The sequence below is a fragment of the Lissotriton vulgaris genome, chromosome 7 (assembly GCF_964263255.1).
Source record: "Lissotriton vulgaris chromosome 7, aLisVul1.2, whole genome shotgun sequence".
Taxonomy (NCBI): domain Eukaryota; kingdom Metazoa; phylum Chordata; class Amphibia; order Caudata; family Salamandridae; genus Lissotriton; species Lissotriton vulgaris.
Window position 1 is genome coordinate 1722166650 of NC_141695.1, and position 72089 is coordinate 1722238738.

General features: G+C 48.7%; 1 protein-coding gene across 1 annotated transcript; it reads right to left on the reverse strand.

The window, feature by feature from the left end:
• Window positions 1-6447: 6447 nt before the first annotated feature.
• Window positions 6448-58558, reverse strand: GPR162 (G protein-coupled receptor 162). Its single transcript, XM_086932931.1, has 4 exons — window positions 56486-58558; window positions 46592-46781; window positions 15996-16171; window positions 6448-7955 (listed from the first exon to the last, which is right to left on the reverse strand). The coding sequence occupies exons 1-4, from the start codon at window positions 57284-57286 to the stop codon at window positions 7320-7322; spliced, it is 1803 nt and encodes a 600-aa protein (XP_086789057.1). The 5' UTR covers window positions 57287-58558; the 3' UTR covers window positions 6448-7319.
• Window positions 58559-72089: the final 13531 nt, after the last annotated feature.

A 72089-nucleotide genomic window follows, 5' to 3' on the forward strand; every position in this document is an offset into this window, starting at 1 on the left:
AGAATTTTAGTTCCATATCCTCACCCTACATCTCGCTCTTCCACTCTCTCTACTCTCTAGTATAACTCTAAATGGAACGCCTTTCCCCAGAATTAATCATTTTATGGTAACTTTATGTACATTTGTTCTATATTTATAAACTTGAACAATACAGTTATCTCTCTTCCACAGCCTCATGGCGTAGAATTATTAATGTTATATGTCATATTTTTGGGCATTCATTGAACTGACTAAATAGGTCTATTAGTGTTGAATTAGTATAGTGACACATGAAAGAAATGTTAAGGGGTGGATAGGTTAGTCAGTTATTTGGATTCAGAAGGATAGTAGAAGGATAGAAGAGAAAAAAAGGTTTGTTTTTATATAGCGCTTGTTACCCCTGATGGGGTTTTGAAGCGCTTTTTGTTTTTTTTGTTTTTGGTGAGTAGCACGCTACTCCGGAACCCATAAAGGATTATTGTTGAATTAGTGTTGAATTAGAATAGTGAAATATGAAAGTAATTTGAGTGGTGGATAGGTTAGTCAGTTGTTTGGCTGCAGAAGGATAGAAGAGGGAAAAAAAGTTTGTATTTATATAGCGCTTCTTACCCCTAATGGGGTGTTGAAATGCTTTTTTAGTGAGTAGCACGCTACCCCGGAACTCATAAAGGATTAGAAGTGAATTAGTATAGTGAAATATGAAAGTAATTTGAGTGGTGGATAGGTAAGTCAGTTTTTTGGATTGAGAAGGATAGCGGAGGGAAATGTTGACACAATAACTTACGTGGACTGTTTTTAATATATTAATGGTGAATAACAACACTCGCTCCACCAGTGCTAACACGAAATATCCTATTATCCCTATCAGCCACATGTATATGTTTCTGTACATAGCACGTATGCAGTTTTTCCACCAATAGTCACTTACACTGCGCCAACACTCTCTAGGAGCACCTTACAATTGTTTTAAATCTAATGAATTGCATTGAAAACCTCTAAGAATAAATTGAATAAAATGAATGTATAACTTTGAGCTAATTATGTTAGAGGTGTCTGTACCTTGATCCCAACACTCTGCCGTGGAAGTCAGGGGCTACACTTTCCCCAGGTGGGCCATTTTGTTTTGTGAAATGCAATTTCCAATTAGCTGAAAATGGAAGGAAACCTTGGAAAGAAAATAATTAAAATGGAAAAGGTAGTCTTTAATTTTACACTCTTTCAAAATATTGGTACTGGAAGAATTATTGTACTTTAAAAAAGCAAGGAAGTTATAAGAAACTGAGAATGTTTGGTTTTGCAGAAGGCCTTGAATATCGAGGTACTGCTTGCTTTCTACAAGTGAGTTTAAATACAAAGAAAGTGTATTTGGATATTTGAATTAAGCCTTAATAACCCAATGATTGATCAATCTGGTGGAGGTCAAATTGAAAGTTAACTTTCTTTAAAAACATTTCAAGTCTTTTGATGAGCATTAAATATATGTGCTTGCCTGACATCTGGCAATTGTTCTACAGAGAGAAGCAAATCAGTGAATTTCCAGGTGTCATAGCATTGAGGCAATTTGTGTACCTGATGTAAGGAACATAGTAAAAGAGTGCCACACAAGGGTGTTTCTTTAAATTTAAGAATGAAATCAGTGGTTTTTATTTTCTAGTTCTTTAAATTTGGCATCACTAATATTCTGTAAAGGGTTACATTGCTGGCTTGAGTAAAAACAAGACTATAAAAATAAATTTGAGATGATAATAAGAAATGGAGTCATGGCCAACGGCTTGCTTTGCTGCCCAGCACCAGTTTCTCTTTTCCGGACTCGGTTGAACCCGCCAACATTTGTGTGTGGGTTGTCTGCCGTGTTCCACTCGCATCAGAAGCTCCGGTTAAGATGGAGAAGTTGTCCTTTATAATCCTCTACGGAAAGACCCAGGGGCCGATTCACAGAACTAACTTAAGACAAAATCCTAAACTTACTACATTTGGTATTCACAGAAGTTAGGATTTTGTCTTAAGACAGACTTAAGACAAACTTAAGACAAAATCCTAACTTAAGTCTGTCTTAAGTCTGTCTTAAGACAAACTTAAGACAAAATCCTAACTTCTGTGAATACAAAAAGTAGTAAGTTTAGGATTTTGTCTTAAGTTAGTTCTGTGAATCGGGCCCCTGTTCATTGTCACTAAGATGATAATAAAACCCACCATCGTCCCACAAATCTGAACATCACATGTTCAGCTGCAATTGCTTAATCCATATTACCTCATGGAGAGCGGGAAGGTTAATCACAATAAAGAATGTAGGGAGAAACAGAAAAGCATCCCAAGGGATACTAAATGGACTGCCATAGTACTGGGGCAAATCTTTCCATGCTTCCTTAATTCTTTTAATTAAAAACAATTGGAAATGTTTTCATCAAATTTCTGGCTTGAGAAGGTGTGCTATGCCCTTCAATTCCTGTGTAATTCTGCATAGCGAACTCCAAGGCCCCATCACCTATGGAAACTTCCGGCACTGTGTGTGTGGCAAACACAGTGTTGTTAAGAAGCGGGTAGGTGGATCCAACTTCGAAAAGACGCGTGGTGCCCCTTGAACTGTGGAAGTCAGAGACGATATCCAGCTGAGGAGATGGACCAAAGGATAATTACAACTTTCCATAGATCCAAATTGCACTTTGCTTGTGGGAAATTTGTTTTGAATCATTTAATGTCCTTTTGGTCTGACAAGTGGCATGTCCTAGATTACCAGAAGATTGAGTGCTGCTCTGTGCAATGGCAGCATGCATAAGATGGAACAACTTAAACCAATCTAGAAACGCATTAAAACCCTAACTCTTGGATTATAGGGATCACAATCCCTGACACCTGTCATTGGAATCAACATTAACAGTCTGATCAATGCAGTCAGCAGAAACCCTGCAAACACCCGCTAACACATGCTGGACGAAGAAAGCTACAGTTGTTTTATTTTATGCTTTGTGTCCTTCACAGCCCTGAAGAGTCACAATTGTACCACGTTGTGACAAAACACGTGTCGGCTGTTTTTTCTTTCTGTATTGATCTGAATTGATATAAAAATCCCCATTAAGATACTCCCGATGTCGACCTTCATAATTTCTGCAAGAAAAGTTCTTTAATTTTGGTTTTTACACTAAAACCTTCACCCTTATACGTGTGCACAGGACTTGGTTCTACAGCTGTACACTATACAGCACTAGGTCTACAAAGACCCTAAGCAGACAGACACAGCAGACAAGGGTTCAGTGGAGGCTGAAATGACACCCACCACAATACACCCCTTACAGACACCCCTGAAAACATCTCATCCTGATCCAGTCTTGGATCTTAGTTCACATGACTGCAAATGTAGGGTAAACCCAGCGTCATTGGGAGATATGTGGTATATAAAACTGATTAACATACCAATATAACATGTCTTCCTTTATGGATAGTCTGTGTTCAAATTATGTTCTTTCTTGTTAAACTCTTTGGATCAAAGCAAAGGTATTTGTGCAAAGTAAGTGCCCTGAAATTATGCATTGCATAGGTTAAGCTCCCCATGAATACTAGGACTGATGCTTAATTTAAGAAACACTGTTCACTTCACTTTGATGCCAAAGTGAATCTGAATATTTTTTACTAGTAGGCTGCAGCAGGTGTCAATCTGTGCATTGGGATAAAGGTCCAAAAAGAGTCATTTTATGTGCCATGTAATGCAACAAGTACATTTGCTGTGCTGAGTTGGGTAAGGGGGAAAGAGTGGTGAGAGACACAACTATTAAGATTGCCCCGCTGCTGCTGTTACCCTTCCGCTGGTGCTCCAACTAGGCTGCCTTGCGTGACACAGCCTCGAACCATGGTAGAGAGGTAAGTGTGTGTTCTCTTTCGTAAGATGTGTACTGAAACCATGACCTTCAACAAAGTCTTATGCCTAGACAAACTCAGATGAATCCCACATATATGTGTGTGCTGAAATGCGTTAGCTTTTGATGGGCAATCAAGGAAGGCTATTTCAGTATATCAAGCGTTTCTTCAAAACCGCTGGGTGTTTGTGCTAATCCGCCCCAGTAATGCCCACATGACAGAAGGTGAGGCAAAGCAGCTAGATAGATGCCCCTTTCTGACACAAAAACCTTTTGTGCTGGATAATAAGAGCCATGCGCCATTTTGCGTTGCCTTGGGTCATGGCAAAGCCTTAGTAAATGTGGCCCAAATCTCAGTGCACAAATGTGCCTGTGTGTACTTTAAAACAGGCCCTTATCTGGATGCAAATAATGTGAATGCTAAGACCAAGAGAAGGGATTGAGAGAGAAAATAAAGAAAGGAATCTGAAGAAAAAAGTCTACACTTCTGGAATAGGACTAACCATAGCTGTCTTCTAAGGGATCATTAAAGTGTAACAGAATCCAGAGGCACCTCCAAAGGAATGAGGCCTTCTTCATGACAGAGGGTCTGTCCTGTCCTGGTGGGCACCAACACCAGTGGAGCACTCTCCCACTGAAAGGACCTTTCTCTGCATCAGAGAGTTGATGCTCTCCTGTGAGTACCAAAGCTCAAGGGGCACCTGGTATTGGGAGACACATTCTCTATGGCAGAACATCTGCTAACACCTATGAGAAGCAGAATGCAAGGGTACACCAAGGACTAGCAGAATGTAAGGACACAACTTAGCAGTGGGGCAGTCTCTGCAGCAAACAGGCTTCCAAGACCCACGTGGCACCTTGTATTCCAAATCCTTTCACTCTGGCAGAGGATCTGTTCTCTCTTTGATGTCGTCAATGGGCACCTCAGAGGATCTGTTCTCTCCTCAGGGTAACCTATGGGTGCCACTGAGGATCTGTTATCTCTTTGGGGTAACCCTTGGGTTCCTATGAGGATGTGTTCTCTCCTCAGGGTAACCTCAGGGTCCCTCAGAGAATCTGTTCTCTCCTCTGGGTAACCCCTGGGTTCCTCAGAGGATCTGTTCTCTCCTCAGGGTAACCCATGGACTACTCAGAGGATCTGTTATTTTTTGCGGTGAAACATGGGCTCTTCAGAGGATCTGTTCTCTTTTTGAGGTCACTCATGGGCTACTCAGAGGATCTGTTCGTTCCTTGGGGTAACACATTGGCTCCTCAGAGGATCTGTCCTCTCCTTGGGAAACCCATGCGTTTCTCAGAGGATCTATTCTCTCCTTGGATAACCCGTGGGCACCTCAGAGGATCCGTTCTCTTTTTGGGGAAACCCATGGGCTCCTTAGAGAATCTGGTGTTCTTGGGGTAACCCATGGCCACCTCAGAGGATGATTGTTTCTCTCCTCTGGGTAACCTATGGACTCCTCTCAGGATCTGTTCTTTCTTGGGGTGAAACATGGGCACTTCTGAGGATCTGTTCAATTCATGAGGCAACCCATGGGATGTTTGGAGGATATGTTCTCTTCTTGGGTAACCCATTGGCACCTCAGAGGATATGCTCTCTCCTTGGGGTAATCCAAAAGCACCTCAGAGGATCTGTTTTCTCCTTGGGGTAACCCAAAATTTCTTAGAGAATCTTTTTTCTTCCTGGGGTAACCCATGAGAACTTCAAAGGATTTATTTCCTCTATGGGTTCCTCAGAGTATCTACTCTCTCCTTGGAGTAACCCATGGGCTCCTTAGAGGATCTTACTTTCTTGGGGTAACCCATGGCCACCTCTGAGTAAACTTTGGACTCCTCTGAGGATCTGTTCTTCCTTGGGGTGAAACATGGCCACTTCAGAGGATCTGTTCTCTTCTTGATGCAACCCATGGGCTGTTCAGAGGATCTGTGATCTCCTTGGGGTAAGCCATAGGCACCTCAGAGGATCTGTGATCTCCTTGGGGTAAGCCATAGGCACCTCAGAGGATTGGAACTATTCTTGGGTAACCCATGGGCACCTCAGAGGATCTGTTCTCTCCTCGGGGTAACCCACGGGTCCCTCAGAGTATCTGTTCTCTCCTTGAAGTAACCCATGGGCACCTCAGAAGATCTGTTCTTTCTAGGGATAACCAGTGGGCACCTCTGGGGATCTATTCTCTTCTTGGGGTAACCAATGGACACTTCAGAAGATCTGTTCTCTCCTTGGGGTAACCAATGGGTCTCTCCTATTCCAAAGGTCCTTTCACTCTGGCAGAGGATCGGCGTGCTCCAAGAGTCGGCAGAATCAATGGGACACCTCCTTCATGACAGATGGTCTGTACACTCCAAGGGGCAACACAACCCTCTCTCTGTGTTAGTAAGTCTGTGTCTCTCTCAGGCATAGTCCACTGGCCTAGTGCTAATAGATGGAGTGTTCACTGATCTTCGATGAGTATGATGATACAACTCTCGTAGGTGGGGAAGCCTTCAGAGAAGTAGATGGGTGCCTGATTTACAGGCTTACCCTAATTACAGAGGAACTCAATTGCAGGCATTAAGTACAGAATGATGTACCCGCGTTGAACACTGTAAGGATGTATCATTCACGAAAGAGGTCTGAGGCATGGATCATTGAGGACATTTATCAACTAAAATTGTACCTGAAGAGGGTACATGGTCCTGCATAATACAAAACTAACAATTGGTCTTCTTCTGAAACAATCAGGGGATTTTTTCACTTAGGAAACTTTATGTAAAGTTTACAAAGGCTGTGCAACTAGGTAGCTCTTAAAGTGGGGAGTGCACCATCCATCTATCAGATTGGGAGAAACCATTGACGTGGGTGTGTTTTTGTTGCAAATAATCAGATTATTTTCAAGTTTTGCTTCAGATAGTTGTTGAAGACTGTCTTTGCTTGCGTACACTTTCAAAGTAAACCTTACAGAAAAGTCATAGTTGTAAGTTTCACACACTGCTACTTAGCCGTAGATCGTGTGTGCTGAGCTACGAAATGAAACTTAAGGTGAATAGTCATGTCTTGCGCAGACGATCATAGAAAAAAATACACGTTTCCATCTTAAAAAGGCGGCAAAAACTCATGACCCTGAAGCGTCCAATCCAATTCATATTTTAATTCCATTTCCGGTCACTCTCCAGTGCTCCCTCAACACTACCTTTATTCATCACGGCATTTGGGAACCTATGTGTGAAGAGGTCAATCAGAGGTAAAGCACAAAGTGGGTCCCCCCATACAGTCAATACTCCCATTTTTACTTCCACTATGTGACTCCCCACCAGGTTTGCCTGAGAACTGTCACCCGTAATGTCCCACAGTGACCTGCAGTTGCTGATATGTTAGTTTGGTGTCGCGCGGGTGTCCTGTTCCGCCATTGAGGCATCTTTGGCACCGCCGTCTGGCACTCCCCATTGGGCTGCACCTCCAGAATTTCTAATCATCTGGTAATAGAAAGGCCCTCAGATCCCCTCCTCTCTGTAAAGTTATAAGTTCAGTTCTTGAAAGTTTTTCAGAGAGGGGGATTGGATCTCAGTGGGCCGGCAAGTCCTCTTAAAGGAGAGATCTCGTGGATCCGCCCTGCTCCGGTATGGTGGCCCTCTGGATGGAAGGCGGTCTGATCTGGACCGGTCAGGCGAGCGCCCTGGGTCCCTGTAGATATGGGGCTTCCTGGAATTGTATGGCTGAAGGCCTAAACCAGGATCCGTGAGTGAACAGCGGCGGGTCCGTGAGGCATCTGGCTCAGGTGTGCTGAGAGACATGCGGCGGTCACGACGAGGGCTGGCTGCCTGGGGACGAGCTCTGTACGGGCTTCCGGAAGGTGAGGCCATTGGTGTCTCATCAATAAAGGTGGTTATTTCTTCTCGGCAGAAGAAGGCATCGTCTGCACCATTGCCATCACGCATGCCCGCTTCCAAGAACTGACGCAGGGTAGAGAGTCCATCGTCAGATTTCTGCCGCCTTCGGTGGTACTCGAGAAGGTCAGGTGGCTGGTGGATAGGCCCACGGCGTGGGCTCCCGCCCCGGATATCATCAGATGACGACCATTTCTGGATGAAAGGAGTAGTGCGTTGCGAGAACATGTCACTCTCGTCATGGGACATGCGGCGGGAAAGCGGCACCTGTGGAGAGAAAGAAAAGAAAGACTTAAAGTTATTCTTTTCCCTTCTCTATTCTTATTTTATTATTTTGCTCCAAATATTTTATTGAGATCAAAAGACTTGAAGCTATGAAATAAAATGTGTTTGACGACTTTAAAGAATGGTAATTCGAAGGCACCGTGCTCTGTACACCTTGTCATGACTTTCTGTTCCGATTTATTGCTCCCTACTCTTACATTTCTCCTGTCTGTCAGCACAACTTCTGTATACTGGTCTGTTTTTCGATTTTCCTCATAAACAGAGCCCCTCTGATCACCCTGTCTTAATTTCCACGCCCCTCAATCCAACTATTGTTAGCTTGAAAATATGCATTGAATATGAATAGGGGTCCCGGTTTCATGGTATTTTTTTTTTACATTTCCATCTGTATTAATCCATATTTATTTTTTGCTAATTTTATCTGTATTTATCCATATTTATTTTGGGTTTTGTGAAAAAATTATGCTGAAATTAGTGTATTTCCACATTTATTTAACCGATAAATATGCACTCATGCTTGAATGTCTGCCAGATTTCAGTGCTGTGATCACCCGCAGAAGTTAACTCAGTGCCCCTATATGAAAATATGCAAATTTCAGTATCAACCTTGTGTATATTTATCTACTGCTGTTAAAGCCTCTTTTTTAAATCCCTCTCTTTTTTAGCCCCTTCCACGCGGGGCTAATTGGGGGAGGGGGCGTGCCACAGTGCTCGTGACGAGCTGAGCTCGTCATGACTCCGCCCACTCCTGTAGAACGCCGCACAGGAGGGGAATTAGCCCTGCGTGGGCGTTCCGCTGCAGTTATGACGAGCTCAGCTCGTCATGAGCTCAGCTCCACTGTGCCTCATGACGACCTGAGCTCGTCATAAGCATTGAAGAGTTTAACGCCCTTACCTATCAATCCACACAGCTATTGGCTTGGCAGTCATGGTTGACAGTATTTAGAATTACTCAAAAAGTAACCAATTTCTGTTTTTATCCACATTTAAAAATAAATACAGATATGAAAATAAATGTTTTCTGTCTGTATGTATCTGTAAAAATCAGTAAAAACGGAAAACAGGGAGCATTAATTAAGAGTCCCTGAGTATTAGGCAGCAGCTTTCCAGGCAGCCTGCAACTGCCTTTAATCACCACGAGATGGCAGAACAAGCTTACAAAATGCATTCATCAGACGTGTGCTTTCTAGTTGGGGCCACTGGTAGCTCAGTAAACATTGGGCCTGGTAGAGAACTGGGTGATAGAAAATCATCTGATTTGTGAAGGGAAATGCATAGTTCAGAGGAGAGTCCATTGGCGTAATTTCCACCGCCAGAGGGATAGCCTAGCGGATGAAATTCTCTCGGAAGATTTTCGTCTAAATCTACCACTTCCTTCGTAGGCCTGAGAACACATTAGCATATTTGGTGACATCACAGGAAGTGAAGTCACATAGACTTTGACATCGATGGTATAAAGAGAAATATTCATGGAAATTAAAAAAATACTGTTGTTTGAAGACGGAGTCTGTCACTGAATATTACTGCTTCCTGTGACCCGCTGCAAGTTCCCATGGATACAATACTATTTGCTTTTAAATCCCCAACGGTGCTCACTCTGGCTGGAGACGCTTGTTAAATATATATCTTCCTGGTCAGCAGCTACAGCAAACTATGAGGCATATTATCAAGGAGTTGCGATAATTATCGCAAATCGCGCTTAGCGCGATTTACTTTATCGCTGGATTACATTGCCGAATTAGCGATGTATTATCAACGTTTTGCTAACAGGCGATGTAATTCCAGCGATAGACGCCGATTATCAGGAATAGCGAGTGAAATCCAGTGATGATTTCACAGCGTTAAGTAGAAGCTTTCTAATAGGGGAGTGTGGACCTAACATGGCAATCCACCTCCCATTATCACTTTGCCCAAGTCAAATTAAAAGCAGGCGTTACATTCCTGCAATAACCGCGGTTAGCGCAGTTATTTTTATCGCTTCGCGGGTCTGCTGCATGGCTTGTAAATATCACAAAGCCGTGTTAGATAGAATTCCCATGTTGTTGTGCTCAGGAACGCCTACTTTGCAAGTCATTAGCGATATTGATCGCTGACATGTAAAGTCGCAAGGAAACATGCGCTAACGCTTTTTAGCGTGTCCTGGTAAATAAGGTGATTAAAAAATCGCCGCTTTTTCAGCGCTATGTGCCGAAAAAGCAGCGATGTTTCCCTTGATAATATGCCTCTTTGTCTGTGTCTCTGTCACTCTCAGGTGTATTCTGGGTCTCACACAGTTGTATGATGTTTCAAAGCACATGGAGACGCAATACAGGAATCCGAACAGGGATGGCGTCTGTGATAAATGGAAGTCTTGTTCAACATAAACTAAGCAGCGCCAGATATCAGAACATGACATAACGTGAAAAGAAGGAGGACAGATAAGACTAAATGCTGCGTGGGGCTGTCTGCTTCTTGTAATGAGGAAGTATTGAATGTGATATACTGGTGTTAATTATGTCAGCCTACTGAAATGGATATAGACAGCATATACTGGGGATTATAAGTATTGTTGCCGCTGAAGCGATTTGTTTAACTTGCAAAACCAATAAAAACATTTATAAAAAAAAAAGAAATTGTTCCTGCCTGAATATGCAACAGTGATATGCCGGGTTGCAACCCGATGATTGTGGAGCACATTGGCTCATTTGTTCCTTCTGTGGATAAAATCAATAAAAGAAATTTAAACAAAAAAAAACAAAAAAACCTTCCTGAAAAAAGTGGTTCTTTGACAGAAATTGCATGAAAAAAGTTACTTGGGGGCCTTGCACCGCATACACCAGGTACTGGACGCACCGCAAAATGTGTGTCTCAAAAGCAATTCCATGTGAATATCGGTTCCTGGAAGGCGTTTGACTTCTTATATTACAAACAGGCACTCTCCACTGCACATGCTGCGCGGCCCGCGCTGCAAAAGTGCAACTGCCGTACTGCGTTCACTGGGTTCTCACGACCCACCATTGCATGCACTAAGTCCTAGATGCTTTTCGCTGAGCACAATGCACAGTAGAAACCCCCCATGGCTATCCTACATACACTGGGCCTACAGGCTCCATAGTGACAGTGCAAACTGGATTTTGAAGTATGTTTTGTAGTACTACAATAGTACTACAAACGTGCTACAAAAAGCCACTCACAAACCTACATGCAGAGTTTCTGCCTTTCCTATTTCTTTTTCTGTGCAGAGCTCTTCGTCTCGACTTCAGGGTCTCCACGCACAGAGGTGTACGTTTTAGTAGTAAATGTGGAGGAACAGAGGGGGTGGCTGGAAAATGGGGATTATATGCGACTAAACGGAAGGATTATAGGGAGGGACGTCACCCATCCACAAAAGAGTAAGTAATTACTATTTACAAACTGCAGTTCTAAAGTTACCCAAAACAGTAGTAAATTACCCCATCTCTGAGATAAAATAAGGCCAGCACCACACATGGCCAACCACTGCTTTTGCAACACCCTCCCATAGAAAATAATAGAGTTAGGGACTTGAAATGAAACCCCATGGGAAATAATGTTACATTAAATTAAATAATTCAAAATATAAAAAATATGAATGTATTTAATTTAAGGTTAACAAATATAAAAATAGTACATATTAATTATAACATATTTTAATATCCTATTTTGAGTTTAGAAATTCATGTAATAATTATTTTTATCAAAATATAATAAAGTTACTTTTAATTAATTCTATACCTCACTTTTTAATAAATATACTCACACTAATATTACTACTTATTGTTTTCAGTTTTAACTTATAATCATAAATGTTTCTCCACGCCCTTTTGCAGGGGGTGGAGGAGTGTAAGAGTACACTTTTGAGTAACTTTACACTCCGATTATGTAAATAAGCAAAAGTTGTACAGTTACTAAAAAGTACAAGAGTGAATTACACATGCACATTACTCGCAAGTGTAATTTACTTTTGTGGATAGCCCCACGCATACCCAGGGTCCTCCATTACCTAGACTGTGTTGTTGACTTCCCCTAAATACAGATACACCAAGCATCATGCACAGGTTGCAGGAATGCATCTGCATCCTCTGTTGCATAACACAGGGTCCTGTGCATTCATCTTCAATAATACTGGGTGATGGAAATGTCTAAGTGCATGCACTGTATCCTTCAGGGTCCTCAGTGACAGCCCGGGGCCCCGATTGCCTACACTATGTTCTGGATTCCCTGCCCAAAACAGCGCAAGCCCACCTAACAGCATAAACACAAAATTTGGCCTCAGAGGCACCGACTTCCTCAAATTGTTCACAATCGTATATTGTTATATTATATAACAAATTACAAAATCCAGCAATTTCCTCCTTTTGCATATCTGTCTTAGTAACCCTTGCGCTGCGTCCTTGTAATCTGCTACTGAGTAACCTTGGCACTGGAAACAACCTTTACAATGCAACCATTACATCGCACGGCACTTACAACGCAGTCATTACATCCAGTGGCGGCTGGTGACATTTGAAAGTGGTGAGGCGTAAATAATGAACTGTGGTGAGCGAGTTCAGCAAGCGAGGCCGAACCACCTATGGGGGGGGGGGGGGGGTTTGGCGGGTTCGGGGGGTTCTCCCATGAGAACATTTTGAAAAAAGAGTGGGCAAATGGTGCATTCTGAAGCACATTTGAGAAAGAGGTTGCTTGGCGAATACATCTCTGGGAGTAACCAGACAAGTCTCTTTGCACTTGCACAGATACATCTCTCTCCCTGCATTCACATAGGCACAGTCACCCTGCAATCATAGACCCATTACTCGCCCTTCCCTGACACATCACTAAGCCAGCATTCACCCATCCACATCACTCACTCTGGACTCACACAGGTACACTGCTCAACCTGCACTCACACAGACATCACTCACCCTGGACTCACGCAGGCACACTGCTCACCATGCACTCACACAGACATCACTCACCCTGGACTCACACAGGCACACTGCTCAGCCTGCACTCACACAGACATCACTCACCCCGGACTCACACAGGCACACTGCTCAGCCTCTTGCAATACTCGGGGTCGTGCCGTGGGGGTCATGGCAACATTGTATATTTTATTAAAAGGGATACGGCTATTTTTTTTACCAGTAGGTTACCAACAAAACGACGTTATTATGGGCAATCTCCGGAGAGGGGCCAAAAAATGAATGGGCATATCATCTAAACTGACGTGTCTGAGCTGTTTTGAGGCACAATAGTACTCAGTGTGACAAACTGACACTTTCAGAATCTTCATTCAAAGTACCCTTTGTCTGCCTCATCTCACCTGCCACGAATCCAGATTCTAAACTTTTTAAGTAATTCTGTGCTGCGTTCCGGGCTTTGTTACAGCGCCTTGGGCACCCGCGGGGCACTGGGCTGTGACTCACCTCAGCATGAACTGCTGCAGGCTCGAGTGTGCGCATTCAATTTATATCTGACGCACATGCGCTGAATCCTATGCGTCGTGACACAGAGCACCCTTCACAGCTAATGGAAAGTCAAAATTGCACGTAACCCACATGGAGGAGGAGCGGAAGTTAGTAACATGATCTATGCAAACTTTACACGAGCCTATGTAGCCCGGGCAGGTAGAAAGACATCAAAACAATAGCAGCTAACTGTAACATTAAGTTGAAAACGAAATCATACAAACACGCATCTAGCCATACCTGAATAGAGCCCTAGGAGAGACAGTACTCAAGCAGATCCTTAGCAAGACTCATGGTACTCGGGCAATAGAAGATAGAAGTCACTAGCCAGGGTCGGCCTGTGCAGACTATGCCACATAAAAAAGGAAACCTTGGAGCATCTATTTTTGTTGTTGTAGATTTATGTAGCGCAAACTCGACGGGAAGGTATTGGAGCGCTTTACATGAGAACTAGGTACGTTAAACAAGGACACAATCATTTCTTAGTAGGCACGGAGAGATTCAATGATTTGCCCAGAATCACAGGAAACTGAGCCGACGCCGAGGGTCGAACCCGGTTCCCCAGCTCCAAAGTCGGCAGTTCTGGGCGTAAGGCCACAACCTCCCCCCAATAATGCATCCGCCCGGTTCTTTCAAATGCGCAGCGCACTTTAATACATTTCTATCTAGTGGGATGCGCACATGCTCTGAAGCAAAAGACCTACACTTCTCCGCGGAAACCCTGCTGACCCGTAGTCGGGGAAGCAGGGACTAACATGTGGGCTGTTTTGGCTGGCACTTCACCCAGACACCCCCTTTCAGATCCTGAAGTTCCGTTTCATGTGATATCCTATTGGGTTCTGGGATCTGTAGTCACTCACGGGATGCCGCATTAAATCAACTGGGCTGACACAGAAAATGCCAGGACACATTATGTTGCACGTGTAAGTGAACACGGTACACTTTCCTCAAAAGTCACCATCCCTTCTGTGCCAGGCCCCAATTGTGGCACAGCGGGTAAAGGGTGGTCTTTGAATAAGGGGGGGGGGGGGATCAGGTGGTGGTCTGGCTGCTGCCCTCAGAAGGCAAATACTCGTCCAGCAGATGGTGCACCGCTTTAACTGGGTGCCCTCCACCCTCCCCCCTCCCCTACCCCTCAGGTATCGCCCAGTGGATTAGCGAAGCCCAGAGACTCGCTACCAATCCACAGTTTCCCGTCTGCTTGGGTGAGCAAACAAAAAGGGTCATGTCGCGCAGGGCTGGGGTTAACAAATAAAACATTTCAATTTTTAAAACTTACCAGGTCCGCGCCTTCTATGCTCCGGGGTCCAGGTCTCATGATTGCTGTTGGCGCCTAGCCGCCTACAGGAACTTCCGCCGACCGCCGATCCCTCACAGCCAATCCTGGCGCCTATAGGGCACAGCTACTATCTGCCCACCCAGCCCATTAGAAAACGGAGGCTTGAGCCTTTGCCCCAGCCACAGCAGGCACTATTGCGCATGCGTGGGCACGGAGATTCGCCCTCCGTCCCCACTCATGCGTACTTGTGCCCCACTTGTGTCCCATGTCTGACGACAATGTGAATGCCTTCAAACCCTGAAGGGGTTGGGCGGCCCGACGTCATGCTAACTGACAGGCATTGTCAGTTCAGTTCTTCTACGTAGGCAGGGCATCTCCGACCGAACTTAAGTAAACTGACAGAGTTCAGTTTACTTAAGTTCACAAAAACCGAGGGAGGGAGCTGCGGGCACGGTCGGACGGCTGACGGCTGGTGGGGCAACGCCCCAGCGCCCTTAATGGACGCACCGCCACTGATTACATCGCAACATCCTTTACAATGCATACCATTACAATGCATGACACTACATCGCATGTCACTACAACGCAGGCATTACAACGCATACCATTACAACGCATACCATTGCAACGCATAGTACCCCCACACTATCACTATCCAACACTTACCCTACTTTTGCACCCCCTGGAGTTAGAATAGTAATTGTTAACCCCTACACTATCCAACACTTACCCTACTGTGGCACCCCCTGGAGTTAGAATAGTAATTGTTACCCCTATACTATCCAACAATGACCCTCCTGTTGCACCCCCTGGAGTTAGAATAGTAATTTTTACCCCTATACTATCCAATACTTACCTGAAATGCAATGTAATGGTATGCGTTGTAATGGTATGCGTTGTAAAGGTACAATGCGATGTAATGGAATGCATTGTAAAGGTAGTTTCTGAAAATGCGATGTAGTGTCATGCGATGTAATGGAATGCGTTGTAAGTAATGTTGCGATGTAAAAACTGCGTTTTAAAGGCATGCGTTGTAAATATATGCGTTGTAGCGTCATACATTCCCTTGGCACAGAGTCCCTCCACTGCATGTTCTAGTTTGGTGACTTCCTATGCTTCATCCAGTGGTCCAGTGCTGCATGTATAGCAAATACATACCTACTTTGTCCGAAGGCCATCCTTTACAAACACTGTGTCACTTCATACAGTGGGCCAGGGTATGCCTCTGCTGCACCCACTGTATATTAAGTACACATTACATTAGTCTCTTAAAGTTGTCAGAGTTCTCTGGCTCACCTGATGCCGGTTCACCTGCAGGTAGTGCACCCTGTCGCTGGGCCTCAGGGGCAGGAACTTGCCCTCCTTTGTCTCAGCCCCAATGAACTGAGGAACTCGCTTCATGGAGGCCGTGCCATTGGCATCAAAGCGCACCTCACATAAGCGCCCATCCAGGTAGCCGTCCCGTTCGTTGTCTAGAGAAGAGAAAAAGACACCTGATGAATGTTTAATTCCTCTATCTTTGAAGATAGTTCTTGCAAACCACCTCAGGGGTGTAGGGTACACACCTCACCACAAAGGGTGACTATGCTATTTCAGGCACATACAGTGTTTATAATCCAAGTCAGCCATATGCCTTTCCCCACTTCAGATCACATTGCTTGCAATCATCTCTACTTCCCTCCAAGACTACATCCTAAAGGCTTTTCTTGCACTCCGTGAACCATGTTTAGTTTTTCTACTGAAGGCAGGTGCAGATGTGCCTGATGACTCATCTTCCCTAAGAAGGCACATGCATTGTTTGTCTTGTCTTTTGGTGACAAGTAGCTTGCCATGTTCTAAGATGGTTCAGCCTTTCCCATCATCCATTAGCAAAGGAAGTAAAAGCACTGAATTTCCCATCATCCATCTGCACCAGAAGTGACATCATGGCATTTCGACATAATTCATGTGTGCAGCAAATGACATCACCTCCTGCCTTCTACCTACTTCAATCAATCCTTCAGGGCATCCCACCACTTGAGTGTCCGCAGCGAAGGGCAGACACAGAAAAGGGTGTTGCTTGTTTCGGCCTGTGGGGTCAGGGACGGCACTGGACAAGAATGCCTATTTTACTGAAACTCACCTTGTGCTGTCAGTCCTAACAATCACACCCAGATCTGGATGATCTCAGCACCCACATAGCATTCACACAACACATACACCCAACTTCGTACAAATCCCACTGACTACCACACACTCTCAAACTACAGAAATCACATTGGAGCTAATGCTCATTAACCTTTGCTCTATAGTACTACATTAACCAGTCATCGCAGACCTCAACACCTATCACAAGCTTGACTGATGCCCTCACCCCACATCCTCGTACATCCTAGATATCCTTCTTCCCACAGAGCCCAGCATCATCCTGTGGACCGAGCATGTATGATGGGAGGAGGCCTCGCTGTAGTCCATAAGTTCTCATGGTTCTGCATCCAAGGCATTTAACCCCTCCCATGCTCTCGTCGGCCGTTGGCTGACGGGAGCACTCCCTCCCCAGTGCTGCCGTCAGCCAACTGCCGATGAAGCCCCGCCCACCTTTTAGAACGCCCGCACTGGGCGGAAAAACCGCCGCGGTTAAGGCAATAAGTAACACACAACTCCATGGAGCTGCTGACATGCCATTACCTACTCTATTCAAACAAAAGCACTGCCTTCCATCTCATCTATAGGGTCCAGTGCACAACTAGGACTTCATTGATGAATTTCTAGATTTCCTCGCCACCATGACCATCCAACATTCCCACATCACACTTTATCCTCCCAAACGCACAAGCTCAAAAAAGCACAAGAGACAGCATCAACAAGCTCATCGTGGTACGGCATGTCATGCATCCAACAAACTCCAAAGACCACAATCTCCTCCTTGTCTCCCCAACATCACCAACAACCCAATGCAAACCAACCATGCCTATGTACTGGAATCGCCACTTTGCCACACCTCTCTCCCTGCTTAGTGTCCTACCAACAAATCAAGGTCAACCAAAAAAGAGAAGACTAAACCTTCAGATCATTCAAAGACTTCTCCGTAGAAAACCTAATGCTTCAATTCATCTCTTACCCTGTCAACTCCACAGCCAATGCCAACAATCTTCTAAACAACTTCAACACTTTTTGGGAAAACTATGTGAACATCCACACCCCAATTAAAACAGGCAACTGCAAGACAAAACTTTCAGCATCCTGGTTCTCTAAAGACCTTGCTTACAATAACAATCTTTCCACAGACAGGAAAGAAAATGGAAGAGAAATAGAACTGCTGATGACCTCGACATACTGAAGTGCCTCGGGACACCAGGCAGATATTTCATCTCATCAGTCAAAGCAAAGTGCTGTACCAACAACACCACTGAGGCCACCAATGGAGGCCAAATGCTTTTCAAGACAATGAAGCAATAAATCAACCCTCTGCCAGACTCCCCGATTCCTCATTCCACAGAAAAGTGCAATGCCATCAACCTCTTCTTCAGTGAAAAATACATAAGAAATGAAAACCCATCAACAACACCCCATGAGCTTCCTCTCTTATGCCCACCCCGTCCCGTGGAGTTTCTCAATTATCAGCCTTCGGAGCCCTGTCGCTCCCAGATCTCGCTTTCATACTCCACTCCCTCAAAGGCACTTCTTATGAAGATGATGTCTTAGACTTGTCCTTCATCACTGATCTCTTTGGGGACGTTCTCTCACCCCTATTCATGACTGCCCAAGCCTCACTTACTCACAGCATCTTCCCAATAGCTCTCAAGACAGGACAGAACACCCCACTCTTTAAAAAACCTGAACTATTTGTTCGATTGTTGGGCTTCATTTACGACATTCTTGAAACATGCTCTTGTTTATATGGCTATAAAAAAGGGAAAATCAGACCTTCACTATCCTCCTCTAAACCGTGAGACAGCTGCACTTTATCACGCCGCCGTGCCCCCGGGATGACCGCAATGGGCTGTGTAATATCTGAAGCAATGCATGTGTAACGTAATGCGCAGCCAGCCCGGTGGGTTGTAGGCTGAAAGCTGTGTATCATGGAAGATCAGAATAAAGGTCTTTAAAAAAAAAAGAAACCTGAACTAGATCCTTAACCCTTATCAAATCATGATCCATCGCTGGTCTACCCTTCATGGGCAAGATCATTGAAAAAAACAAGTCACGTCAATTCCAAGATCATATCAATACTAAACATCTCCTGCACGACTACCACTCTGGCATCAGATCACATGGAGACAGCTGCCTTACTTATTGTAGACAATGCTCTCTTGACCCCAGGAGAAGATGATCCCCTGCCTTCCCGTATTGCTGGACTTCTCAGCTGCCTTCGATATAGTCAACCATCCGTCCCTCACATGCACATGCACCCTGGATCCTCGAATGGGATTCACTGGGAATGTCCTTCACTGGTTCTCCTCCTGTCTTTCCAACTGAATCGAGTTTGTTGATAAGGGCACTGCCAGGCCCCAAAAAGTCCCTGTCAGGTACGTAGTCCACCGGGGTTACCTTCTGTCTCCTGCCATCTTCAACCTCAACGAGGAGTCGCGTGGTGCTCAACTCACAGATAACAGCATCAAGATTGACCAATGTGGCGATGATACACAACTCCCCTTGGATGTCTCCTCTGCTTCAAACATCCAACCCCTCAAACTGCCTGCACATCATCCGTGATATGACAGGTAACATCATACTGGGGATGCCAACCCCTCCTGTCCCCCATCGGCTCTCAAATAGTTAATTAATTAACCCTTTCAACAAATGTCCGACCCGGCCGTACCACACTTTTCAACCATTCAATACTATTTGAAATATTCAAGAGTGATTTAAGGCTGTGCTTCTCCAGTTCCTTTTAAAGAAGTTGACTTGTGATCAGTGGTGGCTAGCATGTCCCAAGGGTGGTGGTGGTGGGGGGGCACATAATAAAAAAAGGCACTGACCTTTTCTACGAGCGCAACGTTTTCCTCGATCCTTCTCTCATCGAGGCAGGTACACTCCCTACTCCCGGGCCAATTATGACGCTGCTCTCATGCAGCATGAGAGCAGCACTAGGATTGGTGGGACCTGCTCCTATCAGCGCTCACAAGAGCACTGGAGGCCTGCGCTTTCTCAAACACAGACTACAGAAGTTTAAAATGCACATGTCTGGCTGGCCGTCGCAAGACGGCCGGCCAAAGAGGCATGCGCATTTTAAACTCAAGAACACAAAGCTTCCTGCTGGCACTCAGCAGCCATGGCCCGCCCTGTCCTGAAGCTCAGTTCAAGATGGGTCAGTTGCTGAAAAATAAAATAGTAATAAATACACGTTATTACCATTTTCTTTTTCAGCTCTGGCCTGGGGCTTTTGCTTGTGGTGCGAAGCTCCTCTGCTCAAACGGAGGAGCTGACCCTGCTCGTTATCCCGCCTCCCCCTCAAAACTTCGCCCAGCTTCCAGCTTCCTGTCTTCTCTATGACCCTTTAACGGCTTCTCAATTGATTAGCTCCATACCGTCCCTCCTCCAACTCACCAAATTCATTACAATCTATTTGGCTTTTGCAAATGACAGTCCCCTGAACCAACCCTCAGCCACATCTCAAACACTCTCACTCTACTCCCCACAACCATCCGCCTCTTTTCTCATGGCTGTAACAGCATTTGACACAGTCAACCACGCTGCTATACTAATGACTCTTCCCTCTCTGGGAGTCACATAAAATGCTCCGAACAGGTTTTCCTACCCATACCAGTATTCCATCGCAAATTTCTACTCTCCGTGGGTATTTTATTGGCAATGAAATTCCCTACTTTTGAGCGATTACGAGTCTGGCGGTCTACGGCACGCCAGACTTGTGAAGGTGATTGTCAAAAGGCACCTGGGAGACCCGGCTGCCTTTTGACAATCAGCGTGGTTGGACCGCCAATGCCCGCCGCAGCTGCCAGGAAACCACTGTTCCCTGGCAAAGTCGCGGCGGTCCAGAAGCAGTAATATGCTGGGTGGGACCACCGATGTCCCGCCAAGCATATTACAAGTTTCCTCTCTGCCATGGTTTTCATGGTAGTTCCATTGCCATGAAAACAGTGACGGAGAGAGAACAAAGGGACCATACAGGGCCCCCTGGTGCCTCACGTCATGTAGATGCACACAGAGGATCACAACATGTGCTCCCCTGTGTGCATGCACACCAGTTCCTGCACAGCATGTAATGCCGCGCAGGAACTGTTTTTGGCATTTGCATTCATGTGCGCATTTTCTGAGGCACCGCCGTGGGTACGCCATAAACCATCCAGCCAGACAGGAGGAAACCCCTAATCTGGCAGGCGGCCTGACCAGGGGTTTGGCAGTTCGGCAGCGAGCGGACCCGGCTCCGCACTGCCAACCTCGTAATCAGCCTCTTAAATTTCTTGTGTCATCTGTATACAGACTACATCCGAATCTTTCTCTCATTGTCTTCCCTTACATCACATCTCAAAACCAAATTTTTGGACTAACTAGCCGTATGAAACGGGATGTCTCTAGGCTCAATCGTGCTAAATTTCTTCAAGACGGAAATCTTTTTCCCAAAGTTCTACATCTTAGATTTATCTCAGCTGCCCAATCTTATTTCCACCCAGTAGCTTGGCGCCATCTCCTTGAGCCAGGAGCTGAGGCGTCTCATTGACGTCAACGATACGACTCCAACTATTGGTCCCATGCACTATGACCGATGCCAGGCTCCAGCTGCTAAACATTAGAAGACCCAGCAGCCTCTCCCCTCCCAGATGGCGAAACCCCTATTAAATACACTGGTCATGAGCACGTTAGATTACTGCAGCGGCTTACGGGTGAGCCTGTCCGTCTAAGCTTTGTCCGCGTGCAAGATCATTAATGTTGCAATCGGATACCATTTATCCTACCCACAATCTCATCTCACTCACTTCACTAGCTGCAGGCTGGCTGGCTGGCAGCCAAAATTAGGACAAATGACTCCTGTTGGTCTTCAAAGCTTTCCATGGCACCCGCCCGCCATCCATCTCCCAATAGGTCTTATGTCACACCCCATGTCGGTACCGACAGTCGGCCAACTTTCAGCTATTTGCTGTACTCAGACCCGACTTGCACCTCATGCAGGTCCTGTTTGTTTGACCTTCTCTAACACCCTCTCATACCAACTCAAAGCCCCTGCCTCTATTTCTGAGTTCAAACTCCATCTTTTTAGCTGCTCCGGTGATGTCATTACATTTGCACCGCTCCGCCTAGGCCCGCAGCAGGTACCAGCTGCCTCTGTGCCCTGTTTACCATGGTAAACAGAGATCAGGTGCAGCTGTGATATTTCCAGGCGCTGAATTTACATTTAGAAGCAGGGTGCAATGTTACCCGCAACATTTTGCCATCCGACGTGGATTGAGGCTGCTGGCACCTGCCCAGGTGTTTTGTTCACAAATGGAAAGTCAGCATGAGTCAGATTCTAGCTGAACCTCAAATCCAACCCCTATAATTCCTGGGCACCAGCTAGTGCGATAGTCTTTTTTCCATTACTGCACTTCCAGTCAGCCATTTTACATGAGGACTTTCAGGCAGCCATTTTACGTGAGGACTTCCAGGCAGTCATTTTACGTGAGGACTTTCAGGCAGCCATTTTACGTGAGGCATGGTTGTGTCAAAAGTTGACTTGCTTACAACCCACACACTATTGGATTACGCCGCAGCAGCTCTCCTACTGTGCTGGTCGACATTTTTTTCTAACTCCTGATAACCACAAATATGAAGAAGGCTTCTAAAAAACGAAGCCTGTTCTTCAAATCGGAAAATGCTATCTCAATTGCTATATACAATGTTGAAAGATGTAGTGTGTTTGCTTGAGCCTAAGACAATTTTGCCTTTCCCTCCTTTGATTGTGAACATCTTCAGAGCTGTGATATGTGGGTAACAAGATGACATTTTTCAACTAAGAACCTATAATTTTTAGGTAAACGTTTTTGTTTCCACAAACGAAATAAGGTAAACTCAGCCAATTGTTTGCTTTGTTTCCCTTTGTTTCATTTTCTTGCTCGTCACAAGCAGGGCAACAAATATATGCATAATTCGCACAATCACAATGCAATTATTTTTTAATAATTTTCCAAAAAAGTGACTGGGCCAAAATTCACCAAACTTCGAAAAAAATGTAAATGAGACCAAGCCACACAAACCTGGAAAATATTCATCCAACTATTTTAAAACTGAGAAGAATAAAGAGACTGTGCTTGAACACAGATTAGGTAAGGAGAGAACACCTCTTGGAAAAAATTATGACAATATGGCGGCCATTAGCGTAGGAAGGGGCAAGGGCAAGCATATGATGGGTGAAGTGTGGTGGGTGGGAAATGAGTAAAGTAGCAGGGGATAGGGACGCAGAAAACAACCACGGGCACGTCAATAGGTCTCCATTTAATTAAAATGAGAGGGGCAAGCTGTTAACTTTGCCAATGTGTGTGTGTATTGTTTAACAGAGTAAAGGAAAAAAAAGAAAATAATGGAGAAAAAGCCAACACATATCTCAAGGTGTCGCAAAACTGCTTATTGAATTTAATTTTTTCAATCTTTGTACAAGGCATTTATTTTTCAAATATTTTTCACTCCAGAAACTCTGAACAAAATTTGCAGAATCTGCACACAAGTTCCTGGAACAGTGGATCCGTACTCAACGGTGACCACAGGGACTATCAGACTTCTATGTTGTGGAAAGGGCTCACAGGGTGCTGGTGCCACGGCCATCTCCTGGAGCTCAGCCGTGGGCTATCATAGCCAAGATACTTAACTAACACGACAGGGACTGAGTATCACATGCAGCACGGGAGCTCCAAAACCTCAACAATTGTAATAGTAAAATCACCATATACCTGGACTACACCAAGCAGGTATAGGAACTACGCAATCATTTCTTGGAGTCAAACAGAAGCCGTGGACCTTACAACTTCAATATATACTTTTGTAAACTGCCATATTGAAGATCCTGGTACAAGTCAGAGCACATTTCTCTGAGACACCGGAAGAAGTGTGGGAAGGCTTGAGGTTAGGGAGGATGCCTTGAGGCGCAGTGGCGACGATGGGGCTCTCGTGCTGGAAGGGGGGGCAGGACGGAACACACAAGCTGTGGAAGACTTCAATGATACTCTGCTGGGGGAACAGAGGGTCACAGTAGCTGAGGATAGCACCATGCACCCTGGGACTGTAGAAACGCAGGCAACGGACTCACATGCTGCTTCATTGGTGTGGGAGCTAGGTGATGTGACCATTGGCAGACGTTGTCCCAGATACCCTGCTGGTTCCTGCCCCAGAAATGGAAGACAAGTGGGAGCAGCGACTACAAGAACTCCTGACTATTTCATCTTTATTATAGTAGTATGACCATTGTGTGTGACTGGGACTTAGATCCTGGCAGCGAGTGTGGTGAAACAGCAGGACTGTGTGATGGACGCACGGGGGAGTTGTTACGCTGAAGCCCGGGTGGCTGCTGTCTGCATAGTGTATATAGTGGAAATTGATGCATACTGCCCCATGGCGGGCTTCGGCTGGTTACACTATTGGATCAGTCCCAGTCGAGATGCTAGTTTTCCCTTGCGGAGTTAATCGGTCCCTGTTTGACTGATGGGGAGGCATTGCATGTCCTGGCACGAGCATGGGGAGGGCACCTCCAAATGCACAGTTGCACGTTATGTGTTTGTGGGTAGGGGAGGGAGGATATTGTTACAGTATTGTTTGTTTATTGGTTGTAGTACTTTGCAGCAGATTGAGGTTGGAAGTCAGTGGTATGGGCAACTATTGAAGTACACAGCATATTGGGTTAGCAACCAAAATCAAGCTCCTACCCTGGAATGTCCGGGGCTTTGGCCCTTGTACTAAGCGAGATAGAGTACTCCCTTTCCTGAAAAGGCATCACATATCCATAGCAAGCTTACAGGAGACACATCTTGACGAGGTGGGCGCCACTAGATTAGCTGAGAAATGGTGGGCCAGTTGTTCCACTCCTCCTACTCGACCTACGCTAGGAGAGTATTGATATGGGTGGCTCCGAGGACACACTTTACCTTGACATACCAGAAGGTGGATGTAAGCGGTCGCAATATACTGCTCAGGGGGACACTAGACAGACGTGAAATTTCCATATTGAATTCTTATGCCGTAAACGTTGATGATCCAGCGTTTTATCAGACCATGCAGGATTTGATAACACAAGAACTTGACATGCCAATCCTGTAGATGGGGAGCTTTAACTGAATTCTGGACCCTAACTCGGAAAGACCCTCTCCCAGGCAGAGAACTAAACCCCTGATGACTAAAAAGCTCTGTGAGGTGATGCATGAAGTGGGCATACCCAATGCATGGGGAGTGGGTCGTTCGACACACACACATTCGACTGCTGCCAACTGAGAACAACAGTCTGTGCATTGATGTATCAGTGACATATGGGATAGGCTAGATAAATAGACACTCCGTCAATACCAACAATGCCTACACAGGGAGGGGGACAAGGCTGGCTGCCTCCTGGCCTGGATCTTGCAGAGGGTACAAACCTCACCCCTGACTACCAGCCTGCTCACACCGGTGGTAAAATAGTGCATACTAGAGCCGCCATACTAGAGGTGTTTCAGCGACACCTACAGCGAGTGTACACAGCGGGCTGCTACACACTGTTTTTGGAAGGGTTGTCCATGACGTGACTTCCCCCACTGCGTGTGAAGACACTGGATGCCAAGTTGTCACTGGAAGAAATACTTGCAGCGCTATAGGTACTTCCTAGGACAAAGGCCCGAGAGGGTGTAACAGCTTTGTGCCCGAGTACTATCAAGCGTTCTCGACTATGATGGGACAATCCCTACTACAGGTGTTCTGGGAGGCACTTGACCAGAGCGCATACTCTCCTCTATGAGAGAGGGGGAGATATGCATGTTCTGGAAACCGGGGGCAAAGAACTGGATCCGGCGGCTTATTGCCCGCTCACCCTGATAAACGTAGGTGTAAAAATACTATGTAAACTGCTGGCCACTTGTCTAGCCCCACTTGGTCAACAAGGGCCAGTGTGGGTTTATTGCCAGCCATAACACCAGCATTAATTTGTGGCCCTCCGAGGCACGAAGAGGATGGGACGGGGCCACTCCCCCTGACATCATCACACTGCTAAGGTACCAACTTTCTGATCTTCCTGACATTTTGGCAAGGGATTACAAACTGGACCTTAGCTGAAAATTCTTTAATACCCTTTGAATTTCTTGAGGTTTTGTTATAGCCTAACATTTGCACACCCCATGATGACTCATAAGGGGGCGACCAATAAATCAATCAGCCAGAGAGGCCTGTACTCAGGGCCACAAACTCTAGGAAGGCCATCTCCGCCCTCCGCCATCATAAATGAATCTGCCAATTCTAGCATATCCATTAATGAACCGCCCGACCCTACGAATGGTATGGCGCAACATCTCTCGCTGCTGGACGAGCTAAATTCCCTCTGTAAAACAAGCTATGCCACTGTGGAAGCCAGAAACGAAATCAATAGCTCTTCCCCTTGCCTCGCTAAACGACCCAGTATGTTAACCCCAATCGCCAGTCCCCTGGTACAACTTCCCCAATCCAAAAATGCCATTACACCAAACACAGTTTTTCCTCAATCCTCATCTAGTAAAAGGAAGTGGGATGGGGCTAAGCCCATAGGGAACAAATCAAAACAACAAAAACTGTGTTTTAGCTCTCCACTGACTGCAACTAACCCCCTTCTAAAATTGGATGAAAAAATAGACCAATGGATTACCTCCTTCAATGCGAACTTTCTGGCCCAGATTGAAAAAATGGTTGGCTCACTCATTTAGCTATTAATTGTTAAAATTGCCACCCTAGAGGATAGGTTGTTGGGAATAGAGAAATGCATTAAGGCCAACCTAACTCATACTGAAAATCATGTATCATCAATCTGTCCCAACCCACCTGGTACTAACAGCAACAACCAATTTCAACCTTTAGTCCCCATCCTTCCACCCCTCAATGTACCTAAAGTTAACCACAAACCGGGTCCTTTAGAACATACTGCTACAAGAGTAGAACCTAATAATAACACAACTCACATTCAGCTACCCCCGGAGGCTGCACCCTTTGTGTGTGTTCTTGCAGGAGTTCCAGTAATCAAACATGGAAAAACTCAGCGGGAAAAAGACTTACTCAACAAAGTCATATACTGGTTAACTAAAAACAGGCCCCTGCCCATGGGTTTTGATGGGACCATCATATCTGTTAGAAGAGTGGGCTGGCTAGGCCCCTTACAAAAAGATATTGACGGTGACCTTGTTCTTATAAAATTTAGAAGCAGTTCAGTCGTTCCCTACCTGTGATCTTTGTACCCCCGTGAAGGTGTTGGTCCTATATCCATCTGGGACTTACGCGACTTTTACCCAAGCAGGGTACTTATCCCTCGACTAAAACCAAGGGCAGAGCCAGCTCACACGAAGCGCAGTAACATCCGTGCACTGTGTGGCCATGGCTTTTTCGCCTTCAACCACCCTGTAACAATGTACATTGGCCATGGGTATGGATAATCACGAATGCTACTATGACACAAGTAATTTATTCACATAACATGGACAAATGTTTTATCTTTATGTCATTTTGTGCTTTTGTATGTAACTCTTGTCATGAGTGTTTTTTAAATGTATGCTTTTATGATTTTAAACAAAATCGAATAAAGCAAAAGAACTGACTGAAGTATCAATTTACATTTACACATACAGTATCCCGTAATGCACGCTTTAAGTTGCTGCATTACAACTATTTGCATTGTACATACACAACACCAGTGAAACTTCATCATATCACCCATTCCCGATCGCATATTTGCCCATGATGTGGTGAGGGAAGAGTAGATTTTTTACACTTAACCTGGAGGTGCCCTAGGGTGTACTCATTTTGGGCTCTGGTGAGGGACGATGTATAGAGGGATACAGGCTTCCCAATCGAAAGTTCACTGCTACACTGCTTACTGTGCCGCATTGGAAAACCTAAGGGGCGTAAGATGGCTTACAACCGATTACAGCTGCTTTTAGTGTTCGCAAAACGTAGACTTGCTATAACATGGATGGGTCACCATGCCCCCACAGTTGATACATGGCACTGGGATGTGAGAGAGTGGTCACAGCTGAAGAACCCAACGAGACGAGGTACGAGTGGAGCAGGGAGGCCGCAAAATCGCTGTCAGACCGGATAATTTATAAAATCCCCGTACCAAAGACGAATTGAAGGAGAACGGGATAATACACAAAGGCGCCCATTATACAGCGCAATCTTCAAAAGCATCCAGTCATAAGCTGTCTCACCATCCTTCCCAGACACGTGGCACCAGCTCTGCATCATTACAATATGGTGGCTCCCTTGACCTCGTAAAAGAAAATAGCCATTGCATATTTAAAGGTCTGTGCACTATGTAGAAGCACTCCAACATCCAATCAATCGCACCTATCCCTAAGAAGGTGATACAAATAGACATAAGAAGATAACCTCAATTTGATTGACGAGGCGGATATTAATTCCATTTCTTCATAAGAACTTTGTCCTGATGAAGGTGCTATAGCAAAACCGAAACGCTGCGTCGACAACTTTGTATTTTTAACTGTTCTTCATGTGAATTGACACAATTTTAACTGTATCTTATGGCACTGTAACTGTGTACGAAAGTACTGTTTTATATTGAATAAATTGTACATCTTTTCTAATATCATTTTAAATTGTTTTTGATTATATTTTGTCTATTGTTGTGGTTTATTAGAAATGTGGTTATGGCATTAATGGGTCGGGGAGTCTTGAAGGGTCGCACTTTATATGCCTTTCCAGTTTTGGGATAATAGGGACTTTTTTCTTAGTACTGGTTATTGCTCCTTGTCCTGAATTGGATTTGTAAGGAGACCTCCCTGATCTTTCTATTATTTCTATTACCATAGCTGAAGAAACCCATATAAAATTGAACAGAAGGGGCGAGAAATTGGTAGATGACCTTAGGTAATGGAGGGAGTTGTGTGCGGTATTCTTGAACCCCAATTTGGTGATTGTGACCCGCGTGAATCCGAAACTAGCGCGAATGCGTCTCCTGGAGAGAATAAACAATAATAGCTGCAGAGAAAAAAACTCAGTATACTACTGCGAACAGTAAAGCTTACTGGCTTACCAGTGTATGCTCTGCTGATTGCTAGCAATTTTGCCAACTGTATCTGTATAACTGCTGCAAATTTGTTGAAAATGAAAATAAAGGTATTCAAAAAAAGAAATTTAAAAAGCAATATTCCTTACCTTAAAAAAAATGTTGTCAGCAATATTTCTGCACACAATATTTCTGTATCCAGATATAAAAACTTGATGGTTGTGTAAATCAATATTTAAAATTCAATATTTTGTCAAATACTGATATAACAATAATGGGTGCACCCCTACTCTAAAAATCGTGGGAAGGGTATGCCCAAACGTGGGTCCTCTGCTCACTGTGCCACTGGATTCAAGCTAGCCTGGCTGATGAAGGGTAATATCCAGAAACCGGTCCCAGGATGCTTGTTTCTGGCCCAGGGAGCACCTGGCTTGGCAGTTCGGTCTGGACTGTTCCCATGAGGCCCAGTGACAAGGCTGATTTGCATATGGCTGTGTCTAAACTGGGGTGGTATGGTGAGCAAAAGAGCGATGGATTTAACCCAGATCACTTGACTGGGGTTGATTGTATGATTTATTCAGCATTCTGTCCATCATTTGTTTGCGCAGCACTAAAAATGTTTCCAGCATTACTGGGAGGGGAGCAACTGAGTGCAGTGGGGTATTTGGAGGAAAGGGGAGGAAGTAGCACATGCGAGAGAGAGGCGGGAAACACATGCACTCTCTTGGAGTCCTGAATAAAAAATAAAAAGTAGTTCTCTAAACGCGACCAGTGGACAGACACAAGTCAGATAATCAAATGGATGTTTAGGAGGCTATGGCCTACCGGAGTGACAAACACAAGAGAAGGAAGGCACACCATCGAATAAGAAACAAGCAAATAAGAGTGACAATACAGATAACCAATGGTGAGCAATGGGAGGGCTGAGAGCCCACTCTAAGTTCACAACAGGTGTTTTAACAACCAGGCAGCTTGCACTGTCTGGAAGACTATACCCCAAAACAACAACCCATGGTACCCGACATTACATGGGGTCTGTAGTGTGCATTAAAAAACAGGGTATGGACAGTGCAGAGTATGTGGGGTGGTGGACTTACAAGGAGCGTGGGGTAAAAAATAAAAAACACCATCCACCAACCCAGAATGGCATCTGACGAAACAACAAAAACACCATAGGGACCTGACAGAAAAGTAAAAAGACTATGGCAGGGGAAAGGGGCAGTTCACAAGGTGCACCTGGAGCACAAATCAGGAGTGGGAGCTGAAGCACTTTCAGCACTTCAAGCATGCCTGTTTTCAGACTGCTGCGGGGGACAGGCAGGGGGGTCACAGGGAAGCATTCCAGACGTAAGGTATATAAATGCAACGGCTATGCAATACAGAACAATAAGTGGGTGTTCACTAGACCTTGAAACAAGTTGTGCAATGCAGTCGAAGCTGCTCTTGGCTTCTACTATTTATGTATACATGTACGACACAGTAGCTGTAACCACTGCTTTATGGGTAAGTCGCACTTTCCATTGAAAAGATGTGTTTTAATTACCTGTGACTTTTGACCTCTGTGGTGGGGGAGCAATCCATTAGTCTAGGAAGCGTAGGTGTGGCACGCCATGTTTTGTGAAGATGGGTACAGGGGAAAATAGCTAAGTGCAGTTATAAAAAAAAGAAGTCATTTCCCATTTTAGCTCCCAAAGGAAATTTTGCTCAGGTCCAGCCCGAACCACTGAAGGGATTTACACCAAACTTGACATGAAATTAAAACGTGAGCCAGAGATTGTTTTTTTGTTGGTTTGGTGTGAATCCAATCGGTCGTTTTGGAGTTATACGTATTTTAAAACATTTTCAAAGGGGGTATAAACGTTTGTATATTTCTACTGTTTGGGATTTGCAAATTATCCGTTATCGTCCCTTTCAGACCCACAGTTCCGAAGTGGGACCCCTGATATGGAGAACAGTTTGTGTGGAAAATTAATACGGTTTGGTAAACATTATCTGCGCCATCTTGCCTTCTCTCCCGATGCCACACTCTTTGTCGTGCACACCCGCCATTTTAGGTACCTTGGTCAGAAACACCCTCTGCACGCCACTGACCCCCACCACGGCTCTTCGCCCTCACAAGCACCCCCCACGCACTGGTCACCCCCGCTCTCTCATGCATGGGCCATAAACCCTCCCCATCTGCGCGGCTCTGCCTCGGAATCCTATCCTGTTCCCAGCGCGACACCTCCCTTCATCCCTTTCATGGTCCCAGGTCCTTTGATACATACCCCTTTTCCTGTGTGCCCGTTTGTCTTCCTCGTTCCCAGACCACCACCTGGCCCTGCGGATACTGTTTATTGCCCCCCCGTACCGTAGGAAGCTTCCCCCACTAAAGGACCCTCAAATTGATCAAAGCCCCCACCCTATGAGATCCGATCAACCCCACACATTCCGTGAATCGGCGGAATGTCCAGCTGCGCGATAATCATCACCTGTTGTGACCGGGGTGGGACTTCAACTGTAAATGTGTGTGGGAACGGGCCTGAAGGGGAGATTCCGAGGATGTCCTCTCATACTTCAAAGCATTGCAAGAATGTGTTACATGCAATAAAGATCATAAACTTGTGTATAAGAGGCCAGGCCTCAGAGATGCGGTTAGAGCACCTCGTGACGATACTTGCTGTCCGAACGGATGTGTTTCTCCTCCGGAGAGAATAAAACTTCTGTTTCCTGCCTTCCAGTCTCCAGCGCCTGCCTCTGTGTTTGGTAAACTTGAGTGGGTATAGAGGCGGCTAACGCCGGGCAACTTCGGAAAAGGTCTTCTGCCTGTACCTTTTTCAACAATTGGCGTCCCAAACGTGGGGCCCATCAGCGACACATGGATCCAGTGGGAGAGGTCCTGACGACAGAGTGAACGACTGCAACGATCGGGAGAGCTCCTGCCCAATAGACCCTCGTCTGGCAGCCGATCATCCGAACTTCACTGGTTCCGAACAGACCTCTCTCGAGTGATCTACGGTCCTGACTGGGAACCAACAGGAGTGCCGCGAGGAATACGGAGAAAAGAGGACGATCGGGCGCTGGATTTGGAAGACAAGAAACTGACCATGCGGTCCGGGTAAGGTCGTGTAAACACGACAAATTGCGAAATGATTGTTTGATTGTTTGGAAAATACTAGTATTACTCTTTGTTGATTTGTTTGGAGATTCGCTGTCTGCAAACGGAGAAACAACCGGCTCTCTCTTTGCAAGCAGTGAAGGATAGGTAACGCAGCCGTCGTGCCTATCTTCCTCCCCCACTGATTGATTGTTTGAACCCGAACTACGGTTCGTGGATTGTTTTCGGGAGATTTCCCTCTCCCACACTGATTAATTGATTGAACCCGAACTACTGTTCGCGGATTGTTTTCTGGAGATTCTCTGTCTGCAAATAGGAAAGAACAGATTCCCTCTTTGCAGATAGTGAAAGGGTAGGTGACGCAGACCTTTGCGGGCCTACTTATTCTCCCCACTGATTGTTTGATTGACCGAACATTGACTGTTTGATATTGGTTCATGAGGTATTCACTGCCTGCAAACAACGTAGAATAGAAATATTCTGTCTAGTCTTTGCACGCAGTGATAAGATAGGTAGTGCTGACTTTTTGTCCCCATTGTGATCCGTCATGTCTATCTTCTCCTCACTGATTGGTAGCTGGTTCAACCCGGACCGTTTATTAGAGGTGGACCATCTAGCTCCGCTGGAAGGCACCCCTAATAAAGACATGTTCACAAAGTATGGATTAGTTACTATAGCTTATAGTAAGCTATGGCACAAGTATACCAAAGAAAATCAAGAGAAACAGTGGCCACTGATAGGATCCTTCGACCTTGATAAAATAGAAACGTTAGAAATAGCCCTTTGTAGTAGTAAGACAACGCCTATTATGCTCGACAGTCTCGGTATGTGGCGAAAAGAAGCAATGCAACGAAAAGAAAGAGACGAAGTCAGAGTAGGTAAAGAAACGCGACAGACAGCTTTCCAAGCACCCGATAGGCCAAAGGAAGGGATAGCGGCGACACGGTTCCAAGGAGTAAACACAGGAAGGGAACGGTGTAAAGGGATGTACCGACAGGACAACCCCAAGACACGACGACCCGAACGTAATCCCCCGACATTACGCGCAGGACGAACAGACTTAGGACAAAATCAATGTGCTTTTTGTAAATATTCCGGGCACTGGAAAGCCCAATGCCCGACTCTACTGAACACGGGTAAGAGCAGAGGGCCGACAGAAATAACAGACCGGCAGAAAGGGAAAAGGCGGGAGACAAAGATGAATCAGACTGACACGGACAGGCCAGATAGAACCACCACGTTTGATTACGCCCGATGGCACAGATTTCGCCAGACAGATTTCAGCGACATGATTGACTTCTCATAGGTCGAACAACGCTAAGACAGGAAACCCAGGCAAGCTCTAGGTTACCAGGTGACGAACCCCGTACTACCGCTACTGTTCCCGAACACAAAAACCACCCATTCGGATAACATACAGGAACAACACACAGAGTAGTTTCGGACAGATCAGTATACATTCCATTAACGAACTCAAAACTTCGAGTGCAATGGGACTGATTACTCTCTGTTGCCCCCCCACTCTGTGAACAAAAGCAATTACAGGCCTGCATAGACAACCCCCCGTTCAGGAAGACTGTTCTTGTGGACACCCCACCCCCCCATTACCCAGGCATAAATACCTACCCCCACTGTAGCGAGGTTCTCGTAGTAAAAGGATTCAAGGAAACCAAGTCTCTGTTATATAATTTAAGATTTAATTCCAGTAAAGTAACACCGTATTAATAGGAGCAATACAATACATATTACACCCACTCCGGAAATTCCCGAAATGCAGCAGGTCACCGGTCACGCCCATCCGGAAGGTGACACACGTAGCACGTGTGGGGCGGGGTCCTGCTGACAGCCGTCGATCGAAGAGGTCGCCGGTGGGATGTCCAGGAGGCACCACGGGCCCGGCATGAAATGGCCTTCCCCATCCTCTTCTTCCTGGGGCGGCGTCCCCGGGCCACGAGTGGGGAGGGGGCGAATGCAGATGACCCCCTCCCTCGTATCTCCTGGTCCGGCCATTACAAATACCTCCGCTGAAAATTGGTGCAGGGTGGGCTGGGAGAGGGAGGTGGCGCGAACGAGCCTCCCTCGCCTCCCCAGGTGGAGGTTTCCCAGCCCCGGCCCGGCGCCGACATCCTCCAGCCGGGCGACGGACATACTTGCACAGCACAGGACATACAATGGCCAGCAGCCCTACTTGCGCAGCACGAGACATATGATGGCCATCATGTAGACCCGCGCAAAGGGACGGCGTGGGGTGCACTGGGAGAGGGAGGCGGCGCGAACGAGCCTCCCTCGCCTCCCCAGGTGGAGGCGCCACAGCTACACCCTAGCGCCCCAAGCCGAATGTCCTGCTCCTACGGCACGGTGTCCCATTTTTCGCCCCAAGAAGTCTCATCCACTCTTGCAGACACGACGAAGGGCGACTGCTGCGGAGTCTCAAAATGGCGTCTGGGCCCCCTGGAAGCCGAGTCTGGGCCGCTAGAATAACTTTGACCAGCAACGTAACTTGGACGCTTGCCCACCTGGGCACGAGCCCCTGCCTCCGACAACATCTCCACAGCTTTGAAGATTCTACAAGAGTCCCAGGAGCCCTCGACCCCTACAGGCTTCCGGTGGGGAACAACTGCCTTGATCACTCGAACAAGTTCTGGCCGAACCTCAACTTGACCCGGTAGGGGAGATTTTACCTCCCTCCCCCCTTTTTTGATTGACGGTCCACATTGCCTGCCCCTTCTGTTAGCACAAGTTTTGAACTGCCGAAAAGGACTCTGGTCCAACCGCCGGTTGTTGGAAACATTTTGCCCCTGATGCTACTTCCGGACTAACCCGGCCTCGCCCAAAAATGGCGCCGGTGGCAATAGGAACTAACGAACACCTCGTGGTGTTTCTTTTGCTAATAAGACTTGATGTTCTGAGATATGTATATGATCCTTTGTACACTTGACGAAATAGGGGGAGGGTTCACTTGGCGAACATGTAAAAGGATCCCGTTAAAATGTTGGTTTCAATGTACGATTTATTATGATATTATTGTAACTGATCCATAACGTCGCTTATGACACACGCCCACGGTATGCATCTAGGAAATTTGATTGCAACTAGTCTAACTATGCTTCCAATTATGAAACGAATGCCCCCTGATCCTTCAACTATTGATAAGACGTTTTTAGCTTCCTGCAAATAACAAAACAAACCCTTTTTAAATGTTTTTTAATGCTGCAAAATAGCCCCCCTACTGTACGTGCTTCAACCAACGCCGCGTCCGGCCAAATACGATTGCACTCTCATATTTACATGCTGATCAAATCGTGTAAATAAAGGTTTTTCAAACTATGAACAGGTATCGCATACTTTTGTAAATGTGGGATCAGCGGGAAGGTTTTTTCTGTACGACCTGTTTTGTTCTCTTTTTAAGGTTATTAGAAGATGGTTGCTCAGCCCCGGATTAATGATCAAATCTAAGGCACGATACGTTGCCCCCAAATGTGCGACCGACCCAGGAACAAACGCATGAAGAAGGACCTCGACTTCTGAGAACGGGTAAAGTGAAGCGGTGTAAATGATAAAATGTTATAAAGGTATGATACTCAAAGGTACTGGGGAACAGGGTTGGCCGAAGAGCCGATAGGCCTTAGGACATCACAGCATTGGGAATGATTTAAGGATCCCGATAGCTAGATACATCTACCAACCAGATACCTTGCACTAAGCGCCTCTGATTTTTTAACGTTTCCCTACACACGACCTATAATGCCACACTCGGACCGTCTCCCTCATGGACAACCTATCGCTTGCCATCCTTACCACACTGCCCGCCCCCTGGCTTCGGAAACCAAGACCTCAGGGATTATATCCCGAGGGGATAAGACGAGTAGGTGGTAAGTAAAGGACTTTCGTGCCCGTACATGTGATATGCTTGAATGTTGTCCCCCTCCCTTCCCCTCTTTTCCTCCCTCTACAGGTTACATTGGAAACCCGACTGAGGTATAGTGAAGATCTGAAGCCACGCCATGTCTGATGTATGAAGTGGACTCACGCTGCAAGGTGGCACCTAAAGACACCCACAAACTACTCTTGTAACGAAAGAGCCAATAGTTGTATGATATGATGAGACGCGATCACCCCTAACCCGTGTTGCGTGAATGAGCACATGTCATGTATGTCTGAAACTATGAGAAAATGTTTTCTGTGTGACTGAAGCATTGACTTAACTAGGCAAAGGACCGAGAGTGCGAGAAGTGCGACACAATGGTGCTTTTTACTCAATGCATGTCCCTCTGTACCCGGCCTAATGCTCGTCCGTCCAAAACTGCATGCTTTCTAAATACTAACACAGACCTGTAATGTCTCATGTTGTGTAATGCGCTGAATAGCCTATCTTGGTACACGGCCACTCCCCATGTTGCACGTGTGCTGTTTAGCCTATTGTTGCACATCTCTCTCTCTCTCTCTCTCTCTCTCTCTCTCTCTCTCTCTCTCTCTCTCTCTCTCTCTCTCTCTCTTCTACACTCCCACTCTTCCTAACGACCGGCACCTAATTGGCGAACCCCCATCCCTGGTGCACCACCCAATTGGCTCCAAATACCGCAAGTATTTGAACAAATTTGTCCAAAATAAAATCACATTGATACCATGATACTACCTCTCCTTTCTGCTAAAAATTGATGAAACCTAAATTGGCCAAAAGGGAAAGGACAGGTAAGACGACTGAGGTTCCCTAATCTGACCCGTAATCAGGGAACTACATGTCAGTGGCTTCTATGGTAAAATGCCTCAGGTACACGACCTTCCCCGTCCCGAATTGTCTCAATACCCAAACAGTAAAAGTGATCGAAGCATCCCCGTCTTCCCAGAACGCCCCCAGTTTTGTATCAGCCGCCCCGAACGAGAGTTTGAAAAATGTGGCTCACCCCTGGTTGTAAGAGATGGGTCGACTTACGGCTGACCCAGGCCAGCCGTTGTTCCTAGAAATGATTCGTTGATGAACAAGCTACAAAGTTTAGAATTTGAGAAATGTCCCTGAACGCTTACCAACTGAACTGTAGCCTCCTGCTAGATAACGCCCTTGCGACTCGAAGCAAGACGATAGCCCCTCACCCCAGTTTGCTATGTTCCTAGTTGTTTTCCATAAGACCCTGGTCACCCCAAGGATGAGTCGAATAGTTATCGCAAGCCCCCCGTTTTTTTTGAAGTAGCCAGGTTGTAAGAAACTATGTAGAAATTAGAATGATGTTTGCGAAGTTAAGATTAGATCGAAATGAAGAAATTGTTGCAGTAAGCCCTGTTGAAAGTAAAATGTTTAGCTGAAAGATAAGATGCATTGTTAAAATGGAAAATTGTTTAGCCTATGTTCATTCCTCAGAAAGACACCCATCTGACTATGGTGATAGCACGTTGCACTTTTTCGTAAAATACAAAGCCCTGAAGAGCGTTGTAGCTTTGTAAGACTCGTACTAGAAAAATGGGTCTCTGCCAGAAGAACTAATGTGACTGTAATGAACAAATGCAGTGAGTAGGTATCAGACCTCGTACCACGACAATGAATGTAATACCAACAAACGCCAAAGAAATAAGATACGAAGGAAAGTTGTAGGGAATCCAGCAAACCTATCAACAATTATTTATACGTTGGTCGTAAACCCCCGTGTAACGGATGTTTCCCCAGTTGCTTGGAGTTGGGAGAGAAATAGACTTATGTGATTACCTTCTACTGCCAATTCTCTAAAGACTGTCTTTTCAAACTCATTTAAGGGTACCACCGTCGGAGGAGAGAGAGACCGGATGTGGGAGCACGCGGCCTGACTGCTGATCGTGGAACATCTGCGACTTTGACCAAGGCGGGACCGCAACAGTAAGGAGTCGCAGGACGAGGCATTGTTTCCGACCAAACGAAAGGAAAGGGCTGACCTGATGCCCCTGTTCGATGATCAACAAAATGCCGAAAGTCCCCGCCCTCTGAGCCCGATCATGGGCCCACCTACCTGAAATTTTTCGTCCCCCTGGTCTGTCCCCGATCTGGCCCTGCTCCATCCCCTCTTCCTCCGACCTACCCTAAGGACCGCTCACACACCCTCTTCTTCCACCTGAACTCTTTGACAATCGACTCGAGAAAGAAAAACTGCAATCAGATAGAATAGGGTTTTTGTTGCGAACTAAAATGAAACTTGGGTGCCCTGTCTAAGGTACCCGTGAAAGAATAGTTAGGACACAGGGCGAAAAAAAGGACCTTTGTGACCGGAAACACGAAGAAAAGGTCATGCCCTGCAACGCAGGACCTGGAATAGAGCTGGACGCATAGCTCCACCGCCGGTGCTCAACAGTACCAACAGAAAACGACAAAGAATGCTGAGAACTCACTAATAATGGTCCACGACAATAAGACACTGGAAAAAGCAACACCCCTCCTCTTCGAACAATGACACCCCTGGTTATCGTTTTTACTACGTCTCATTTCTCTCCCAGCTACCATTGTATTGATTATGCTCCAACCAAGTACAAAATGAACTTACATATGTAATAACCCATCAGTTCATATTCCGAATGACTATAAGCGTCTAATGAAATGTACCCAACGCTCTCACTGCAGAATCCTTTCTGTCCGATATTGCATTACTATGACTTTCCTGCAACGAGCTTAACGGTGGGCCCGCCTCCTAAGATGAAAGATTTTAAATGTAATGTTTATGCACAGCTCCTGCACCTGGGTCCCTACTTCTTTACTTATGACTGCCACAGTAGACATGGATAGGAAATAGGCCAGCAAGATGTCTTAGGAATGTTAAAGGGAGGACTGTGGAAAATTAATACGGTTTGGTAAACATTATCTGCGCCATCTTGCCTTCTCTCCCGATGCCACACTCTTTGTCGTGCACACCCGCCATTTTAGGTACCTTGGTCAGAACCACCCTCTGCACGCCACTGACCCCCACCACGGCTCTTCGCCCTCACAAGCACCCCCCACGCACTGGTCACCCCCGCTCTCTCATGCATGGGCCATAAACCCTCCCCATCTGTGCGGCTCTGCCTCGGAATCCTATCCTGTTCCCAGCGCGACACCTCCCTTCATCCCTTTCATGGTCCCAGGTCCTTTGATACAAACCCCTTTTCCTGTGTGCCCATTTGTCTTCCTCGTTCCCAGACCACCACCTGGCCCTGCGGATACTGTTTATTGCCCCCCCGTACCGTAGGAAGCTTCCCCCACTAAAGGACCCTCAAATTGATCAAAGCCCCCACCCTATGAGATCCGATCAACCCCACACATTCCGTGAATCGGCGGAATGTCCAGCTGCGCGATAATCATCACCTGTTGTGACCGGGGTGGGACTTCAACTGTAAATGTGTGTGGGAACGGGCCTGAAGGGGAGATTCCGAGGATGTCCTCTCATACTTCAAAGCATTGCAAGAATGTGTTACATGCAATAAAGATCATAAACTTGTGTATAAGAGGCCAGGCCTCAGAGATGCGGTTAGAGCACCTCGTGACGATACTTGCTGTCCGAACTGATGTGTTTCTCCTCCGGAGAGAATAAAACTTCTGTTTCCTGCCTTCCAGTCTCCAGCGCCTGCCTCTGTGTTTGGTAAACTTGAGTGGGTATAGAGGCGGCTAACGCCGGGCAACTTCGGAAAAGGTCTTCTGCCTGTACCTTTTTCAACATTTGGGATCCTGCGGACAGACATTTCCTCCCCATCAGCCATTTCAGAATGTGAGGCACAGTCCCCGTGTTGTGATCATTATCAAACAAGGGCCCACAAAGCGGTAGGGAGGGACACCTGGAACACACCTGGCTGCAGTGAGGGACACTCAAAGGCCCTTTCCTTTGCTCAAAAAGGCAAAGAAGTTGTGGGATTTGCAAGTCTGATTCACCAACCCCCCAAAAAGGGAACCCTTATAATTTGTTGGGGTTTCACACCCAATCCATCCTGAGCGTGGCTTTGGGGTGTGTGCAGTGGTGGTGGTTGTCTGCCAATGGCAGGTTGGGTGTAGGACCTGGACGCAGGTCAGGCCTTGCAGCCAAGCTCTGCATTGCTTGGCCAAAGGTCATGCGCAGTGCGGCTTGCCTCCCCTCTGTGGATTGGGTGCAGGGCCTGGCCATTCTCCTGCCTTCCCCTGCGAATGGCTGAAGGCCCTGCATAGCGTGGGTTGGCTGCCCACAGCGGGTGGGCGTGGGACCTAGCAACAGTCTGGTCTTGTGTTCAAGTCCTGCAGCGCACGGCCAAAGGCCTTGTGCCATGGGCTTCCCCTCTCATGAATGGATTGGAAGGACTGGCTGGCCACAGGCCGCATCGTCTACCCAACTCCCCTTCACTGGCATAACGAAAATTGAGGGGGCCTTCATGCACGGTACTTAGAGGGACCCCCTTCGGGCTCTACAAGGAGCTCTCGGGCCAGAGTGCAGTGCCGAGGGGGCCCCCTGGAGCTTGGGGCCCCCCCGCACCACGGCTGCGGGGGCCCGAGTTACGCCCCTGCTCCCCTTGTGCACGGTCAAATACAGGGAAGAGCGAGCATTGGTATCGGCAGCCTGTAGGGCATAGAGCCTTGCCACAGGCCAGGCCCTGCGACCCGCTCCCAATGCACATGTCCAAAGGCTGTGCACAGCATGAGTTACCTGCCAACCGTGCAATAGGCGAAGGGCGTGGGGCAGCCAATCCTATGGCGCCCTGCCAAAGACCATCTGCAGTAGTGATTGGAAAATAGGTGCAGCTTAAAAAAGCTAATGAAGTTCACTGATGAAAACAGTTAAAAATAATGGGTCTCATTTTGATGTTGGGTGGGCTGCCACCAACGGTCCACCGGCGGTGGTCCACCCGACATCCAGGTCATCTGTCCGACTGCCGGTCGGACCGGAGAGGTCGGGGGGAAAGACTGTCACCTCTGACAGGTTCCAAGATCCCGTTGGGCGGAGGTCGGTATTCTACCCCTACAATGGAGGCGGTGTCTGAGCAGGCACCGACGTAGGGATTAGGATGTCCCTTTCCGACAGCCTTTTCACGTGGCGCGGCCGGTTCAAGTAAAAGCGATGGGGCGGGGGGTAACAGACAATGGAATATGTAAAATGAAATAAAAAGATTAATAAAACCACTTAAATTGAGTTCACCGTATTGCCGAGTTTATTAATTTTTTTATTATATTTTACCTATTCTGTCACCAGTTGACTTCCCCCTGCCCCCTTCCACCACTCTTTTCTGAACCGGCCGCGCCTGCTTTTCATGGCAGTCAGACTGCCATGAAAAGGCAGACTGTGGGGGGTCCCATACAGGGATCACTGTTATGTTATGTTATGTTATATTAATTTATTATGCGCACAGATACTCCAGCCAAGGAGCGTCCCGGCGCAGAGACAAGGTAGAACATAACACAACAGGAAAAATGGAAAAACATAAAAGCAGCTAAAACAGGAATGTTTTTATAGCCCTCCGGAAAGTCAAGAGGTCCTCCAGCAGGCGAATTTCAACAGGAAGGGAGTTCCATGCTGACGCAGCTTTTACACTAAACGAGCGGCCTCCCATGCGACTGAGCCTGAATCTGGGGACTACAGCAAGGGCCAAGCCCTGGGAACGGAGGGTACGGGTGGGAACGTAAAAGGAGAGACAGCTAGATAAGATTTCCGGGCCTATACCTCTCAGAATCTTAAAGGCAAGGCACAGAACCTTAAAGAGGATGCGCTTCCTTACAGGGAGCCAGTGTAGGGAACGAAGGACATTTGCCACCGAGCTGAATCTGGGCAAGCCAACAATCGCCCTAGCCGCAGCATTCTGAACCCGCTGCAAACGGGTTAACTCGGCCTGGTTGGCCCCAGCCAGAAGAGAGCTAGCATAATCCAGGCGAGAGATGATAGTTGCCTGGATCACTAGCTGCCTGGTCGGGGCGTCAAAGAACTTGAGAACAGGTCTCAAGCCCCTTAGCAGTCCAAACAACAGGCCGCAGTTTTTTTAGTGTGCCCTACAAAGGAAAGGCCCGCATCCAGCCAGACCCCCAGGTTTTTCACCTCCGGTACCGGGGTCGGAGTGGGTCCCAGCTCTGAAGGCCACCATTGGTCACCCCACATCTCCACTCCCTTACCGACAACCATCACCTCCGTTTTTGTGGCATTTAGCTGGAGACAGTTGCCTGTCAACCAGCTGGCCACCGCCTTCAGTCCAGACTGAAACCTAGGGGCCTCAATCTCCGCGTCCCCGCTGAGAGTAACCGCCAGCTGTGTGTCGTCGGCATATGAGACCAAAGTTAGGCCCCACTGCCTAGCGACATCAGCCAGCGGTCTCACGTAAAGATTGAACAACGTGGGACTCAGCGAGGACCCTTGCGGAACCCCCATGGCCAGCGGTTGGAAATTGGACTTGAAGGGAGGGATGGCAACACAGAAGGAGCGGTCATCTAGAAAGGAGCGGAACCATTGCAACGCCTGACCGCCAATGCCAGTCTCCTCAAGCCGATGCAGGAGGATGCTGTGGTCTACCGTGTCAAAGGCGGCGCTAAGGTCTAACAATATAAGCGCCGCCGTTTGACCAGCATCCAACCTTGCACTGAGATGTTCCACCATCACAAGTAACGCGGTCTCCGTGCTGTGACCAGCACGGAAGCCGTTTTGTGTGGGGTCGAGGGCATTCGTCCGTACAAGATGTTCAGACAGGGACAGATTGACATGGGCCTCTGTGATCTTAGCTGGCCAGGGTAGCAACGAAATGGGGCGATAACTTTCAGGCTCGGACGGGTCCAGGGAGGGCTTTTTGATAATTGGGGACACCACAGCTTGCTTCCACTTAGCTGGAACTACTCCCGTTTCCAAGGAAAGGTTAACAAGGGAACATACAACTGAACGTCCCATAAAAGCCTGATCTCGAAAGAGAGCAGGCCTTACTGGATCAGATGGGGATCCAGATTTGACTTGCAACGCAAGTTTATCAAACCCGTCCAAGGTAAGGGGGGGGAAGACAAGCAGAGTAGTCTGATGGGGAGTCCCACTGGTGCTTTCCCGACCGGACCCTATGCTAGGGAATGTCCGATAAATAGCTTGGACTTTCCCCAGGAAATAAGAAGCAAGGGATTCACAGTGGGAAAGGGAACTTACGGTCGTAGAGGTAGTCCGCTTTGCCATGAGATCTTTTACGGCCTTAAAAATGGCTTTTGACGGATTAGTACTGTTCCGGAATTCTGCGGCATAAAAAGCCGCTCGAGCTCGACAGATAGCCCGATGGTAGAGCTTAACGGACCTGGCATATTCAGCTTTTAAATCAGCCCCATAGGTCTTCCTCCAGGCCCTCTCAGCCCGTCTACAGGCACCCTTCAGGGCACGAAGGGCGCCATCGTACCAGGGACTCGACTCTCTAGAGTTGATTTTAGTCGATACAATGGGTATCAGAGAGTCCAAGGCCCTAGTGATCCAGGAACAAAAGAGGTCATACCCCTTTTCTACATCCGTCAAAGGACCCAGCGGCTCCTCTAGTAGAAGAAGATGAAAATCTTCTAACCTAAGTTTCTTCCAGGCCCTCTTCTGTACCCGCCTAGCCGAGGAGATGGAGGGGGTGGCTGAGACAGGGCAAAGAATGGACACCAAGAAGTGGTCTGTCCATTCCACCGGTAAGATAGAGGTGATTTTAGTCCCCGACAGATTGGTAAACAAGGGATCTAAAATATGCCCCCCCGAATGGGTAGGCTGGGAGACCATCTGGGGAAGTTGAAAGGCCTCTAGGTCAGAGGAGATGGAGCGCACTGTCAGGCCTGAGAGGGTGTCGAAATGCAGATTTAAATCACCCATGATGGAGAAGTTGGCACAGTCTGCGACCAAAGGGCCAACAATGTCGGGGAAAGCATTTCTAAACACCACATCGCTGCCGGGCGGACGATAAACGACCATCCCGGAAAGCGTAAACTCAGGGCTGACAGAGACCTTGAACAAGGCACTTTCACACCCAGGGATATTTAGGGCACTCCAGACACAGGAATAAGTGGACCTTACTACTAAAGCTATACCCCCACCTCTGGACAATCTATTCAAGGTGTACATAGAATAGCCGGGTGGGCAGGCTAGATTTGAAATAGCAGTATCCGCATCCTGAAGCCAGGTTTCAGTCATGGCAAATATGTCCGGAGCTTCCTCCTCAATAAGGTCAAAGATGTTCTGATAATGTTTCAGCGCTGACCTGACATTCAGGTTCAGGATCCGCAAGGAGGAAGGGAAATCTGTAATGCGGCGGGTCGCCGGGGAGTTAATTCTAGGGAGAGGACTCGGAGAGTCAAGAGCCCACCCATTACAAGGGCAATGGTACGGGCCTCGCAATGGATGTACCGGTGGAAGGGTACAACTACGGCTTACCTGACCGATAGCAAACAGGCACTCCCGCGAATATGTCAGCATGGCGGCACTAAGATGGAATACTAGTCGTTAACCAGAATCCCGCGACGTCCAGCGCGTCCTTAGCGCGGACGGGCGCAGACGGGCAGGACTCTGGCACGACTCCGGCCACGCGAGGACACGCCCGCTGCGCGATCCCGCTGCGCTAGGGGAGGAGCTTTAAATAGGTGTTCCCAGGCGGCTCATGCGCACTAAAGCGCTGGTAGGTAGAGACGCCTCAATCCACTCACCCCACTCCAAGATGGCGGCCAAAATCGAACAGGGCACCCACCCCAGAACCAGACCCGCCCAAACGGCGGTGCGGGGGCCGATTATGGTGCAAGTAAGGGGCGATTAAAACCAGGGTCAAATAACCAAGTAAAACGGAAATAAAAGTTTAAAATAGCAAATTTCAATAATGCGCGCGAAGCGCTCACACAGCTTACAGCTACCTTGTCAGGGGGCAGTATCAGGAGGGAGTCGCCTTAAATAGGTGTTCCCAGGCGGCTCATGCGCACTAAAGCGCTGGTAGGTAGAGACGCCTCAATCCACTCACCCCACTCCAAGATGGCGGCCAAAATCGAACAGGGCACCCACCCCAGAACCAGACCCGCCCAAACGGCGGTGCGGGGGCCGATTATGGTGCAAGTAAGGGGCGATTAAAACCAGGGTCAAATAACCAAGTAAAACGGAAATAAAAGTTTAAAATAGCAAACTGCAATCTGCTAATTCCCCACCCCGCACATCCATATGCCGTATGCCAGGCACCACATGGTGCCTGGCATACGGTGCATAGATGTGTACAAAGTGATTTTTTCTACTGCTGCCCTTTTCCTGGGCAGCAGCACGAGCCGCAGTAGAAAAAGCATTTTCCGACCACCTTACTGTCAGTCTCCTCGTAATAGGGCGGGTGGGACCGACGACTCAGTGTCGGACGGTCTCCAGCCCCATGCGATGGCGGTCGGCACGCCAACCAACGGCCATCATAATGAGGGCCTTAGTTATGGGTCTGGGTCAAATATGTAAAACCACTGAAGTTTGCTAGTTATGGTTTCCTACGGACGCCATGACTTGTGCAACCTGTCATGGTCAAAACACAAATTTGCCAACAGCATGAAAACAAACATATAGACATCAAGAAAGCAACATGGTAGGCACCACAAGTTACGAGATGTGTTGTGCACATTGGAAACCGTAACTGGAGAGCTTCAGTAATTTTTTAATTTGTGTCAGAATCATAAAGTTTAACTGTGTTTTTTTCAGTGAATATATTTTAATATCAGAACTGTCTGTGGTACTAGGCTTAGGTGAAATTGAACTTACACTGATGTAATGCAAATCATTTTTGGAATTTCGAGTTACGAATCTTATGTGACAATCACAAAATTATGCCGTTACGCCACTTCACGTAATTATGCACCATTCACTGTTAGAAAAATGTGTGTGAATGTAACCATCGAAGGTAAAAATGTACTGGAATGCTAGGGAACAAGAGAACCTGAGCAGATATTGTTCACAGTACTTTGGTTAAATGCGCCTTGCAACAAAGTTTGACATGAGGATGCATTTTGCACTAAAATATAGCACAAAATTAAGGATTTACAATTCGCGTAATTTTTCTGCGTTCTCACATAATTATGCGATAGCAAATTATGCAAAATTTACACACCACTCGTCGATACTCAATCGCTCCCTCGCCATAAGTCCATAAGAATGGTTCCTGAAATGGAACAGCATACAGCTTGACGTGTACAGGTGATTGACTCTGGAGGTAGTATTCTAAACATCTGTGGAACCAATCGAGTATCAACTCTGTACATGAGTGGTGAGAGAGAGGCGGGATTCAGGCCAGAAGAAATCTGCTATGGTTCAGGGGCGGTCTTAGGCATGTGCAAGCTGTGCACCTGCACAGGGCCGCCAAACCCCAGGGGCCGCCACGCCAATATATATCCTTAATATAATAATCCTCTGAGGATGGATACATATTTGCGTGGCAGCCCCTGGCAGGGATTTGGCGGCGTTCCTCCTGGTTACTGATTGGCTTCTTTTTTTCCCTACCCACTCCCTCACGTCGTGTGTCACAATACCCTCCTCCTCCTAACTTTTATCGTTCTGAGAAGAATTCGGGAGGGTAGGAGCAGCCGCAGGTACTGGTCATCTAACGCCTTTTCTGGATGTTTTATTAAAACACCTTCCTGAGCTTTGGGGGCTCCGCCACGCCCGGACCCCTCTTCCGGGGCCCCCTACCTACGCTTCCTGCACAGGGCAGCCATGAGCCTAGAGCCGCCCCTGTATCGTGCCTCCTTGGACTGGTCTTGGATCAGGATGCGCTTACCTTCGTCGCCATCCTCCTCGGACATGATGGCCACGCACTGCTCCCACACCGTCTTCACATCCGCCCGGTACCGCTCGCAGGACCAGATGAACGAGGGAAGCAGCAGCGTCTGCACCATGGAGCACCAGAGAACACACAGCACCATCCAGATGGGGGCACTGTTGTACTTCAGGCTCACAAAGCTGACCACCTGCAGGGAGGAAGAAAGACCAGAGGGGTCACTGCAGGAGCAGAGACAGGAATCTACCAGCCACCATTACACCAAGTCTCCATCGCCTGGGCACACCCAAAGCTAGCGGTGATAGACTTTGTATCCCTGGCCCCATCTCCTGTACCATCAGTTCTGAGAGGTAACAGAGTACACCTCCCTGCTTCAGTCTGAAAAGTTCACCCAGCCATAGAGGTCACCCGTGGTGGCTTATCATAATGGAGGTGTGCAGGAATCACCACTGGAAGGGCCTCGTGTAAGTCAGTGAGTTTTGAACTAGGAACTCCTACTTTATGCACACTGCAGGAGAGCACACTGCACACACCCAGTCCCTGTGAGTGGCAGTAGGCAGCCAAAGGAACCCATGAATTTGTGGTGAATCTACCTAGAAAATCTGATTTACAGCTTTGGTGCAAAAGCTGAGAAGTTGGTAGCACAGGAACAAGAGGTGGGACAGGGCAGATATGTTTCTTTGTGACAGATGTGTGAGAAGTGAGTGAATGTGGGCACCAGTCTGAGAGTGTGTGTGTGTGTGTGTGTGTGTGTGAGAGAGAGAGAGGGAGAGAGAGAGAGAGAGTGAGTGAGTGGGCGCATGTGTGTATGACAATGTGTGTGTGAGACAGTACGCGTGTGTGTGTGTGTGTGTGTGCGTGTGACATTATATGGTTGTGTGTGTGAGAGTGAGTGTATGTGTGTGTTTGTTGAGGTGTGTGAGAGAGACTACATGCAACTGTGTGTGGGAGAGTGAGCGCATGCGTGTATGATAATATGTGTGTGTGTGTCTGAGAGAGAGGGTACATGTGTCTGTATCCATATGTGTGGGCTTATGACAGTATGTGGCTGCGTGTAAGACTGAGCGTATGTATGCATGACAATATTTGTGAGTGTGTTTGTGTGTGAGTGTGTGTGCTAGAGAGAGCAGAGCGCATGTGCCTGCACGTATGTGTGCGTGTGTGCTTATTACCATATGTGGCTATGTGTGGGAGAGTGAGCACATGTGTGCATGACAACAAGTGTGTGTTTGAGATAGAGAATACACAAGTCTGTGTGTCTGTGTGTGATACAGAATGAATGCTCCGGGGGTGGTATCACACTTCTACAATATCACCTGGGCGCTCACAGGATAAGGGGGTTCTTCTGTGGAACAATGGGGTGCAGCGCTGGCATGACTGCGGCATGTGTTCCCTATTGCTGGCATTTCTGGCATGGCCGGGACCTCGCCTAGTATAAAGGTACCAGCCTTGGCATGCTGAGGCCATACTTGGAGTGACGGAGTGCCCACTTGGCATAAAGGTTGCTCTGAAACAATAGTGCCCAAACCAGGCATTTTTTGGACAAACTTGGCATGTTGGTGTCCATCTGTGGCATTCTGTGGCCATTCTTTGCATACTGAGGTCATCCCTGGCACCTTGAGCCACATCCTAGCCAAACGTAAGGTTAGCCGTGTCTTGGCATGTTGTGGGCATTTGTGCATTAACGGAACCCATCCCTGGCATAATGGTGGAGCTGGAGTCATGGTGCCCATCACTGATATATCTCTGGCATTATTGACAGAATGGGGGCACTCCTGGCATAAGGAGAGTCGAAACTGCTTGCGTATGATGGATATCCATGGAGGCGGATGATCATATTACCATATAAACTTGAAATATGTGATGTAAAACCAAATTATGCGGCAAGGAAGATCCAAGTATGTGGCAATTCTACAACACCTCTTTCCATTAAGATAGCTCTGCAGAGTAGTGTATTGGGTATTTCATATATATTATATATGCTTTTCACTAGAAAGTACTTTAGGATTCAAGACAGGGACTCTTCAGCCTGGCTGGGAACTCTTAAGAAATTAATGAAAGAATGATCTGCTAATGACGCTTGTGGACCATCTGAATGCTCTTCATCTTACTTGTCTCATTGTGTTATCCGCATATGTCTAGTGCAGTAGTCTAGTAATTGTGACTTAACTTGTAACTAATAATTGTCCAAAACCAATTTGCGTTGGTTTACATGGTAATGGCTGTGCTGCAACAAGCCTCTATTTTTATGTGTTAACATTATAACTTTATTCAGTTATTACAAACCATTAAAGTGCATAAAACAATACAGCCAAATAGATACAATTCATCGAAATAAGGCTTCTTAATAGCCGTACAGAGAGGGGACAGGAGTGTATCCTTGCGCCAACCACCGGGGCCTAATCAGCCCCCGCGTGACATGCCACTTACACCTGTGACAGCCCCTTGAGCTCAGCCACCCCCTGGAAGTGACAGGCCCTGTGAGAGCTGTTCTCTCGTGCCCATGCAGAAGGGTGATGGACCCTGTGATCCTGGGCTGCTTTCTCCACCCCAAGTTATAAAGGTGTCAGTCTCTGTGAGCCTGGAGTTTTCTCTCCACCCCAACCTATGAAGGTGGCAGGCTCTGTAGTTCTAAACTGCTCTCTTGAGCCCATCTATAAAGATGCCAGACCCTGTAACCCTGGGTTGTTTTCTCCTCTCCACCTTATAAAGATGAAAGCTCAGTAATCGTGATCTGTTCTCTCCACACCAACATTTAAAGGCTACAGGCGCTGACAGCCTGGGCTGTTGTCTCTTATCCACCCTATAAAGGCTACAGGCTATGAAATTCAGAGATGCTCTCCCCACCTCATCTCAATGGTGAAAGGCTCTGTGATCCTGGGCTGTTCTCCCCACCCAACCTATAAAGGTGAAAGCTCTGTCACCCTGGGCTGTTCTCTCCACCCCAACCTATAAAGGTGACAGGCTCATGGCTCTGTAATGTTGGGCTGTTCTCTCCCCTAACCTATAGGTGACAGGTTCTGTAATTCTCTGCTGTTCTTCCCACCCCAACCTATAAAGGTGGCAGGCGCTGTTCTCTCCATCCCACAGGTTCTACCAGCACCAATCCTGTGAGTACATTCAGTCCTAGATGTGTCAGGTTCTGTATTCATATGCAGTCTCCCTGCGCCAATCACGTGCTAGAGGTGACAAGGGTGTGTCCCTGACCCCTTGTTCCTGGGAATGGGCTTACAGCACTGTCTGCCCGAGAAGAGCCGATTGGGTTCTTCTGCAGTGATTAAGTTGTCTAATTAACGTAATGAACTTGCTAATGTAATTATCCCAATTTAATTAATGGATCAATTAACTTCTCCCCCTTTCTGGGAAATGTTTTTGTCAGGAAGCAGACAGAGGAATTGATGAGGAGAGTAAAAATACCCAATAAACAGAGCCTGGTGGAGATAAACGGAGAGTTAGGCAGTGTGGAAGACAGAACGGGGCTGCGGTGATAGGGTAGGGGGAAGCACACAGTGAGAGGGAGAGATAAGAAGGAGGGGAATAGCAAGAAAGAGAGAAAGAGAAAGGATAAGAAGGCACAGGAAGAATGAAAAATGAGAGAAGGATGAAGGAAGAAAAAGGGAGAAATTGAGAGAGGATTGGGGAGATGAGAAGAGAGAGCGAGAGAACATATATCGAAAAAGTGAGACAAATCGTGAGGGAGAGAGGCGAGAGGGACTGAGCGAGAAGGCGAGAAGAGAGAACAGAAAAAGAGGAAGGAGGTAGAGGAACAGGAGAGACAAAGGAAGGGAGAGACAAAAAGGCCGCCTGAGTTCTAATAATAAGAGAAGTATAGAATGAGGAAACGAGAGTAAAATAAAGGAAGAGTGTTTGATAAAAGAGACGGGAGAGAGAAAGAGAAGCTCAGTGAAAGACAGAAGGAAGTAAGGGGGAATAAGAGCATAAAAAGAGGGAGAGAAAGGGAAGGGTTCAAGGGAAAGAGAGAGGTGAACAGATATATGAATAAAGGGGGAAAATATAGAGTTGGTGGGAAAACGATAAAATAAGTATTGAAAGTTGATGTAGGATGCATACAGTAAGATGAGGGGTAGAGAAGGAGGTGGAGAGTGAACGTGTCACACAAGACTGATAGAGATGGAAAAGAGCAAACCCATGAGTGAAATACTGTTGGTGTGAAGAATGAAGCAGGAAGGGGAGGAGTCTGGTGATGCACCCACATGACAAGGGGTTGGCAGTGTGTTGCAATGGGTTGAGCAGTGGGGGCATCAGCAGGAGCATCAGTGGGTTGTATATTGGGCTTGACAGGAGGTGGAGACAGTGGTCACTGTGGATGATGTGGCAGCAGGTGTGGCCATGGGTGGAGCAGAGGAGATTTCATCGTGGTGGGGCACGAGAAGTGTGGTGGCAGTGAGTGGGGTGAGCACAGCACATGTGAAGCAGTGGTGAGGCAGTGCGCATGACAGATTGAGGTGGCAGTGGGCGTGGCAGTAGGTGGTAGCAATGTACATGGCAGCAGGTGGTGGCAATGGGCGCAACTGCAGGTGATGGTAGCGGATGGGAAAGCAGGTGGTGGAAGTGAATATGGCAGCAGGTGGTGGAAGTGGGTATGGCAGCAGGTGGTGCACAAGAGTGTGGCTGAAGGCGGTGGATGTGAGTGTGGCAGCTGGTGGTGGATGTGCGTGTGCAAGCAGGTGTTGGATGCGAGTGTGGTAGCAGGTGGTGGATGTGAGTGTGGCAGGAGGTGGTGGATGTGAGCGTGGCAGCAGATGGTGGATTTGCGTGTGCCAGCAGGTGTTGGATGCGAGTGTGTCAGCAGGTGGTGGATGTGAGTGTGGCAGGAGGTGGTGGATGTGAGCGTGGCAGCTGGTGGTGGATGTGAGTGTGGCAGGAGGTGGTGGATGGGAGCGTGGCAGCTGGTGGTGGATGTGAGTGTGGAAGCAGGTGGTGGATGTGAGTGTGGCAGGAGGTGGTGGATGTGAGCGTGGCAGCAGATGGTGGAAGTGAGTGTGGCAGCAGGTGGTGGATGTGAGTGTGGCAGCAAGTGGTGGGTGTGAGCGTGGCAGCAGATGGTGGATTTGCGTGTGCCAGCAGGTGTCGAATGCGAGTGTGGTAGCAGGTGGTGGATGTGAGTGTGGCAGCTGGTGGTGGATGTGAGTGTGGAAGCAGATGGTGGAAGTGAGTGTTGCACAAGATGGTGGATATAAGTGTGGCAGCAGGTGATGGAAGTGGGTAAGGCAGCAGGTGTGGCAGAAGGAGGAGGATGTGAGTGTGGCAGAAGGTGGTGGGTGTGGCAGCAGGTGTCGGATGTGAGTGTGGTAGCAGATGGTGGCAGCAGATGGTGGATGTGAGTGTGGCAGCAGATGGTGGATGTGAGTGAGGCAGCAGGTGGTGGATATGAGTGTGGAAGCAGGTGATGGAAGTGAGTGTGGCAGCTGTTGATGGAAGTGAATGCGGCAGCAGCTGGTGGATGTGAGTGTGGCAGAAGGTGGTGGGTGTGGCAGCAGGTGTTGGATGCGAGTGTGGTAGCAGATGGCTGCAGGTGGTGAAAGTGAGTGTGGCAGAAGGTGGTGGGTGTGGCAGCAGGTGATGGAAGTGAGTGTGGTAGCAGATGGTGGCTGCAGGTGGTGGAAGTGAGTGTGGCAGAGGATGGTGGATGTGGGTGTGGCAGATGTTGATGCAAGTGAATGTGGCAGCAGGTGGTGGATGTGAGTGTGACAGAAGGTGGTGGATGTGAGTGTGGCAGGAGGTGGTTGATGTGAGCGTGGCAGCAGATGGTGGATGTGAGTGTGGCAGCAGGTGGTGGATGTGAGTGTGGCAGCAGGTGGTGGATGTGAGCGTGGCAGCAGATGGTGGATTTGCGTGTGCCAGCAGGTGTTGGATGTGAGTGTGGTAGCAGATGGTGGAAGTGAGTGTGGCAGAAGATGGTGGATATAAGTGTGGCAGCAGGTGATGGAAGTGGGTAAGGCAGCAGGTCGTGGAAATGAGTGTGGCAGAAGGAGGGGGATATGAGTGTGGCAGAAGGTGGTGGGTGTGGCAGCAGGTGTTGGATGCGAGTGTGGTAGCAGATGGTGGCAGAAGATGGTGGATGTGAGTGTGGCAGCAGGTGGTGGATGTGAGTGTGGCAGAAGGTGGTGGGTGTGGCAGCGGGTGTTGGATGCGAGTGTGGTAGCAGATGGTGGCAGAAGATGGTGGATGTGAGTGTGGCAGCAGGTGGTGGATGTGAGTGTGGAAGCAGGTGGTGGATGTGAGCGTGGCAGCAGATGGTGGATTTGTGTGTGCCAGCAGGTGTTGGATGTGAGTGTGGTAGCAGATGGTGGAAGTGAGTGTGGCAGAAGATGGTGGATATAAGTGTGGCAGCAGGTGATGGAAGTGGGTAAGGCAGCAGGTCGTGGAAGTGAGTGTGGCAGAAGGTGGTGGGTGTGGCAGCAGGTGTTGGATGCAAGTGTGGTAATAGATGGTGGCAGCAGATGGTGGAAGTGAGTGTGGCACCAGATGGTGGATGTGAGTGAGGCAGCAGGTGGTGGATATGAGTGTGGAAGCAGGTGATGGAAGTGAGTGTGGCAGCTGTTGATGGAAGTGAATGTGGCAGCAGGTGGTGGATGTGAGTGTGGTGGAAGTGAATGTGGCAGCAGGCGGTGGAAATGAGTGTGGCAGCAGATGGTGGAAGTGAGTGTGGCAGCAGATGGATTATATAAGTGTGGCAGCAGGTGATGGAAGTGGGTGAGGCAGCAGGTCATGGAAGTGAGTGTGGCAGAAGGAGGAGGGTGTCGCAGCAGGCGTTGGATGCGAGTGTGGTAGCAGATGGTGGCAGCAGATGGTGGAAGTGAGTGTGGCAGAAGATGGTGGATGTGAGTGTGGCAGCAGGTGGTGGATATAAGTGTGGAAGCAGGTGGTGGAGGTGGGTGTGGCAGCTGTTGATAGAAGTGAATGTGGCAGAAGGTGGTGGGTGTGGCAGCAGGTGTTGGATGCGAGTGTGGTAGCATATGGTGGCTGCAGGTGGTGGAAGTGAGTGTAGCAGAAGATGGTGGATGGGAGTGTGGCAGATGTTGATGGAAGTGAATGTGGCAGCAGGTGGTGGATGTGAGTGTGGCAGAAGGTGGTGGGTGTGGCAGCAGGTGTTGGATGCGAGTGTGGTAGCAGATGGTGGCTGCAGGTGGTGAAAGTGAGTGTGGCAGCAGATGGTAGATGTGAGTGTGGCAGCAATTGATGAAAGTGAGTGTGGTAGCAGATGGTGGCAGCAGGTGGTGGAAGTGAGTGTGGCGGAAGATGGTGGATGTGAGTGTGGCAGCAGGTGGTGGAAGTGAATGTGGTAGCAGGTGGTGGAAGTGAGTGTGGCAGAAAATGGTGGATGTGAGTGTGGCAGCTGTTGATGGAAGTGAATGTGGCAGCAGGTAGTGGATGTGAGTGTTGCAGAAGGTGGTGGTGTGGCAGCAGGTGTTGGATGCGAATGTGGTAGCAGATGGTGGCAGCAGGTGATGGAAGTGAGTTTGGCTGCAGGTGGTGGATGTGAGTGTGGCAGCAGGTGGTGGAAGTGAGTGTGGCTGCAGGTGGTGGATGTGAGTGTGGCAGCAGATGGTGGATGTAAGTGTGGCAGCAGGTGATGGGAGTGAGTGTGGCAGCAGATGGTGGGTGTGAGTGTGGCAGCAGATGGTGGATGTAAGTGTGGCAGCAGGTGGTGAAGTGAGTTTGGCGGCAGGTGGTGGAAGTGAGTTTGGCAGCAGGTGATAGAAGTGAGTGTGGCAGCAGGTGATGGAAGTAAGTGTGGCAGCAGATGGTGGATGTGAGTGTGGCAGAAGGAGGAGGATGTGAGTGTGGTAGCAGGTGATGGAAGTGAGTGATGGCAGCGAGAGAAGCAGCAAGTCTTGGCAGTGGCAGTGGCAGCAGCAGTGGGTGTGGCAGCGCAAGGTGCGGCAGGAGGTGGGGCACGGTGTGACAGTTGGCATGTTTGCAGGTAGTGGGTGGGGTAGCTAATGTGGCAAGGAGTGTGGCTGCAGGCTGTGTCAGTGAATCAGCAGCAGGTGGTGTGGGAACAGGATCTGGCAGCAGGAGAGGCAGAAGTTGTGTGACACCTGTTGTGGCAGCAGGTGTGGCATTGGTTGTGGAAGCAGATGGTGCCAGTGAGTGCGGCAGTGATTGTGATAGCAGATGTAGGAGTTGGTGTGGCAGCAGGTAGTGATAGTGGGTGTGGCAGCAGGTAGTTATAGTGGGTGTGGCAGCAGGTAGTGATAGTGGGTGTGGCAGCGGATAGTGATAGTGGGTGTGGCAGCAGGTAGTGATAGTGGGTGTGGCAGCAGGTAGTGATAGTGGGTGTGGCAGCGGGTAGTGATAGTGGGTGTGGCAGCAGGTAGTGATAGTGGGTGTGGCAGCAGGTAGTGATAGTGGGTGTGGCAGCAGGTAGTGATAGTGGGTGTGGCAGCGGGTGTGACAGCTGAAGATGGAAGCGCCTAAGGAAGCAATTGGTGGCAGTGGGTGATGCAGCAGGCACAGGCAGTGGTTGTGGCTTCAGGTGTTGAAGCATCTGAGGCAGCAGGTGGTAGCAGCTTGGCCACCGCTGGTGTGGCAATGGGTGTAGCAGTAGTGGCTCTGGCAGCTGGTGGTGGCAGCATACAGTGGCTGTAGGTGAACCAGTAGGTGATGGCAGAGGGTGTGGCATTGGGTGGTGGCAGTTGGTGTGGCAGCAGGTGGTGCACATGGGCACTACAGCAGGCTATGGCTTTAGGTGCAGCAGCAGGGGAAGCAGCTTGTGGTGTCATTGCGTATGCCAGTAGGTGGCAACAGTGAGGGAGGCAGCAAGTGGTAAGAAGTAGGTGCAGCAGCAGGTAGCAGCAGTGACTGTGGAAGTAAGTGGTGGCTGTGGGCGAGGCAATGGGTGGTGGCAGGTGTGGCATCGGGTGGTGGCTGTGTGGGAGGCAGCAGGTGGTGGCAGAGAGTATGTCAGGGGGTAGAGGTAGCGGGTGAGGCAGAAGATGGTGGCACCGGTGGTGGAAACATGTGGCAGCAGGGGAGGCAGCAGGTGGTGGCCGTAAGTTAGACAACAGGCTGTGCCAGTGGATGTGGGCGTTGCAGCAGGTGTAGTAGAGGAAGAGGCAGCAGATGGCAGCAAGAAGTGGCAGCGGATGCGGCAATGGGTGCAACAGCAGGTGGTGGCAGCGGGTGCGGAGTGGGTGAGGCTGCCAGTGGTAGAAGTTGGTGCAGCAGCAGATAGTAGAAGAGACTCAGGCATCAGGTGGTGGCAACGGATGTGGCAGTGGGTGAGGCAGTAGGTGGTGGCAGAGGGGTTAGCAGCAGGTGCGGCAGCAGGTGATACACCAGGTGGTGACAGCAGCTGTGGCAGTGGGTGAGGCGGTAGGTGGTGGCAGAGGGGTTGGCAGCAGGTGCGGCAGCAGGTGATACACCAGGTGGTGGCAGCAGCTGTGGCAGTGGGTGAGGCGGTAGGTGGTGGCAGAGGGAGTGGCAGCACGTTGTTTCAGAAGGTGATACAGAAGGTGTTGGCAGTGGGTGTAGCCGCATGTGGCAGAGGTGGGCACTGCAGCAGGATGAAGCAGTGGGTGAGCTAAGAGGTGGTAGCGCCTGGTGTGGCAGGATGTGGTAGTTACGGGTGTGGCAGTGGGTGAGGCAGTAGGTGGTGGCAGGGAGAGTGGCAGTATGTGTGAGAGCAGGTTATACACCTGGTCGTGGAGGTGGGCCTGGCAGCATGTAATGGGAGTGGGCACTGCAGCATGGCACTGCAGTGTGTGCGTCTGCAGGTGATGGCACCTGGTGTGGCAACATGTGGCAGCTGTGGGTGTGGCAGTAGGTGACAATGAGCCCAACAGTGGATGTTGTACGGCTATGGAATGTAGCACGGTGCCATTCACCCCCATGCACCCCAGAGTGGCCTCATGATGCCAGCCTTACCAGTATGGGCAGCCCGGTCAGCGTGTCGTAGAGGAAGACGATGGCGCCAATCAGGTTGGTCATTTGCATGGAGGTCTTGGCCGATTCCGAGCCATCCAATGAGGAGCGTCGCTTGCCCTGGGCATCCTCCACCACAATGGTGGGCACGTTGAAGGCATTGCGGGCGGCTCGGCGCCCCGCCCTGCCTCGCCCGCACAGCGCGTGGTAGAAGGTGATGGCCACGCACACCAGGCCCATGGAGATGCCCCCCAGGAGCAGCAGGCTGAAGCACACCCCGAAGCCCAGGCCAATCTTGCTGACGATGAACTGGCAGCCGCGGGCGTAGTAGCGCTCGGTGTTGTCATGCCAACCGATGCTGGGCAGCGTGGAGAGGATGAAGGACACCATCCAGATGCCCATGATGGCGTGCAGCGCCTGCTTCTTGGTGTTGCTGAGGCGGTAGTTGACCGGCCAGCGCACCATCCACATGCGGTGGTAGGACAGCGAGGCCACGGTGAAGCAGGTGGCCAGCGCCAGCGTGTAGTAGGTGGACACGAAGACCTTGCAGATGCCCTCGTTCCAGTCGTACTCCGAGGCCTCCTTGCGCAGCTGGATGACGGAGAACATGGTGAGCGGGATGGCCACCATCAGGATGTGGGTGCCCGCCAGGAAGCAGAGCAGCAGCTCCAGCGGCTTGTGCTTCTGCTGCTTGGCCGAGATGCTGAGGATGGTCCAGGCGTTGGCCAGCAGGGAGAGCACGCCGCAGGCCAGCCACGAGAGGGAGTTGTTGTGCAGGGTCTCCACCTCGGGGCTGTGATGCATCTTACACCCAGGCAGGGCAGAGGGGGCTGGGGCAGGCAGGAGGCTCAGGAGAGGAGGCGGCTGGGTGGTGTCTGTGTGGCACAGAGGGTGGTGCGGGTGAAGGGGCAGTGCTGAGGCCACATGTGTTCTGTGCCAGTGGAAGGTGGTAGTCCAGCTTTCTGAAATGGGAAGTATGTTTTTCTCTCTGTTTCTCCTCTCGTTTCCTATCTTTTTTGTGTTTATCCCCTTCAATGTCTTTATTTCTCCTCTCAACTTCTTGTCTCATTTCTTTATCTTGAGTGCCCCTTTCTGCGTCCTGTCGCACAGTCTCTTGTTGCGGCTACCTCCTCAGCGGTGACACTCACTCCCCATCACATAGAAGGGGGTGGCCTTTGTCCAGCGATGACTCCTGCTCTCCAGCACTTAGTTAACCCCTTCTCAGCCTTGTCCCCAACTCCCCCCACATGCAGAAGTGTTAACCGTCTCCCAGCAGGGCCTCCACTTTCCCCAGGTGCACAGAATTAAACACCTCATCTCAACGCAGCCTCCAATTCTTCACCGTACCCAGAATTGTTCAGCTCTTTCTAACTGTGATGTGAAACGTCCTCTCCCCCCCTCCATCATATGCCGGCTTGTGTCCTCTTCTCAGAGGGGCCTATGGTTTACATCACGCACCGGGGCTTCCAAAGTCCAGGGGTCGTTCTGATTGGCCATCGTGCACTGAACTGGTAATGCACTCCCCGTGGGGCCTCCAAAATCTCCCGCGTAAACCGGATTTTTAAAATGATGTCACGCAGTTCATCCAGCCTTTCATCCAGGGTTGCAGGGGGTGGTAGGTGAAGTGGTCGGTTGTTCGTGGCCCCCTCCCCTGTCAGACCGGGGCACGGCCCCTAAATACTGCAGCCAGTCAAATACTTAAGCGCATCTATGCTGACTGAACCCGCGTCTTGGCGCCCCGCTCCTCGCATCCCTCCTTCCAGGCGCGCGCCTTCTTGTCGCCGCCCTGGCCCACGGAGAGAAATGAAGCGCCAAGCTGTCACTTCAGGGCGCAGTGCCAGGGTAGACCCAGGTGCGGCGAGTGCGGCTGTCGCGCAAGGATGTCTGCCCGTCTCCTGGGGACGTGTCTCTCAGAGGACTGTGCCCATCTGTCGCTTGGAGTGGATGTCTGCCAGTCTCGGCGTTGGCGGCGTGCCCGGCTCTTCCCCGGTGGGTGCCAGTGTATCAGTCAGGGATGAAGTCTGTCGCCTCTCAGGATCCGGGGGCAGATGTCGGCGTGACTCGCGGGACTCTCACCCTCCTGCAGAAAAGCAAAGAGATGACATCAGGAGGACACAGACCAACGTCCCACTCTCTCCTGTCCACCCCTCACAACTCTTCACTCTCTTGTCCCCTCAGACCGCCCCCTCTCTCCCTCTCTCTGGGGGTCCCTTCAGCCCCCACCCCAGTGCTTGAGAAGCTCTGAAGTTTAACCTGCCCCCTTGAAGAGGGGTTCGTCACCAGCTCGGATACAATTGTGCCAAACTCCAGTCACAAGTGTTACGTTGTCACTCAGCCTTCCTTCCTCCCCCTGGCTGGAACCTCTGAGATGCACCCCACGGGACACCCACAGATATCTCAGTACTGGAACCCACACAGAACTCCTGCGAAGTACCTCACTTCTGAGCTGTGGCAAGGTTGTTTGTAAAACCAAAGGGGATGATGGACGGAGTGTTGAACATTGCAAGCACTCACCCCCAGTCAACTCATCTGGGTTTAATCCATCATCATTCTTTAGCTCACCCCGCCACCCCAGTTCAGACATGACCATATGCAAAGGAGTCTGACCCTGTGCCTCATGGGAACAGTCCAGCCCGAACTGCCAAGCCATGTCTTCCCTGGACCGGAAACAAGCATCCTGGGACCGGGTTCTGGCTAACCACCCGTCATCAGCCAGGCTAGCTTGAATCTAGTGGCAAAGTGAGCAAGGGACCCACGTCTGGGCATACCCTGCCAACTTAGGACGAACATACCCAGATCAGTTGATTGGGGGTGAGTGCTTGCAATGTCCATCATCCCCTTTGGTTTTGCTTTGTTCGCCCTAAATTGGCAGGGTATGCCCAGACGTGGGTCCCTTGCTCACTTTGCCACTGGATTCAAGCTAGCCGGCTGATGGCGGCTGATTAGACAGAAACCGGTCCCAGGATGCTTGTTTCCGGTCCAGTGAAGACATGGCTTGACAGTTCGGGTTGGACTGTTCCCATGAGGCACAGGGTCAGACTGATTTGCATATGGTCATGTCTGAACTGGGGTGGCGGAGTTAGCTTAAGAATGATGATGGATTAAACTAAGATCAGTTGACTGGGGGTGAGTGTTTGTAATGTTCAACACTCCGTCCATCATCCCCTTTGGTTTTGCTTTGTTCACCCTAAGTTGGCAGGGTATGCCTAGACGTGGGTCCCTTGCTCACTTTGCCACTGGATTCAAGCTGGATTCAAGCTAGCCTGGCTGTTGACGGCTGATTAGACAAAAACCGGTTCCAGGATGCTTGTTTCCGGTCCAGTGAAGACATGGCTTGACAGTTCGGGCTAGACTGTTCCCATGAGGCACAGGGTCAGACTGATTTGCATATGGTCATGTCTGAACTGGGGTGGCGGAGTGAGTTAAAGAATGATGATGGATTAAACCCAGATCAGTTGACTGGGGGTGAGTGCTTGCAATGTTTAACACTCCGTCCATTATACCCTTTGGTTTTGCACATTTGTTGGTGCCAACACCATAGTTCCCACACATCTCTGCCAAGGCCCCAAGTCCTGAGACGCAGCACCCCCTATTCCAGCAAAGAGGCACACACATGCATAGGACTTTTGAGGAAGCCCCCAAACTGGAATTCACTCACACTTGTATATCTATGAAGGTGTGTGTTTACATGTGTGTTTGTATGTGTGTGTATTTCCATTACAGTTTGTGTAGTAGGGCCTAAATTGTAAGTATTCAGACAATTTGATTTCTGGTTCTGATGCCTGTTGTTCCATGATTCTAAAACATAGATGTCATCGAGTCATGACTAAAGTAACTTAAGATTGAACACAGAGTGAGTTTGTGTGTGTGCTGGTGTGTGTGTCTGTGTTTGTGTCTTTGTGTGTGTGTGTATATGTGTGTGTTTGTGTCTGCGTTTGTGTGTGTGCCTGTGTTTTGTGTGTGTGCTTGTGTGTGTGCGTGTCTTGCTGGTGTGCGTATTTGTGTCTGTGTTTGTGTGTGTGTGTATGTGTGTGTGTGTTTGTGTCTGCGTTTGTGTGTGTGTGTATGTGTGTGTTTGTGTCTGCATTTGTGTGTGTGTGTGTGTGTCTGCGTTTGTGTGTGTGTGTGTGTTTGTGTGTGTGTTTGTGTGTGTTTGTGTCTGTGTTTTTGTGTGTGTATGTGTGTGTGTTTGTGTCTGCGTTTGTGTGTGTATGTGTGTGTGTGTTTGTGTCTGCGTTTGTGTGTGTGTGTATGTGTGTGTTTGTGTGTGTGTGTGTATGTGTGTGTTTGTGTGTGTGTGTGTTTGTGTCTGCGTTTGTGTGTGTGTATGTTTGTGTGTGTTTGTGTCTGTGTTTTTGTGTGTGTGTATGTGTGTTTGTTTGTGGCTGTGTTTGTGTGTGTGTATGTGTGTGTGTTTGTGTCTGCATTTGTGTGTGCCTGTGTTTTGTGTGTATGTTTGTGTGTGCATGTTGGTTTGTGTGTGTGTGTGTGTGTGTGTGCATGCAGGTGCGTCTGTGTTTGTGTTTTGTGTGTGCTGGTGTGTGTGTATGTGCTGGTGTGTGTATGTGTGTGTGCATGTGTGTGTGTTTGTGTGTACGTGTGCACTCTGATTCCCCCAAATATAAAGCACTGCTCAGCAGTGCCTTTTAATATTAGGCCTGGCTCTAGAAGTCTGTAGCTCTCACTATCAGTGCCATGCATGTACATGCAAAATGGACTCTGCATGTGGATATGCAAGGGACATCCATGATTCTCGCCATTGTAGTGACGTGTCTAGCCTAGCTCGCATGTGGTTGGTTCAGACCTGCAGAGCCTCTCTGGTGTGAGGTGATGTGCAAGGATGGAGTGCTCTCCACTGGGTCAGTTACTCACAGCCCTCCCACCCTTCCTTCACCTGCATAGTGACTTGGAGGTGTCACAGCCCTCCATGACTGTGCCTCCTCTGTGTGGGCCTTGTGTGGCAGGCTGTATCCTGGAGTCTCATGGGGAGGTGCTGGGTGCAGTGTTCTTGTGGTCAGTGTCTACCTCATACTGACCATAGTGAAGGACTGCACGCTGCCTCCTGGGAAAACTGACCCACCTCACTGCACCATGAGGACAACAACACTACATCATGGACTCATCCCCTGGATTAGTTCATCCTAGTGACAATGACACACTACACTGCGCCCTCACACACACACACACACACACACACTCACACTCACACACACACACATACACACACACACACCGACACCCACACCCCCCCCCCCCACACACACACACACTCACACACAGACACATACACCCACACATACACACACACCCCCACACACACTCACACACACACACACACTCACACACACCCACACACACACTCACACACACTCACACACACGCACAAACACTCACACACACACACATATACAAGGAACTGGGGTGAAATGATGGCGGCGGCAATTTCAACCATTGACGAGGCAAAGCTTTGGAAATTGGTGGCTTAGGGGTGTATGGCGTGGAGGTAAGAACAGGAAGTACCGTATCTGAAGAGGGTTGGGTAGAACACCTAAAGTTACTATGTGCACAGAAAGGTAATCTGGGATACAAGAAGCCTTTCCCACTGACCCCGAATTACTCTCCTTGTTTGATGAATCTGCAATTAGAGATAATAATATGCAAACACAATTGACCAGATCCGCAGGGTCGGATGGTCTGCAGCAGTCATGATAAAGGCTAGTACAAACTGGTGGGTGGAATTCCATACAGATGTTTTTGAACAATTTATATCTGCTCAGACCTATCCTGAGGCATGGAAAGGTGGCCCACAGACCTAGAAAACTACTGGTGATACATTTAACCGATGTGGGTGCACAAATTCATAGCAAAGCTCTCTCACAATGATGGGAAGAGCAGAATCCGATCCCAGCGGATCAGGGTGGCTTTAAGCCAGGGCATTCTGCTATAGATCACTGCCTTAGCCTTTGGGCTATTGCAAAAAAATGATAAGACATTGGGGGCTTTTTCTATACCTGCTTTGTAGACTTCTGGGCCGCCTTGGATCTGGTGTTTCGAAAGATCTTGTGTGACGAATTGGAAAGTATGAAAATTCCAGGTACTTTTTTGGGAATACTAAACGGGATCCACAGTGGGAATTGGACCAGAGTAGAGTTGGACGCTGACGGCAGCTTCTCTTGAAAGATTATCATTATAATGGGAAATGGCAAGGTGGTGTGATGCCCCCAACCTTTTCGCCCGATGCCTAGCTGAACTCTCAAAAACACTATTAGGTTCTCACTCCTTCCCACATGTCATGCCTTATCTATGCGGATGGTCTTCTTCTTGCGGATTGACTTACAAAGGAAATCGGTGGAGTTTAAAAAGCACTGCATGAAAAATAAGTTAATAACTAATTTAGGGGAGGAGCTACGCGGGCATCCAAGATGGTCGCGTGAGCAGAGAGCTCCCGAGACCCGCGCCGTCCTTCTTTATCTATCCTGCACCTATCCTGGTCATTTTGACGGGCTCTTGCAGCGCCATCATCGCTGATGCTACTGATCCTTTTCTGGTCGAAATCGGACCCTGGGGACCATTTCTCTGAAATTTGCAACTTTCTGGCCTGCCCGCGGGCGCGACCGGGGACTCTGTTGCCCACTGTGGCCGACCTGTAATTGAACAACAACGGCTGCCTGGCATCTGGCCCGCCGGAGGTGTATTGCTTTCACTTTCGGTTTCCTTCCCTTTGTTCCTGTCTCCTCCTACTCTGCCTCGCCTGCTGCCCTCTCAGCCTGCACTATCCTCCGTGGGACTGGCAAGGAGCCCGCGACACCTCTGTCTCAGTCGCGCGTCGGAGTTTCGAGACTTTTCTACCTTCTCGTCACTTCCCCTGGCTATCCGGCCGACGCTGAACGCGAGATGGCAACGAAAGCGGAGGCCGAAAAACGCCGGAAGGCTGCGACCCGGGGGGGGATCGATCCAGTCGAACATGATCGAACGCTACACCCAGCCGAGAGGCTCCCCCGGGGTCGTCTGCATGGGTGCTGAAGGACTTCAAACGGACACATCGTCTACTTCGGAAGTGTCGCTCCAAGACCTTTTGGCTGCCATTACTGGACTCAAGGCCGACATGAGTCAACAATTCGAAGCCATAGTGTCCAAAATAGACACGGTGGCGGTGGATGTGACTCTGATTCGGGCCGACTTGGCCAAAACAAATGAGCGGGTGAAGGCACTGGATCTTAAAACGTCGAGCCTGGTGAACGACATGGCTGAGGCGCAATCCGAAATTGGCAATCTGCGTGCATCGCACGACTTACTGCTCAAGCGGATGGAGGACTATGACAACAGGGCCAGGCGGAACAACATACGCCTTGTCGGAGTGCCGGAAGGTGATGGTGCTGTAGCGACCGATCTTTTGGTTGAGGAACTTATAGTCGCCCAACTGGCTCCGGCAGGACTTAGTAAGTTCTTTGCCGTGGAGCGCGCCTATCGTTTTCCAGGAGGTCAAGTGAAGCCGGGGAACCCGCCGAGGCCTATCATCGCGAGGCTCTTTCACTACCGGGACAGGGATGCTATCCTCCAGGCCGCCCGTAAACATGGTCCCCTGAAGTATGACAATAACTCTGTCTCCATATATCCCGATTTCACTCCCCAAGTGCAGCGACAAAGATCAGGCTTCCTTGGAGTGAAGCGCCGCCTGAGAGACCGGGGACTGAAGTATGCCATGCTGTTTCCGGCCCGGCTCCGGATCGAATATCGGGAGCGTGCCTATTTCTTTGATCAACCTGAACGTGCAGCCGACTGGTTGGACTCGTTGCCGGCAGATGACTTTGGGAGCGGAGGCCCTGGTGGTGCGGAAGGTGGTGCAGCGGCCCAGGAGTAACTGAGGCCCTGGAGGTTCCGATTGAGACTATGCAACGTACTGTGTAAATTGACTTAGTCCTTAATGACTCTGCCCGTGGCGGTGCGGTAACGGGTGATTTCTCCCTTCCTCCTCGGGGGGTTCTTTGTGTAGAAGTATGGGGCGACAGGCACACTGCAGTTGGGGGTGGCTTTTTAGTCAGCAGGGGTGCAGGGAGGGGGGTGTTGTAACGGGTTTGGGTTTTGGGGTTGGCGTTTGGGGACTGGGTTGTGTTTCGTTTAATTTGTTCTGTTTTGTGTTTCATGGTATTTCGTATCTTGCAATGACTTTTCATAGTGGGTCCTGCTGGGGGGTGGGTGTGGAATGTTTTTGTCGCAATGGGGGGGGTGAAATGCGGATTATTTTTTGGAACGTAAATGGTTTGGGTGACAGGATTAAGAGGGGCATTGTATTGCAATTCTTGAGGCGCCACGCCCCTGATGTTGTGTTCCTTCAGGAGACCCACTTGATTGGCAATGCTTGCAAGGCCTTAGACCGCCGGGGTTATCGACTGGTTGCACATGCGGGTTTCACCTCGGGTTCCCGGGGTGTGGGTATTATGGTAAAGTCTTCCCTTGCTCTTGCTATCGACGATGTTATCCTTGATGAGCGTGGGCGGTATGCTGCTGTTTCGGGGAGGTGGGAGGGTAAGCAGGTCGTGTTTGTTGTTGTCTATATCCCCCCGGGACTGCAGGCTACCACTTATGCTGATTTAGGCAGAACTCTCCTTGGGCTGCCAGACGACTTGTTGGTCCTGGGCGGGGACTTCAATTCTGTCATGTCCGGCGACTGCGACCGGCTACCCCCTAGAGTGTTGCCACAGTCCCAGATGTGGCTCAGTGAAATGGCTGACACTTTTGGCTTAGTAGATGTCTGGCGCTCACTACATCCCACACTCCAACAATACACTTTTCACTCTGGTGCGCACGGCAGCCTCTCCCGTATCGATTATTTTCTTATGTTAGCCTCCACTTTGTCCACTGTTCGTGAGATTCGGCATCTCCCCCGGGGTATCTCGGACCACTCCCCCCTGCTGATTACGATTTCTGTGGGCGGTCTGCCTGGTAATAGAGTTCCCCCGATCCCTCCCTGGCATTTTCGAAACCCCCGGCTCCGCTCAGACTTGATTAAGGCAATAGATTGCTATTTTTCTGAGAATCTGGGCTCAGTCACTTCCCCCACTGTTCTCTGGGAGGCCTTCAAGACGGTTATTCGGGGTTCCGCCCTGTCACTCATTGCCACTGAGCGCAGGGTCAAGAGGGAGGCTGTTGTGGCTCTTGAAACCGAAATCACTGCGCTTGAAAGTGAGTTGGGGGGGAATGACACGCCTGCACTGTTGCACGAATTGGAATTGAAGCAAGCAGACTATAAAGCCTGTGTCACGGATGCTGCTAAATTGATGCGGTCTAATCAACTTGGTCGACTGTATGATGTGGGTGACAAAGCTAGCAAGCTTCTTGCGTGGCTGGATAAGACTGAGCGTGCGAGTCGTGTTGTTCCTTCCATTGTTCGTGATTCTGGAGAGACTGTCTCTGATCCGGGTGAGATTGTTGAGTGCTTTGTTGACCACTTCCGTATGGTTTACACGCCTGTTAGTGATCGAGATGAGGCCGACTCCAGGCTACTCCTACGTGACATTGCCCTGCCTACTGTGTCTGATGCGGACTGCCTCGCTCTGGAGGCCCCCTTTACTGTCGACGAGATCGCCCTTGCGATTCGTTCCCTTCGCTCGGGTAAGGCAATGGGCCCCAATGGACTCCCCATTGAACTTTACAAACTTTGCCCAGACAAGATGGCCGCCCACCTGCGTCACATGTTTCTCGAGGCGGTTGAGGCTGGATGCCTCCCCCTTGAGCAGCGCCTCGCTACTATAGTGGTCATTTATAAGGATGGCAAACCTCGTGACCGTTGTGCCTCGTACCGCCCCATCTCCCTCCTTAACGCGGAACCCAAAATCCTCGCTAAGGTGCTGGCCACTCGGATGCTTGCTGTGATTTGTGACCTGATCCACCCGGATCAATCCGGTTTCATCCCCCACAGAAACACTGCTCTTAATCTGCGTAGGCTCCACAGTGTCCTCGCGAGAGCTTCTATTCTCGCCGAGCCAGCAGTAGTCGCTTCCCTCGACGCCACGATGGCATTTGACACTATTGAATGGCCCTACCTATGGGCAGCCCTCGCTAAATTTGGCTTTGGCCCCAATTTCATCGCATGGGTCAAGCTTCTTTACGAACAGCCGCTGGCTCAGGTCGCGGTGAATGGTAGATGCTCAGACCCCTTCCCCTTGGGCCGTGGCACACGTCAAGGCTGTCCCCTTTCTCCGCTTTTATTCGCTTTGGCACTCGAACCTCTTGCCGCGTGGCTCCGGTGGGAGCCCTCTATCAAAGGGATCCGATGGTCCCCTGACCTCGAGGATCGTGTCTCCTTGTACGCGGATGATATCCTTCTTTATCTCACTTCCCCTCAGAAGTCACTCAATGTTCTCTTCGACGTCCTCACGTCCTTCGGTAAGAACTCTGGACTTGTCATTAATTGGACCAAGTCCTGTGTCTACGCCATAGCTGGTACCCTGCCGCCTCTCCCCCGCAGATTTCCCATCCTGGTAGCGACTGACGGCTTTAAGTATCTGGGGGTCCATGTATCCATGATCTCTTCGGTCCGCTATGAGCGGAACTTGTATGCTCCGCTCCGCAGACTGAAGCAGGATGTTCGGCGTTGGCGCGATCTGCCCCTATCTCCTTTAGGCCGGGCGGCGCTCTTTAAAATGATGTCGCTCCCCCGATTCCTCTATGCCCTGCAAAATTTCTTCGACCCTGTTCCAGCTCGCTATTTCCGTGAAGTCGAGAGTTTACAGCGGCAACTCATCTGGGACGGCCGTGCCCGCATTGCCTTATCCAAGCTCACGCTCTCCTGGTACGACGGAGGTATTGCGCTGCCGGATATTAGACGATACTACTGGGCCTCGCACCTGAGCGCCATCAACCATGCGACATACTCTCCGGAGCCCGCTCCTGCCTTTGCTTTGGATAAACTGCTGTTGCCCGGTGGCAACTTTAATAGGGCGCTGTATTCTAAGGCCCCCTTCCGACTCCTTACGGGCCCAACGAAATGTGCTGTGCGGGCATGGCGGGACGCTACGGTGGCCACGGGCTGGGGTGGTAGACTGGCACGTATGACGCCGCTGTATGATTCGGAACGACTGGGCAACCTGTGGAAGACGAAAGGGTTTGAGAAATGGGACATGATTGGGATTAGCACGGTGGGGGACCTGTGGGCACGCGGCGCGGTTAAGTCCTTTGAATCATTGAAGCTGGAATACCGGCTCGATGATAGGGAGCACTTCCGGTACATGCAGGTGAGGCATGCCTTGTCTTCTGTCTTCCCCTCCGGTACGGACGTTCCGCAGTCCTCCCCTTTGGAGGATCGAGTTCTAGATGGCCACGTCCCAGACAGTACCATCTCCTTAATTTACAAGAAGCTTATTAATAACAGAGCTGACCAGCTCGAGAAGCTCCGGGCCGCCTGGACGGCTGACGGACTTGAATTGGACGACGAGGACTGGCAGTCAGCTGTGTCCTCCCCTAAGGAGGTGGCTATTCCGGCACGACTTCGCTTTGTCCAATTGAAAATCCTCCATCGTGTGTATCTTACTGGAATGCATCTGGTGCGAATGGGTTTGGTCTCGGATGGACGATGCAAGCGTGGATGTGGGATGGATGGTACCTTTCTTCATGTTCTGTGGGAATGTCCGATGATTGCAGCGTACTGGTCTAGGGTGCATGCTGTGATGAGTCGTGTCACGGGGGTCCCATTGCTTCCTGAGGCACGTCGTTGCCTGTTGAATGTGTGGGAACCGTCTGACTGCACTGCTGCCCAGACACTTTGGGTTACCTTAGGCAATATGATTGCGAAGAGGGATATCGCGCAGCTTTGGGGCTCCCCTAGACCGCCAGTGCTAAGTGCCTGGAAAGAGAACATGGACTGGTCCATGTTCCGAGAGAAGACGGTATATGAGGCCCGGGGGCGTCCAGGGAAGTGGTCCAGAGTTTGGGCTCCCTGGAATACTTATCGTGGAGACATCTGTTCTCCCCCGCTTGACTACGAGGTCCCTCTCTCCTCCTTCCCGTGATTTACGTTCCTCTCCTATTCTCACCACATGCTTTGTTCTCTTGCGCGCGCCACCCCCCCCTCACCATCGTCGTTCCTCCTACATCCATCCCCCCCCCCACCTCCAGCAACCCTTGCCACTATGACACCATGTGTTTGTTTGTTTGTGTTCATTTCGACAAAAACATAAAATTAAACCTTTTTTATCCTATTTGTATGATGTTATGCTCTTACCGATAATGTTGACGTGAGAGATTGCTCCAGCAACGTACTGCCTCATATTGCACTTTTCGCTCAGCCTGTTTTTGTCATAGCGGCCGGCCCAGCGGGGTTGTAGGCAGACGCTGTGTATTGTGCATTCGTAAATAAAGGTTTTAAAAAAAAAAAAAAAAAAAAAAAAAATAACTAATTTAGATAAAACCAAAATCATGACCTTTGGTAAGAGAAAGGACTGCTTCGAATAGTCCATTGGGCAGTCCAAAATCGAAGACACCTCAAAATATAGGTATCTAGGGGTGCTTTTTTGCAAATGAGTTGGTCTTCCCGTATGGAAACGTTAAAGGTAAAAGCATTGTTAACCATCAGAGGTTCACAGATACTCAAAGGAGAATTTGGGGGAACATCCCTTCATCTGATGATAACAGTTTAAGAAGCACTAATTTATCCTAAAATTCTATATGGAGTAGAAGTGCTGGCCCTAGATAACATTCTAGGTTGGGATAAGGTAGAGGGATGTTGTTTAAAAAAACAATTATCCTTCCCTAAATGCACAATGGTATTGGCCATTAGGGTGGAGGTAGTGCTCCATACTAGGTCCTTAATTATAGCTATACGAACATTAAGGTTTTGGAGAAAATTATTAGTATCCAAGCAACCCAAGATAACCACTCTATATCGGGATGGGTTCATTTTAAGTGATCTTAAGTGGGCTCAGAAGACACGGAAACAGCTGGAGGGAATGGCGGATGTACTACAATTCAAGAGTTGTACTGTGTCATCTCCACTAACATACTCCAAGAAAGTATTATCAATGATGGTGGGTTAGAATAAAGAGAAAGAGAGTCTTCATTATCTGAGAGCAAAGCCTTTAGTTGAAAAGGTTTTTAAGACCTGGGCAGTCAATGCAACCTTCCCTTATCTTAATAGTCCACCGAACTCGAGAATGCACCATACCCTCTCTAAATGTAGAATGGGATTACACCCGCTATATACGCACACTTCCGGGTTGTATTCTGTTAAGAATAAAGATGGGTTATACGGATGTAGATACCTGAGATACTTGTATGAAGGTCTATGTACTTTTAGCCTACCAATATTTCTTACGTTCGCGACAGGGAATTCTAAAGCCTACTTTCTTAAAATATAACATTAGATCAGGATTGGTTGTAATTCAATTTTTATTTAGAAGGCATTTTTTTAGGTGTAGCATGTGCCTTAGCTAGATTTTTAAAGCTTAAAACAACGGTGTACCGCATCACTCAATCATTCATACACCGCCCCCTAACACACTGCACTGCATCCGAGGCTGCTAAGCCAAACCAGTACACTGTGTTATAGAGGCAGTAAAAATATTATTCTCTGCTTGATCCCAAGGACACAGACCCACCAAAGTAGGCATTATTCTAGAGCAGTAACTCAACAAAAGGTGCTGCATCCTAGGGACAATGATCAATGTCACTGCATCCAATGAACTCTAGCCTACCATAATGCACTGCATCCAAGAAACGCTATTGGGCCATTCACTGCATCAAAGGAACACTATCCCACCACACTGCACTGCGTCGAAGGAACACTATCCCACCACACTGCACTGCGTCGAAGGAACACTATCCCACCATACTGCACTGCGTCGAAGGAACACTATCCCACCATACTGCACTGCGTCGAAGGAACACTATCCCTCCATACCGCACTGTATCAAAGGAACACTATCCCACCATACTGCACTGCGTCGAAGGAACACTATCCCACCATACTGCACTGCATCAAAGGAACACTATCCCACCATACTGCACTGCATCAAAGGAACACTATCCCACCATACTGCACTGCGTCGAAGGAACACTATCCCACCATACTGCACTGCGTCGAAGGAACACTATCCCTCCATACCGCACTGCATCAAAGGAACACTATCCCACCATACAGCACTGCGTCGAAGGAACACTATCCCACCATACTGCACTGCATCAAAGGAACACTATCCCACCATACTGCACTGCATCAAAGGGACACTATCCCACCATACTGCACTGCGTCGAAGGAACACTATCGCACCATACTGCAGTGCATCGAAGGAACACTATCCCTCAATACTGCACTGCGTCGAAGGAACACTATCCCACCATACCGCACTGCATCAAAGGAACACTATCCCTCCATACTGCACTGCGTCGAAGGAACACTATCCCACCACACTGCACTGCATCAAAGGAACACTATCCCACATAATGCACTGCGTCGAAGGAACACTATCCCACCATACTGCACTGCGTCAAAGGAACACTATCCCTCCATACTGCACTGCGTCGAAGGAACATTATCCCTCCATACTGCACTGCATCAAAGGACCACTATCCCTCCATACTGCACTGCATCAAAGGAACACTATCCCACCACACTACACTGCGTCAAAGGAACACTATCCCACCATACTGCACTGTGTCAAAGGAACACTATCCCACCACACTGCACTGTATCAAAGAAACACTATCCCAGCACACTGCACTGCATCAAAGAAACACTATCCCACCATACTGCACTACATCAAAGAAAAACTATCCCACCATACTGCACTGCGTCAAAGGAACACTATCCCACCACACTGCACTGCATCAAGGGAACACTATCCCACCACACTGCACTACATCAAAGAAAAACTATCCCACCATACTGCACTGCGTCAAAGGAACACTATCCCACCACACTGCACTGCATCAAACAAACACTATCCCACCATACTGCACTGCGTCAACGGAACACTATCGTACCACACTGCACTGCATCAAAGAAACTCTATCCCACCATACTGCACTGCATCAAAGAAACACTATCCCACCATACTGCACTGCGTCGAAGGAACACTATCCCACCATACTGCACTGCGTCAAAGGAACACTATCCCTCCATACTGCAATGCATCAAAGGAACACTATCCCTCCATACTGCACTGCATCAAAGAAACACTATCCCTCCATACTGCACTGCATCAAAGGAACACTATCCCTCCATACTGCACTGCGTCAAAGGAACACTATCCCACCACACTGCACTGCGTCAAAGGAACACTATCCCACCATACTGCTCTGCGTCAAAGGAACACTATCCCTCCATACTGAACTGCATCAAAGGAACACTACCCCACAACACTGCACTTCATCAAAGAAACACTATCCCACCATACTGCACTGAATCAAAGGAACACTACCCCACCACACTGCACTGCATCAAAGAAACACTATCCCACCACACTGCACTGTGTCAAAGGAACACTATCCCTCCATACTGCACTGCATCAAAGAAACACTATCCCACCATATTGCACTGCGTCAAAGGAACACTATCCCTCCATACTGCACTGTGTCAAAGGAACACTACCCCACCACACTGCACTGCATAAAA

Coding starts and splice junctions, on each gene's coding strand:
- GPR162 (XM_086932931.1), bottom strand. CDS start 57,286: ATGCATCACAGCCCCGAGGTGGAGACCCTGCACAACAACTCCCTCTCG. Junction 46,782..56,485: donor TGACCGGGCTGCCCATACTG/GTAAGGCTGGCA, acceptor TCCTCCCTGCAG/GTGGTCAGCTTTGTGAGCCT. Junction 7,956..15,995: donor TGCAGGTGAACCGGCATCAG/GTGAGCCAGAGA, acceptor TTCTCTCCACAG/GTGCCGCTTTCCCGCCGCAT.